Source organism: Bubalus bubalis, chromosome 7 (genome assembly GCF_019923935.1).
Source record: "Bubalus bubalis isolate 160015118507 breed Murrah chromosome 7, NDDB_SH_1, whole genome shotgun sequence".
Classification (NCBI taxonomy): domain Eukaryota; kingdom Metazoa; phylum Chordata; class Mammalia; order Artiodactyla; family Bovidae; genus Bubalus; species Bubalus bubalis.
In genome coordinates, this window is record NC_059163.1 from 598,728 (window position 1) to 668,241 (window position 69,514).

Below are 69,514 nucleotides of genomic sequence, written 5' to 3' on the forward strand. Positions count from 1 at the left end.
GGAGACCCACACCTGCTGGGTGCTGAGCAAACGAGACCTGACCGGATGGAAAGCCCCCCGGCTCCCGGAGGCCTGGGAAGCCAATGCAGAAGGTGCACACGCTCCTGGTGGATTCCAGCCTTTCCCGCCGTGGAGCCTATGGTCTCCGTGGAGGGCAAGTGTGGAGGGAGGGAGGCGAGGGGCCGGACCAGTCCAGATCCAGCTGACTGGCCTTGGGTGCCACTGAGCCCAGAGCCCCGGGCCCCGCGGCTGTCGAGGGGGTGTGGTGGGCAGTCCCACGCGAGGCGTGGGGACCTGCGGCAGCAGGCGACACCGGGAAGGGCTTGACGAACATCAGCTCATCTTGGGGGCAGTGTTCACATGATTCAGAACATACCTGCAACCACGGAAACCCCATCCGTGTGCTGGTGACACGGAGACCAAGTCGTCTGGTGCCCAGAGTGGAGCCCAGAGCAGGGTTCTGGAATATGTGAGCAAAGCCACATAGAAAGTCAGTGCGCAAAATGGTGTTTGATTCAGTCATAAACACCATCCTTGGAGGAGGAAATGGCAACCCACTCCAGTGTTCTTGCCTGGAGAGTTCTATGGGCAGAGGAGCCTGGTGGACTATGATCCACGGGCTCACAGAGCTGCACACGACTGAGCCTGCACACGCACACACACGTGTGCCATCCTGTACAAGGAGCTGGGAGCAGCCCTCCAGTGGCCGGGATGGGACACGGCTGGGGAGCCGAGGGGCCGGACAATGGGGCTCCCTGCCCCAGGCGAGGGTCTGAGGCTGCCGTGAGGAGGTCTGGCCTTAGACTGACCAGCACTGGGCACAAGCGAGGACGCCGATCAGAGGAGGAGGGCCCGGGCGGCTCGCAGGCGCAGCACCGCACCGCCAGCTGCCCAGCGTGGCGGCCTGCGGAGGACGTGTGAACTGTGAGCGAGCTGCCCGGGGACGAGGCTCCTGCCACGCCCCGCCAAGCGGCCCTTCTTTAGCAGGAAGCCTGAGGCCCGGCAGCTGCAAGCCAGGTGTGGGCGCCCCTCCCACCCGCCCCGCCCCGGGCAGCCCTCTGGGAGGACACATGGACACAAGGACAGACAGGGCCCTGGGGGGGCGGGGAAGAGGAGGGCCCAGGGCCCTGCTCCCCTCCCCATGCCCCTCCCCGGGCTGGAGCCGCTCTGGGGGGCCTTGCCCTCCACCAGGCTGGCTGTCTGCCGGCCTGCAGTGTGGGGCTGGCCTTCCCCGCCTGGACGTCCCTCTGGACGGGCCACGGGTGCTTCAGGGCGCAGGCCTCTGCCCCACAGTCCAGGCCTCAGAAACCACGGGGGAGGACGGAGGCCCTCAGAGAAGAGGGTCACGCCGGCCTGACCGGCAGAAGAGCCAGGGTCCACATGGCCTCGGAGGCCACCACCCTCTGCACGTCCTCCTGGAAGGGGCTGCGCTCGGGACGCAGTGCAGCTTCCGCCCTTCTGCGGCCCCGTAGGCCCCTGAAGACAGATGGGGGAAGCGCCCCGGCTTTTCTGAGACGCAGCTCACGGAACGTAGACCCACCCTCTAAAAGCGTGTGCTTCAGTGGCCTTGAGTTTGTTCATAGTGTCAAGCAGCTGTCACCTCTAGCCAATTCCAGAACCTTCCCACTGCCCCCAGAGAGTCCCCGTGTCCATCACAGCGGTCGTCCCCTCTGGCTGTCTACCCACCCTCCCTGCCCCTGGGGCCCACGCTCTGCCTCGCGGGCCCGGCCCGTGAGGGGCGTTCACATGCGTGCAACCTGCAGGCGTGGACTTCGGGACTCGTCCTTCACACCACGTCATGCTTTGGAGGTTCCTTTCTCCCTGTTCGTGCAGGCGTCAGGACCAGCCTCCTCGCTAGAGCTGAGTAGTGCTCCCTGTGTGGACGGACCACCTTTTGTTTATCGATTCATCTGCCAACAGCAGCGTGCCGGTCCCGCCTCCTGGCTCTGGAACACCTGTGAGGCCGCCTGTGCCTCGTGTGGACATCCGTGCATGCACAGGCCTGCGGGGCTGGGTGGCAGCTCCCTGACATTCCGGAGCAACTCCCTGGGCCCCCAGCGGCTGCCGACCCGGTGGGCGTGAAGCCCTGACCTGCTGATCCGCTTTCCCTGATGACCGCAGACGCTGAGCGATCGCTCCTGTGCTTGCTGGCTGTTCATGTAAATCATCAGGAGCCCGTGTGCGCTGTGTACACACTCAGCTGACTTGCAGGAGAGGCTGGTGTGTCAGTTTATAACAGCCTCACAAGTATTGCCTCTGTCCTTGGCCAGAAATAGTCACGTGACCTCTTGAACCCTGCTTGAAGGGGGCACGAGGCGTGTTTGAAGGGCATTAGCTGGTTGGAACCTCGGAGGGGTGGCCTGCCCCCTGCTGAGAAGGCGCGCCCCCCCGCCCCCCATCCCCAGGGCATGTGAGCCCCTTGGTTGCCAGCCCCACCCGCCTCCTGGGGGGGGAACCTGTGCTGACATCTGGTGAAGACAGAGCCCTCCCTGCCCATGCCCTGCAGGCCCCTCTCAGCTGTTCCACCTTGTTCTGCTCTGTGGGGCCCAGTCACATTTAGGGCAGCTCACGTGTCTCTGGGTGGCGGGGACTCCTGCCCGGGACAGCGGGCTGCCGGCCACCTCCTGGCTTTTCCCAGGAGACTTGGTGAGAAGTTTGAGCTTTGACGATGTGCAGCGTGTATCGCTGTCATGAATGCCATGTTCTCCTTGTCAGCGTTTCTAACTGGGAGTTGCTTTGCTGTCTGAACATTCGTTTTGTGTATGGATTTCCTCGTGAACTTACCTGTGGCTTCTGACTGTTTCTGCTGGTTCCTGGGCTGCTCGAGGTTGCAGCGGGGCGTGTGTGTGTGTGTGTGTGTGCGCGCGCGCGCATGCATGCACACGTCCACATGCTCTGGGGGCCTCGTGGACAGTGCACAGTGGGCTCTGAGGGCTGGGCCAGGGGAGGCCAGGGTCCGGGCTGGCATCACCGGGGGAGGGGCTGCAGGCCAGGCCCGTCCTCCTCCTGCCTCGTCCTTAGGGGAGCTCCACTGGGGACGCACGGCGGGCGTCAGGATTTGGGGTCATAAACAGGAGCCTGTGTCTCCCTCGGGGAAGCCAGGTCACAGCCTAGCACCTGCCACCCCGGAACCCCATTGGCACCCGCTGGGTCCACCCTGTCTGGCCAGGCCTCAGAGAGGTTGGGGTGGACCCAGGGGTTCACCCAACACCCCTGCCAGAAGCACTCGGGCACCCAGCGCACGGGTCCCCACGTGCTGCCCCCCACAGTGGGCCCCACGGGGCCGCTCCCACCACTCAAGCCTTTCACAGGCTGGGGGATCAGAACCGGCAGCCGGCAAGAGCTGGTCCCCAGGCCCCGGAGGGGGTTCTGGGGAGCCCTCTGGCCGCTGGCCCCACCTTGAGCTCTTCTGGGGGTACCAGGTGGACATGACGGCCCGCCCTGTCCTCTCTACCCCCAAACCCCAGGAAGGGGCTGGGGGCACAGAGGCCACCCTGGTCCGAGTGGGGACGTGAGGGTCCGTGGGGTCTATGTGACTGGCCCGGGGTGGGTGGCCCCGAGTGGTGGGCACAGCTGAGCGGCAGCACAGACTGAGTTACCCCAAATTCCCTCATCAGGGGCCTGGAGGCAGTGGGGTGAAGGGTGCCCCAGGCTGTGGGGAGCGGCTGGACGGGCCCAACGCCCCGCACTGGCTGGCGGTCCTGAGGGACTCCGGGGGGCTCCGTGGGGCTCCAGGGGGCGTAACCAGGCCATCGGACACCCCACCGTGTCTAGCCTGTGCCCCTCTTCCCCTGCTCCTCCTGTGGTCACCCCAGCCAAGCCTCATGGGCCCAAGGACGGGTTTTTCCTCAGCAGTTTCCAGGATCTTCCATTTGTTAAAACACTCACGGCTTTTGTTGGCAGGCTGGGCCCCAGCCCTGACCAGGGGCTGCCACCCCGACCTGCCCCGCCCGGTTACAAGGCCCCCAGGGACAGGGCATGGGGCGGCCAGCCGAGGCCTGGGGTGGGGCTCAGAGGGGGCGCCGAGACTGGCAGGAGGTGGGGGTGGATGTGGGCGGGTCTGGCTCCAGGAAACCCCCACGTTCCCCAAGAGTGAGGGAGGTGGCCTCTCTCCCGTCTCTCGTCCCCAAGGGCCCAGCCTAGCGCCCTCCTCGGGCCCCCTCCGCCCGCCCCTCCTCGCCCAGCCCGCCTCGTCCTTGCGCTGGGCGTGGGGGCAGCGCTGACTGCAGGTCTGACCCCTGGCCACCGCGGCCGCAGCAGCGACCCAGGGGACGGGCCCAGCTCACGCCAGACGCAGCACACGGGTCAGCCACGGGCGGGGCAGGCGAGGAGGGGCTGGGAAGGGCCGCTTCCTCCAGCAGGGCCGTGGGGAGGGGAGCTGCTCTAGGATGATGGGGGCTGTGTGTGTGGATCTGGGGGACGCCCTGGGGCAGCCAGGAGGCACAGACGGCAGGTGGGACCACCAGTGTCCTGTGAGACCGGACGTTTGCCGAGGACAGTGCGTTTTGCCGTCAAGGACAGGAACGAGGGGCTCTGCCCCTTCTCCCCCTCCGGATGCAGGGCTCTGCGCTCTGGGTGCCACCCGCCAGCCCTGACTCAGCTGTGGGTTGGGGGCTGTCTTCCCCCGTGGGAGACCTTAGTTTCTGGACAGAGGAGGACCGTCAGACGTCAGCTGCCCTGGACTGAAGCCCCTCGCCTCCATCGGAGTAAGTCTCCTGGGGGGCCCGCCAGCCTCCCCCTCGGGGCCCTCCTCTGGCCTCCACTGCTGGCAAGCTCCTGGCATGAGGGGAAGAGGGTCTCACCTGAGCCTGGACCCCGGGCCTGGGTGGGGTCAGCTCCCAGGTGGAGACAGCATGTGCAGGGGCAGCCAGGACAGGCCTCCTCCCGGGCCGACCTTCCTGAGGAAAGGCAGTAGATGTGTTTGCACTGAAAATCGCTCAGTGGTGGCCGACTCTTTGCGATCCCATGGACTATACAGTCCGTGGAGTTCTCCAGGCCAGAATCCTGGAGTGGGGAGCCTCTCCCTTCTCCAGGGGATCTTCCCAACCCAGGGATTGAACCCAGGTCTCCTGCATTGCAGGCGGATTCTTTACCAGCTGAGCCACCAGGGAAGCCCAATGTGTCTGTAAACCAACAACAAAAGAAGAAACTATTTACAACTCATGTTGTAGATAAGTTTAATTCCTTAATATGTGAAGAACTCTTGGAAATCAATAAGAAAAAGACCATCCATACTCTCCCAAACAGGAAATGAACAAAGATACATCCCAGGACACAGAGCCACGGGCAGTGTGCGGTTTCACAGGAGACAAGCACATGCAGAGGTTCTGTGTCCCGCTGTGACGTCTCTGTGAACTGGGAAGTTTGATAACCAGGGTGTCCTAGTGGCTGTGGAGAAGCGGTGCTTACGCACGTTTAATTTGGCCAGTGTGGGCGTGTCTCCCCAGGCTGTATGGGATGCATGTTGCATGAGCTATGAGACTCCTGGGAATCCCCTGGGACAGTGATCCAAGGACAAGGTTCAGGCTGAGCTGCTGTCTGTAACAGCGAAAGGCTGAAGGCACGAGGAGGGGGCGTAAACAGTGACTCATCTCCACGATGCAGCACCACGTGGCCATCGCCAGATCCCGGCCATCACCAGAAGAAATAGCTGTGTCAGCTGTGTGGGGGTCTCGGGGAGCAAGAGCCTTCCCAGGAACTCAGTGTGCCTCAGGTCTGAGGCCAGAGGGCCAGAGACACAGGACAGGAATGGGGTGTCTCTTCCAGGGCTGCATGTGGTGAGCCGGTGGCTGGGCTGGTCACGGGGGCCTGAGGTCCTCCACTAAGCGCCGGCCGCCAGCCCAGGGGACCAGATGGTTCTCTTTACGAGGGGAGCGCTGGCGGCCGGGGCAGAGAGCCCGGAAGAGCCTGCAGCTGGCCCTGCTCTCCGCACTTCTCCCTGATGTTGTTTTTTGCTGGAAAATCACTTCTGTGAATCCAGCTGGGCCTGGGCCCAGAGCAGCTGGGGGCGGTCCGGCTGGCGCTACGGCAAACTCAGGCCCCAGGCCTCTCTGGGCCCAGGCAGGATGGGGCCGGCTGGGCGGAGACTCGGAGGCCGCAGGGAGAGGGCCTGCCCCTACCCGCTGTCCTGCTCAGGCCGGCCACCCCGGACCGCTGGCCCCCAGCGCCCTGCCCAGGGCCCAGGTCGAGGGCAGAGGGTTGAGGCAGCCACCCTGGGCTCCTGAAGGGACCACATTGGGGGCAGCTTGATGGAGGGAGGCTGGGTTCCACTCAGTGCTGCGGATGGCAGGACCACCGTCAGGGCGTGCCTGGCCCTCGGCTGTCCCAGCCTCTTTGAGGCTGAACCTGCCATGAGGGCAGGTGGCGCCAGCCGGTTCCCCCTCGAGCTCTGTGCCTTTGCAGTCCTGTCATTGGGGGGGCTGCTCTGCCCACACTCCGGGCACAGAGACCGGCTGTCCTGCTCCATGCACTGGCGTCCCCATCACAGCGGATCACACGAGTGTGCACGCACACATGCACTCCAGCTCTCCCCGGCTTCCCTTCCATTTGGCCCCCTGTCTGTCTCTGTTGCTATGTCTGCTTTTTGACAAGCCTCAAAGTAGCGTAGTCCCAAGTTCGCAGAACCCTGTGAGCCCACATCCATTTGGAGATAAGAATTTACTGACAATAAACAGCTGGCATTCTGACTGAGTTGCCCTGAACTTCCGTTCCTGGTGGGGAACGCACTAGGGATTTCGGTGTTAAGCCCCAGCCCCACCTGCCCACGAGACCGGGAGGGTATGTTGGACACACAAAGTTTTACAAAATCAAGTCCCCGAGCCCATTCTCAGGAAGCTACTTCAGCACATGGAGCGTGAAAACCCAAGAGGAAGTCGTGGGGGTGGGAAGCGGGTGGCCAGCACGGAGGTCCCGGGCCAACCTGAGCTTCCGGGCTGAGGAAACGCCCCGGTCACTGATGCACTCACCCTCACGCCCTGGCCCCTGTGCGGGCCTCCTGAAACTCACACTTTTGCAAAGGAAGTTAAACCAAGAAAAGCTTGACGTAAAATGCAAAGTTTCAGCTCTGACAGGGGACAAGATCAGAAGTTGTCAACCCTGCTCTGACAACAGAGAAGTCAATAGGGTTTCCTGGATGCAGAACCAAGGTCAGGGGGCCAAGCAACCCCTGCAATCTCGGGGAGGGCTGACGGCCGCGTCTAGGCACAAGTCGCTCCCTGGGAGCCGAGGCCACGGGAGCAAACCAGGCGGGGGTGTCCGGGAGCTGGGGGACTTGCTGGAGGCCGGGTGGGCGGGCGAGCGGCTGCCCCGGTCACTGGGCCTGCCACTGACTCATGCGCGCCGAGCTCCGCGCACACACCCGGGATCCAGCCCCACTGCTGGGCCAAGCCCACGAGGCCGCCTAGGCCAGGGCTGACGGACAGGGTGCCCCGTCCGGATCGCTGTGAGAAGCCGCTGCAGAGTCCCTGGGCCCGTCTGCCAGCGCCGCGTGTCTCAGTTCTGTGGTGACACGGGGTGGGGGGGCGATCACTGGGCCTGGGGGAGGGACACTGGGTGGTTCTGCACACAGCTCACAGCAAGCAATGCCCGCCCCAACCCCTGCACAGCATGGCGGGAACATCCCTGGGCCAGGGTCAGAGGGTTCACGGGGACTCGGGGTTCAGGACCTCCCTTCAACACCATCCTCAGTGGAGTCGGAGGGGCAGCATTTTGGAAACAAGCTCCTGTGTTCAGCGCAGCTGCCCTGAGAGCATCAGGCCAAGGCCCCACCAGCCCGCAGCAGCTGGCACTCCACGGCCGGAGAGTGAGGCCTAGACCTGAGGGCAAAGGCACCCACGTCACACGGTCACCCTCCAACCCATGGAGGGTCCTGAGGTCAGCTGCTCTCCACAGGGGCCACCCCCTACCTGGGGGAGACCTGGGGGCTGGTCCCCATGTGCGGCCTATATGCCACCCAGGCTCATGGTGTAGTCACCCCACCTTTCCTCAAGATGGAATAGGAGTCACCCACCCGGGCTCTCGGTGTAGGGGTCACCCCACCTTAACTCACGGTGCAGGGGTCACCCCACCTTAACTCACGGTGTAGGGGTCACCCCACCTTAGCTCAGGATATAGAGGAGTCACCCCAACTAGGCTCACAGTGAAGAGTCCCCCACTTGGCTCACTCCTTAAGATAAGGCTGGATTGTCTTTTTTTTCCTCTAAGGATTTGGAAAGTTAATCTCAAAATTATTAGAAAATGCACCTGCTTTTTGTCTTCTCAAGTCAATTGGAAATCAGTGGGTTTTTTCTACCTTTTAAGTATTTTTTAGAGCTAAGGTTTGAAGCCATTTGTAATTTCCTTTGAGAAAGTTTTTTAAGTCTAACTTCTTAGGACGTTACAGAGCAATTCAGGTCTTTTACTTTGTGTTGGTTTACCAAGTGTTCTCTCTTATATTCTCATCAGAAAGTTTTCATCACATTCGCTGTGATTTGATTGACATCGGGAACTGTTTAGCAACCTCCTCTTGAGTCCTGATCCTGGTTGTAGCTGTCTTATTCTCTTTCTTTATCTGAAGGCAACAATTTTACTAACATATTATTTTCTCAAGTCCGTACTGAGTCCTGCCGTGTTCTCCTAAGCCTCCGCTCCAGCAGCTCCGGGTCGCTGCCGGCGTGCCGTGCACTTCCACCGTGGTCAGGACCCCGGGGGGAAGGGGGCGGCACCGCACACAGAGCAGCGAGGACCCCCAGGCTCAGGACCCCCCGGAGGAAGGGGGTGGCACCGCACACAGAGCAGCAAGGACCCCCAGGCTCAGGGCCCCCGGGGGGAAGGGGGCGGCACCGCACACAGAGCAGCGAGGACCCCCAGGTTCCAGTGAGGACGCAAAGGGCAAGCGGCTCCAGAAGCCAAAGGAGGCGGAGCCCAGCATGGACCCCCCGGAGCTGCCCGTCCAGCTCCGCCCCACAGGCGCTGGCCAAGAAGAGGACTGACCTCGCCAGTGCCCGTGAGACAAAGCCACTAAAACAGAGGCTGGGCGTGCCGGCTCTTTCTGGGACTTTTATTTCTTTAAAATAATTCATACAAATGGTTACGGTCACAAACATGATTTTAACCAAAATATTGCTAGCCTACCACATCAGCAGGACGGCACCGCGGGCCGGGTGCTGCACCCGTGGCTGGATGGAGGCCGCGCGCTCCCACCCAGCTGCCTCATGATGCCGTCTTCGTTGGAAACAAGGGGATCATGCCAAAGTTAGGAAAGACAGCCTTGGTTCTGTTTTTCTAAATTATTCTAAAAATAAGACAAGCAGGTAGAAAAAACAATGCACTGTGTGGCGTAAAAAGAAAAACGGGAAGGATTCATTGTCCTGAGAAGTTTGCCAACTGCCTGTCTAGGGCGCTCCTCACGCAGGAGGAACGGCCGGGAGCAGCGCCTTGGCCGCCCCGGCTCTCCTGCCGACAGCTGAGCAAACACACCTGTGATGTTCTAGAGACTGTACACAGACAAGGACATTCGGGGAGAGTGAACTACTAACTTCTGCTGCTTAACGAGGACGCGGAGGACGCGGAGGACGCGGGGCGCGGCCGGCCCTCGGGACGGGACAACTACAGTCGATGCGGGCAGCGGCGCCAGCTCAGCCCCGGCCCCCGGCCCGCTTCCGGAGACCGGGCCACCGCGGGCACCGCGCCTGCACACGCCCGTCCAGGGCTCGGCCAGCGCCCCGGCTGCAGAGCTCCGCCCCGGCTACAACTGGTCGCTCGCATGGTCTCTATCCGCCTCGGGCTTGACGGTTTGGCCGGGAGAAGGGGCGTGGGGAGGGTGGGAGACGGGGGGCAGGCCGTGGGACAGGGACATCGCGCTGGGGACGATGCCCTCCACGGCGGCCGGGATGCCGCTGGGTGCCACGCCTACCACGCCCGGGGGGTACCTGCTGGGGGAGAAGGCGCCGCATGAGCCCGGGGGGCGCCCTGTCCCATTTCGTGCGGCCAAGACCCAGGACGCCGCCCCATCCACCACCCTGAAGGCTGCCGCCCGCTCGGGCGCGTGTGCCCCAGCCGCCCAGGGCCACGGGGGCCCAGGGCCCCGCTTACCTGTACGCCGCCCCATTGAGCTCAGGGTGTACCACGGCGGGGTCCACGCTGGCCCAGTGGGTGGCGGCTGCCAGGTGGTCTTTGTTGACGCAGTTCTTCAGGCTGTCGGGGATCCGGCCTGGGAAACGCGGGGGAGTGAAGGATGGGGCCTGCGTCCCGAAGCCACCAGGGCCTGAGGGGGCTCTGACGGGGATGGGGCCGGCCGCCCCTGCGGGCGCAAGGCCCTAGGCAGAGCGGGCCCCGCCTGTCTGGGCAGGGTCCCCCTCGAAGCTCAGGGACCCCTAGCCTCAGGTGGGCGACCTCAGCTCACTGGTGCCTGCTCAGACCAGAGGTTTCAGGGCTGACGGGCCCGCCCAGGAAGCTCGCACACACAGAATTCTTCCTCAAAGGTGCGGAGAAAGACACACGAGCTGACACCCCCAGGACAGCGAAGGAGCGTCAAAGACGCGACACCAAGAACCCCTGCGTTCAGGGTCTGCCGCGCGGAAACGTCAGGCCCTGGTGGGTCTTGTCTCCTTCCGCTCCCAACCTGTGCCCCGCCCCGCGCCCCGCCCCCAAGGCCCACGGCCCCGCCCCGCGCCCCGCCCCCAAGGCCCACGGCCCCGCCCCGCCCCCAAGGCCCACGGCCCCGCCCCGCCCCCAAGGCCCACGGCCCCGCCCCGCGCCCCGCCCCCAAGGCCCACGGCCCCGCCCCCACGACCCTAGCAAGAGCCTGGGCTCCCCCACGCCCATGCCCCCACCCCCGACCCTGCCTACCTGTGATGGCTCTCCGGATCTCCCTGGCCGCCTCCTCACGCATCTCGATGGAGGCCTGCTCGCTGTACCAGGCCGCATGCGGGGTGCAGATCAGGTTGGGCGCGTCCTTCAAGGGGCCCTGGCTAAAGCTGCAGAGAGGTCAGAGGCTAAAGATCAGAGCCTGACTCTGGCCGGAGCCCACCCCCACCTGTCAGATCTGCCCAGCCCCTCCCTGACCTCAGTGGGGAGGGTCTCAACTGGGGACACGCCCAGCCCCTGCAGGTGATTTGAGCTCTCAGACCTGGGGCCCCTGAACACCCCTGCAGGCTCCAGGGGTGAGGACCCCCCGGGCCCTGCTGCCCGACAGCCTCTCGGCTGGGGCGTCTACACACGGCCACCTGGGGGCCAGCAGCCTCGGACACTTGACAGGGGGCCCTGGTCTCAGGTCTCCCCCTCCCCCAGGTGCAGGACCCAGGGCTGTCCTGGCCCACAGAGCTGAGCTCCCCTCCCGCTGAGACCTGGCTTGGCCCTGGAGGAAGGTCTACCCTAGGCCAAGCTCAGGCTGCCCAAAGGCAGGGCTGGGAGACCGGTGTGGACATGGCCTCACCCCCCACCAGGCCAGCCGCAGGCTAGCGCAGCACATGAGCCGCCCGCCCACGCTGGGGGCCCCGGGAGCAGCGGGAGGCACCTGAAGGGCTCTGACTCGTGCACGTCCAGGGCCGCGCCGCGGATCCGCCCCTCCTTCAGGGCCTGGGCCAGCGCCTTCTCGTCCACCAGGCCTCCCCGGGCCGTGTTCACCAGGAAAGCCCCTTGTCTCATCTGGGAAGGACAGACGGTGGGCCTGAAGACGCCCCTTCCCTGGTTCTGCGAAGGAGGCTGCCCCTGCTCCGAGATGGGGCACTCCCTGTGACCCCAGTTTCACCCCGCTGATGGGCTCAGGCAGCCGTCCGTGGGCGCAGGCCTCTTCCCTGGCAGGCTCCTGTCTGTCTAGGTCTCACTTGGTTCTCACGGATGGCACAGCCTGCCCAAGCCCCCAACCCCCAGAGGCTAGCCCAGCACGTGGGAACGGTGTCCGGCCTCACCCTCCACAGGGCTGGGGGCGTAGGGCAGACAACAGTCACGGCTCCACGTGTGCACACAAGAATGTGCAGGCACTCCCATGCACACACGTGCACACACAGAAGTATATGTAACCACATGTGCATGTGTCTGCATATGTGTGTGTAAGTTGCTCTCTCGTGTCTGACTCTGTCCATGGAATTCTCCAGACCAGAATACTGGAGTGGGTAGCCTTTCCCTTCTCCAGGGGATCTTTCCAGCCCGGGGACCAGGTCTCCCGGATTGCGGGCGGATTCTTTACCAGCTGAGCCACAAGGGAAGCCCAACCATATGTGCATGTGTGTGTATACACGTGTGGACAGACACAAATGCAAACCGTGACTGCACAGGCCTAGAAACATGGATACACATCTATACAACCCATGTGCACACACATTGGGGAGGGCCATTGTCATCCAAACTTGCCCACACCCAGGTGTGTGCACTGCACGTGCTCACAACACAGAAGCCAGTGTACACAGAGCCACTTGAAAGGCCCGGACCCAGGAGGGGCCGTGCAGGGTTAGACCGTCTCGCCCCCCGCCCCGCCCCGTCCCCCGCTCCAGGGGGTCCTGCAGGCGCAGACCTGCTTGACGGTGAAGTCGTTGATGAGGTGGTGGTTGTGCTCGTTGAGGCCGCAGTGCAGGGTCACGCAGTCGCTGTGGAAGAGCAGGTCCTGCAGCGTGCTGACCCGCTGCAGCCCCAGCGCCCGCTCCGTGCCGTCCGCCAGGTAGGGGTCGTAGAAGAGCACGTTGAAGCCGAAGGCCTTGGCCCGCAGTGCTACCGCCTGCCCCACGCGCCCTGGGGGAAGACGGGCATCACCCTGGGCGCCTGCCCCCAGAGGCCAGGCAGTGGGTGCGTGGGGAACGAGGTTTCAGGGAGAAGGGCCGGGGCCCCTGGAGTACGGGCACCCAGCAGTCCAGCGGACCTCCCAGGGCGGCACCGCGGGGGCTGGAGCAGCCACTGGCTCTGCAGGCGGGCGATGCAAGCCAGGAGCCCCGGCTCAGCCACTTCACTGCAGCACCCGGCTCCTCAAACCCAGGGAAGCCCAAAGAGGACTTCCGTTTTTATGAACAAACGTGGAAAGCAGAACTGTGTATCCAGCAGCTGCCACCGTGCAGCTCCTGGGTCCCCGGGAGCCACACACAGCGCCTCAGTGTGGCGCCACCACGGCTGCGACCCTGGCCTCTGCAAGCAGCACAGGTGCCGAGCCCCCGCCTCAGCTCACGCCGCCGGGGCCACCACTCTGCTTTCAGGCCGAGGGAACCAGAACACAGGCTGTGGGGGTCTCGAGGGGACGCAGGGTTGGCCGGAGCAGACAGCCAGGGCCATGGTCCCCAGGGCAGGTCTGACGGCCCCCAAGGACGACCAGGAGTCGGTTAGGATGCGGGCTCCGGGGCCTGTCTGCACCAACACTGCCTAGATGGGATGTGGCCCCAAATCCACCGGCCAGGGACATACAACCGCCCCACCCTCTCCGCGCCCCTTCCTCCTCCTCCATCACACCGAGCGGCCCCACCGGCCCCACCCTGGCTGGTTCCGGGCACAGGGGCCCCGTTGCTCGGTGTACGGTGCTTGCATGGCTATGGGGCTCTGACCAGCCTTGGTGTCTGTGTGGGCAGTCCAGCAGGACAGCAAGTCACATCGGGAGTGGGACATCCCCACGTCCTCAGACGTCCGTGGTCCTGACCTGAGCTAATGCAGGTGTGTCTCTGCCCTGCAGCTCCCCACAGCTGCACAGCGGGTGCCTCTGCCATGGAGAACCCTGGGGATCACAGATGGGGGCACAGGAGCTACGCCCCCAGGCAGGACAGGCTACTCCGTCCACACTCGCCCTCCCCTGCCTCCTCAACCCCCGAGGCCGGACCCACTCCAGTACCTCTGCCCCCAGCACGTCTCTGCTCCCTGGTTTGCTACCTGAGCTCAGGGCACCAGCCTGCAGGGCACGAGGGCAAGCGAGGGGGACAGCGAGCAGCCTCCCTCCACCCCGGACAGGACTCAGGGCAGCCGCCTCGGCCCCACATGACAGCCCTGGGCGTTCGGCAGGTTGAGCGTGCACAAGTGTGGACGCCCACAGGCCACACATGACCCACGCCACAGGGTACGCGTGACCCCGCCCAGAGGGCAGCACGACCCCGCCCACAGAGCATGCGTGACTCCGCCCATGGAGCACATGACCCTGAGGGCACTAACACCCGGGTGGGCGTGTGGCCCCGCCTGCTGTTCCTGGGGTAGCTAAGAGACCAAGCCACCCAGTGCTGCTCCCTGGCTGGACAGCCGTCCCAGGTAGAGAACCCTCCAGCAGCCTGGCCCAACAGCCTCTCCGTCCACAGGCGCGTGCATGGCGGAGGTCAGCGCACCTAGTCCGATGACGCCCAGGGTCTCCCCGCGGATCCTGGCAGCTCCGGAAGCCACCTCCCGGATCTGCTCAACGCTCTGGACGCGCGTGCCCTCCCGCAGCGCCTGGTGCAGCCACGTGGTCCTGCGGTACAGGTTGAGGATGTGGCACATGGTGGAGTCGGCGGTCTCCTCCACGGATGCGGCCGGCACATTGCAGACGGCAATGCCTGGAGATGCAAGACACGCGGGGCGGTCACTGGGATGGTCTTGGGTGCCACCGACACGTCCAGGCCAGGAGATCAAGGCAGGTTACCTGCCCCTGTCCTGGACCACTGGCCACTGGCCCTTCCTGGAACGGGTCTCGGCCAGGACACTCGTCCCCAAGCAGCGGCTTCCCCGCCCCTCAGCACAAGGAAGAACGGGGTGGGGGGCAGGGCGTGCATGGGAAACTGAACAAGAAGAGCTGGAGTCCCCGTCAGACTCAAGGCGGCGCCAGAGACCAGGCCCTGCAGGGCTTCAGAGGGGAGGACCACCCAGCACGCCCAGACGTTCCTGGAAGAAGGACGCAGCCCCAGCTGGTCAAATCAAGAGGCAGAGAGGACCAGCTCCGTCAGCAGGCACGAACCCTAGGGACACGCCGGCTCGGAGAGCACCCAGCGTGCCCGGCGACAGTGGGGCGGACGCCGCGGGGGACAGGAGATGGCGGGGTGGACGCTGGGGCGACAGAGCTCAGCGGGCCCAGGCAGGGTGAGCCCTGAGACGCATGGCGGCTGACAATGCAAGCGGCTCTCTCTGCGGTTCTGAGCTGTCAGTGACCAGGTGCCGTGGCTGAGTGAGTCCTAACCTCCCACAGGCGGTGACCAATACAAAGGAAACGCAGAGGCCATAGCCGAGCGGCACCGCAGGCAGGAAACTACCCAACAGACCCAATAGATTGAGTCTGTTTCCAAGTGTGAGTCACGCACGTGTGCTCGAGAGCATGTGCACAAGAGCACAGGCACACCCCCATATGCACACCAGCATGTACACACTCCCGTGTCCTGAGTCACAACAGAAACTTCCTTTCCCGGCCCGTCTCGTGAACAGGGGCATGAGAACCCTGACGCGGGCGTGCTGGCCGCCCCTGGACAGAGGCCTCCTGCCCGGGTCCCCGGGGGGTTCTGCAGGAGGGCGGGTGCACTGCCCGAGGCCCGGGCCTCCTGAGGGACAGTGCCGCCAGCCTGCACCTGCCCGAGGGGAGCTGGCGCGGGGCCCACACGCGGAGAGCCGTGTGGACGCCAGCCCCCAGGCCCCAGGCCCCCTCCGCGCGGGGAACCAAAAGCAGCGAGGGGGAGGGTCCCGAACGGCCTACCCAGGTCCCCGGCCGACTTGATGTCGATGTTGTCAAAGCCGCTGCCGATGCGCACGATTATCCGCAGAGCCTTGAACTTCTCCAGATCCTCCCTGGTCAGCGTGATGGTGTGGTACATCAGTGCGCCCACGGCCTCGTTCAGGACCTGCAGCGAGAGCAGCGTGGTGACCGGCGCTGCCCCGAGCAGCCCGCGCCCCTGTGGGCACAATAGGCTGTCTGGGTGGGAGGCCACCCGGTCCCCGCGTGAGCACCTGCCATGACCCGAGGGTAGCGGCGACCCAGCAGACCCGCCAAGGACACCTGCCGGGTCGACAGAGGGGACGGGGCTCGCCTGACTGACACAGGGAGGTGGGAAGGGGGCTGCCCTCTCCCTGGGCACTGGACGCCACAACAGATGGAAAACAAGGGCACTGGGAGGACCCGAGACCCCCAGAACCACCGATGGGGAGGGGAGCCATACCGCCATGCATGACCCACTCCCCGAAGAGGAGCCGCCGCGGGGCAGTGCACACCGGTCCCCAGGCAGTGAACACACAGCAGTGAGCACGGCACCCTTTCACACCGGGAGGGGCACACGTGGTCACCCATCACCGTCACCGTGTGGGCTGCTCCCCCCGGAAGGGTCGGGGGGCGGCTGCAGCCCGAGGCCTCTGTCCTGCGCACCGCGGACCTTGGGGGTGGCCTCCCTCGGCTCCGCACTGGGAGGGGCGTCAAGGCCAGGCACAGGTTTTATGTGTGCTCGGCCAAGAGGCTGGCCTGGCCAGTGCAGACCCCGCGAGGGGCCTGACAGCTCAGTCTCTGCCCCGCGGAGCATGGCCGGGGCACCACCCCCCCCCACCAGGGGGTCAGGATGCTTGCAGGGACGGGGTGTGCATGTCTCAGCGGGGCTGCCCCAGGTGAAACCCATGTGAGCAGGTAGCTGCCAGGGTCTCCTAAGAGCCTGGCGCACAGACCTCCCCACCCGCGGGGTCTGCTTGCGCTGCACCCCACGCAAAGCCCCTACCTGCGCACGTGCACAGCCCCACCCACCCCACCGCTGGCTGAACCCGCGTTCTGTCAGCACCCGTCCACCAGCGAGACATGCCTGGCTGGGGGGGGGGCGGGGGCACAGCCCAGAACCAGGAACGAGGGTCTGCTCCGGATGTGCTCAGAACAGCCAGAGACCTACCACCAGCTCTACCTCTGGACCCAAGGGCAGGGCCCGGGAGCTGAGCCACCTGGACCCAACGCATCAGACTTCCAGGACCTGCTGCAGCTGGGGACCCAGTTCATCCCTCCCTAATGGGCTGGTAATTATCCGCAACACCTCAGAGGCCATGGGGAGCCCGCGGGAGCCTGGCCGCAGCTGGGGACCCGGTTTATCCCTCCCTAACGGGCCGGTACAATTCACGACATCTCAAGAGGCCACAGGGAGCCTGCGGGACCTGTCGGCCACCCTCCCCTCTCCGCACAGAGCATCCAGCGCTGACTCGGGGTCCCCGGGGGGCAGAGGCTGCTGGACTCGCAGGGCTGCACGGCCAAGGCAGCGGCTGGCCCGCAGTGGACACAGCGAGTGCCAGGTGCGGGTGCTGAGGGGGACCCTGGGCAGGAGCCAACAACCTCTCAGATGGCCAACGGCCCCGGGCTCATCTCTCCTACGATCACGGGGTGTCCAATGGAGCCAGACGCAGGGCCCCCCAGAATGCAGTTCCTTGAGGGTGGCGTGGCCTTCCTTCTCGTCCTACTGGCCGAGGGGGCCCGGAGAACACAGCACAGGGGGAGAAAGGTCCAAGGCAGAGACCGCCGTCAGCAGGGGAGAGGGCCCAGGGCCTGGTCCTACATGTGTGGGCAGGTGCCGCCGGCCTAGCTCGGGCCCTCCCTGCTCAGAGGACCCAGGGATCCCAGCCCCAGGCACACGAACGGGCCAGCGGGACCACACTGAGTCCTGACAGCCGCCCGGCCTCCTAGGAGGGGGTCAGACGCAGGCCTGGTGAGGACGGTGTGAGGCAGTGGGCCGGCATCAGAGGCAGAGGGATTACGGGGGCACGCGGGGTGGGCAGGGCACGCGGCCGGGGCAGGGTGGGTGGCGAGGCGGGAGGCTCAGCCGGCAGGTCCCTGGGAAGGCCCCTCTGGCCGCCCCACGCTGTGTGGGCGCGGCTGTGAGGATGCCCCCAAGGCTGTGGGCGGGCTGGGTGGGGACAGAGGTCAGCGCCCACTGTGGGTAGGCGGGCAGGTGCTGGAACCGGAGAGGCGGACACGTGGCTGCCGGCGTCGGGAGGGGAGGCCCCGTGTGAAGCCTGGTCGGGCCTGGACAGCGGACGCGTGTGGCCCTCGACTGAGACGGGGGTGTGTGTCGGGGGGCGGGCTGAGGCAGGTGGGATGGGAAGGGGTCCTCGAGCGTCCTGGGCCGCGAGGCAGCGCATGGCCCGGGGCCATCTTGAAGGTTCTAAAGCTGGGAGACCATGCGGCTCCCAGTGTGTCCGCTGGTCTCCCTGAGGTGCGTGGGCGGCTCCCCACAAACCTCTTCAGGCTCTGGTCCCGCTGCTACCAGCCCGGGCACTTCCGCCCACCAGCACCACCCACCCGGCACCTGGTGACCCCACCTCATGTGAGGCGCACGCCAGTGGGCACCATGATTTTAGCTTTACCTTTAGACAGCATATTCAAAAGCAGAGAGATTACTTTGCCAACAAAGGTCCGTCTAGTCAAGGCTATGGTTTTCCCAGTGGTCGTGTATGGATGTGAGAGTTGGACTGTGAAGAAAACTGAGCGCTGAAGAATTGATGCTTTTGGACTGTGGTTTTGGAGGAGACTCTTGAGAGTCCCTAGGACTGCAAGGAGATCCAACCAGTCCATCCTAAAGGAGATCAATCCTGAATATTCATTGGAAGGACAGATGCTGAAGCTGAAACTCCAATACTTTGGCCACCTCATGCGAAGAGCTGACTCATTGGAAAAGACCCTGATGCTGGGAGGGATTGGAGGCAGGAGGAAAAGGGGACAACAGAGGATGAGAAGGCTGGATGGCATCACCAACTCAATGGACATGAGTCTGAGTAAATTCCGGGAGTTAGTGATGCACAGGGAGCCCTGGCGTGCTGCAGTCCATGGGGTCACGAGTCGGACATGACTGAGTGACTGAACTGAACTGATCTGAACTTCAGGTGTGGCTCACCCACACACGGTTGTGGGTAAACCCCTTTTCCATGCCTGGTCCTGTTTCTGCCGAGCGTCCCTGGAACCAGTACGAGGGGCAGCGTTCTCAGAGGGAAGCCCAGACGCCCCCAAGGGCAGTCCCACGGTGCATCCACCTCAGGGTGAGCCCACCGCAGGGCCACTGCACCACGCCCAGGCCCTGGGCCCCACTCCTGTTGGTTCCTCATGACCCTTTTCCTGGATGCAAAGTGGCCGCAACACCCCTGGTATGCCATCGACCTCCCACGGTCCACTCCCACCAACCTCCACCTGTTGTGTGACCAGCTTGTCACTGACTCAATGTTATCAAATCCACAGGGGCTACCAGGCCTGCCTGGCTGGGCACTGGGAGCAGCAGCACCTGAGGGGTGCTCACCAGGCACCAGCCCAGAGGTAGGCCATGGCGTGGCTGGGGGGCTGGGCACCTCCTCATCTCGAGGCTCCCCTCCCAGCATCTCACACACACAGACATGCATGCATGCACGCACGCATGCACACACACACGCACACATATGGGCACCTGCACACAGAGACACACACACACGTACACACAGACACACGTACCAGACACCTGCACACAAAACACATGCACACACACGTGAATACACAGACGCACACACATACACAAACATGTGCACACAGAAAACACATGCGCACGCACACACATGCAGAAACACGCACACACGTGTACACATGTACACACATACAGACGCCTGCACACAGATAAATACACGTGCGCATACAGACACGTGCGCATACAGACACGTGCGCATACAGACACGTGCACATACACATGCATGCACACACACATGCGTGTGCACACACCCTCAGTGAGGCCCAAGGCTGACATTCCCAGATGGCCCCAGGGGTTTCCGGATGACGGGCCAGGTGGAAGGACGGTGGGCTGAAGACTGCAATTCTCGGGGGTCTGCCGGAGCACACCAGATGGGCATGCGGGGGCGCCGTTGCCCTGGGAGTCTCCGGGGCCTGCAGGAGCACCGCCAGAGTGGCACGCGGGAGCCCGGCTGCCCGGGTGTCTGTGAGCTCTCGGGGTGGGGACGGGTCCCCCGCTCCTGCAGGCTGCTGGGCCGGGTGTACACCCCGCCCTCGCTCGCTCTCCGCTGGGACGGCCATCGCCGCCCGCTGAGGGGCTGTCTGCTGCTAACCCCAGCTGCTGCGTGCACTGCAGGCATCCCTCCGTCACCTCCTCTTCCCTGATCTATGCGATTTGTTTTGTGGGGAGACCGCTGGACTGCCTCATGGCCAGACAGCCCCTCCTTTCCACACGTGACCTGCAGAGCTGCCGCACTTGGTCTGTTGGGGGCTGGGGACGGGGGACGGCCTCGCGGACACTCCTCTCACTCCTGGGTTTGGCGCGCGCACAGGGCACTGCCCAGCATCCCTCAGGTCCCGAGCGGGCCCCCACTGGCACCACTTGGTCTGAGTTTCCCTGCGCTTCATGTCTGCCTCACCTGGTCTCAGCACATCCCTGCTGGGACTCCACTGACCAGGTCCCCGCTGCAGCCCCGTGACCCTTCCCTGAGCGCGCCCCCGTCTTCCCCAGCTGGCCTGGCCCTCGACGGGACCCCAGGCCTCCTCTTCCATGGCCGCCTCCACCTCATGGGGGCCTGAATTTCCCCCAAGAGCCTCAGAGGGAGTGGCCAAGGGGCAAGACACCCCCTCAGGGTCCGCATGCTGGGGAGGGGGGAGCAATCCCAGCTGAAACCCTTCTCCCAGGAGCTGTGCACCTGCCTGGGGCCACTTTGATTCCTGTCCCCCACCCGGGCGCTGGTGAAGTCTGAACCCTGAACCAAGGCCTCCGGGGGCCCCTGATACTTGTCCTGGCTCATGGTGGGAACATGGGAGCTTCCCTTCAGCTCTGAGGTTTCTCACGTTGTGGTGAAAATGTCCAACGTCCATCCAGCTATGAAGACGAGCTGGCGTTTGCCCAGTGCCTGCAGCCATTTGGTCTAGGGGCCCCGTCAGCTCCACAGCCATCGGGGTCCTGGACTTCTGTCTTGCTGCCCTGCTGTTCCCAGGCTCCATGTAGCTTCCCCTCAAAGTCTGGGTGGCTGCCCAGGCTCCAGCCGTCACATCTGGTTGCTGCTGGGCTGTGCTCAACTCTGCGGCCCCTGGACTGTAGCCCGCCAGGCTCCTCTGTCTATGGGATCTCCCAGGCAAGAGTACTGGAGTGGACGGCCGCTCCTTTCTCCAGGGGATCTTCCCAACCCAGGCATCAAACCCACGTCTCCTGAGGCTCCTGTGTTGGCAGATGCACTTGGCGCCTCTGTGCCACCCAGGCTGGCAGAGAGGAAAGACAGCTCTGCACACACAGGCTGCAGCGCCCCCTGGTAGGACTGGGTCACCCGCGCACCCCTGGCTCAAGTGGGGGTGGAAACAGGAGCCCCCAAGGCCGGCTGCACTGGGGCCCGGCACCCCGGGGAGTCTGCATCTCTCCATGCTCCTCATCTCTTCCACCTTCCCTCTGGGCTTCCCAAGACTACGTCTTCCAAGCTTCCTGCTAAAACTTAAATTTTTTGCTCCCGTATTTAGTTTCCAAGAGCTCCTCTAGCCCTTCTGGGACTCCTTTCTTGCTGCGTCCTGCGCAGTGTACAGTCAGGCAGCCCTCCGGCCTAAGAACAGCAGTCTCACGGTTCTAACATCTCTTCTCTCTGAAGCAGAAGGTTCTGTTCCCCGGACACTTCTTCTGCCTCTTCTCTGACAGGCAAGGCCTCGGCGTGGCTCCCGTGGGTTTCAGGACGTAGAGGGCCAGTTGGGGGGGTTGCCAGCTGCCTGGCGGGGTGGGCAGAGCTCGCTGCAGAGCCGAGGGCCCTGCCCCTGCCCAGGGGCCTACTGAGTAGCTTATATGGGTTTTATAGTAACTGGCTGAAATAGTTTTGGTAACTTACAATTTTAGAAGACACGTTTTATCTTAGTTTTCCAAGTCATTGGCAAAACTTGTTTTAATATTGCTTAAAATTTTTAACTTTTTTTAACTGGGTGATTCACTTTTGGCTGTGCTGGGTCTCTGGTGCTGCGTGTGGGCCTTCTCTGGTGGCAGCAGACAGGCTGCTCTCCAGGTGTGGTGCATGGGCTCCAGGGCATGTGGAAACTTCCCGAACCAGGGGCTGAACCTGTGTCCCCCATATTGGCAGGCAGATCTTAACCACTGAACCACCAGTGAAAACCTGCTTATGATTTTTAAAAACTTCTCCCTGTATTGTCTCTCTTTTATCTCTACTGGTTTTTCTAAGCGTATCTTTTCTGTTTGAAACCGTGTAAGACTCACAGGAAGCTGTCCATGGGTCACGTCCTATCGGAGGAGCCGCCACCTCCACGCAGGACAGCCGTCGCCACAGAGGAACGCCCTCCCGTCAGCACGTGAACCCGGCACCTCGGCCTCCCGGTCATGGAGACGGGACGGGGTGATGACTGGCCGTCCCTGCCGGCCAAGGCCAGCACCCGGCTCACTCTTCCTTCTGCTGGCCGAGCAGGCGCCGCGGGCCCGGGCCCCGGGCCGAGGGTGGCTGGGCTCCCTCTGGTTCCAGCCACGAGGCATGAAGCTGCTGGGGGCTCTCGGGAATGTCAGCGTGGCTGTGGGGCTTGCTTCTCGAGTAGAAACACTGGCCATGGGCCCGCCAGGCGGGCAGCCCGAGCCTGCTCGGCTCAGGGGCCCACCCACCTGGGCTCCAGGGGCCGCCGCGCTTCTCTCACCTGCAGTCCGCGCCCCCATCAGCACTGGGCTCCGCCCCCTCCGTCAGCTCTGCTCCTGGCCCGTCGCCGCCCTGGGTCCCACCTCGGGCCCTCACCCAGAGCCTCTGCCCCAGCCGGCCGCCTCCCGGCCACGCTGCCCACGCAGCCGGCAAGTCTGCTTCGCGCGCTCACGTCAGCGCCGCCGTTTCAGCTCCACATCTTCCTGACGTCTTTTCTGCGCTCGGCTCCTCCCGGATTCTCAGGCTGGTTTCCACATTGTGGTGGTGGCGGCAGCCGCCCCATGGCCTTGTGGGGCCCCTCCCGGGACTGTCTTTCACTCTGTTTTTTTTTTAATTCGCTCAGTTGTGTCTGATTCTTTGCAACCCCGTGGATGGTAGCCCGCCAGGCTCCTCTGCCCGTGGGATTCTCCAGGCAGGAGCAACTGGAGTGGGTGGCCATGCCCTTCTCCAAGGCTCTTCCTGACCCAGGGATTAAACCCGTGTCTCTTAATGCCTCCTGCTCTGGCAGGCGGATTCTTTACCACTAATGCCATCTGGGAACCCCCAAAAGTGAAAGTGAAAGTGTTAGTCGCTCAGTCGTGTCTGACTCTGCAACCCCATGGACAGTAGCCACCAGGCTCCTCCCATGGGAGTCTCCAGGCAGGAACACTGGAGTGGGCGGCCATGCCCTTCTCTGGGGCTCTTCCCAGCACAGTGATTGGGCCCAGGCCTCCCACGTTGCAGGAGGTCCCTTCCCGTCTGAGCCACGGGGACGCCCTTGTTCAGTCCTCCCCTCCCCTGAGGCCCAGTTGTCTTCATCTGCGCGCTGCACTAGCCGTGATCTGCATGACGACTTGGGGCCCAGGCTGACAGCCTCTCCCCACAGAGAACTGTCCCCTTCCTCCTGCCAGCCTCCCAGGCACAGGGCGGGGACCTCGATCACCCACGTTCAAGGCTGTGGGCAGTCCAGGGCAGATGTGGACACGTGAGGGCGGGTCTGGTTCCAGCTCAGCCTTTCCCCAGGGGCCCAGCACAGATCCGGGGTCCAGCCGGGCTCCATGCTCACTGGCCCATGAGGTGCCAAAGCCGCCCAGCCTCTCAGCCGCCACTGCCAGCCCAACAGGTGTGCCAGCCCAGCAGGCGTGGCCTGGCCATCGCCTTAGTTCACCCTGCAGCATCTGGGCCTCTCCCAACCCTGCGGGCCCTCCAAAGTGCCGAGGTTTTATAAGCCTTTGTCCAGCTTCCTCAACTGACTCGGGAAAGGTGGTTCTGAAGTCTGGTCGGCTGTGACTACAGACAGAAACCAGATTAACGCGCTCCCGTGCTGGGGAGCCTGGAGCTTCCGGGACTCGCGTCACGAGAGTGGCGACCACGCGGCACAGGGCGGGGGCGTCCCGGTGACCGCCGCCGTCATCAGCACGGGCTGGCTGGGGCGCCGCCCGCCCCCTGCCAGCACCGTCCACCACAGCTGAGTCCGAGGTGCCACTTTCTAGGGAAGACCTGTTTACAAGAGAGACGTCCCTGCGCCTCCCGACAGGCCAGGAGGCACCTGCTCCCCGCCTGCCCGCGTACCTTCTCGTGGATCTCCTGCGTGGACTGCGCGTCACAGAAGGCCACGGTGGCCACGTCCTTCAGGATGGGCATCTCCACCGTGCAGTCCCGGCCGTCCAGCAGCGCCACCAGGGGCCGGGGGTGCATGGGCCCGTTCATGATCGGAGGTCGGACGCCTGCAACGACAGGGCCGACGCTCAGCTCCCTCAGCCCACCCACCGTGGGCCTCGCGCAGCCCACCCTGAGGACGCTCAGCTCCCTGCCGGGGCCTCAGCCCACCCGCCGTGGGCCTCGCGCAGCCCACTCTGAGGACGCTCAGCTCCCTGCCGGGGCCTCAGCCCACCCGCCGTGGGCCTCACGCAGCCCACCCTGAGGACGCTCAGCTCCCTGCCGGGGCCTCAGCCCACCCGCCGTGGGCCTCGCGCAGCCCACCCTGAGGACTTCCAGCTCGGTGCATCCAGCCACCGAGACCTTTGTCAAAAATAAACTAAAAGAAGCCAGGGGCAGTTGGTACAGCTCGCTGCCACCTGAGCGGCCGCTGACGGCAATGACACCCCACCACAAACCAGGACCTTGGGGACACAGAGCCCCAGGCCCCCTGCACTGCAGCCAGGGTCAGACACGCAGGCCAGAACATGGGGCTCGCGGGCATGCCTCACATTTCTCTCTCAGACCAGGCTGCAGCATCACTGCCCCGAACCGACAAGGACCCAGCCGGCTGCAGCCGGAACAACCTCGGCCTGAAGGGCTGTCAGAAACTCCCTCCTTCCACCTGACGCCCAGGCGGACACAGGAGGGCGAGCGGACATGCGAGGTGGCCGCTTCCACGGCCTGCGTCGGACCCCGGCCCTGCGCCCCCAGCAGGGCGCCGGGCCCCTCTGTCTGCAGGGGACACAGTCACTGCCGCCCTGGTCTCTCCAGCTCCCCCTCAAGAACAGAGAGTCTCACTCGGGAACAGCACCCACGTCGGCGTGGCACACGCCCACCCACAGCTGTGTTCAGCTTCAACTTTGCAAACCTTGAACCACGCAGCCCTGAGAACTACGCCCTAGGGTCCAGGGGCCTCTTAGCCAGAAGGCGCTCATGGAGCCTTGAGTGAACCAGCGGGCGGGCCACACAGACAGGAGCCCCGCCAGACACCGAACGGAGCCCCGCCAGACACTGACCGGGGAGGGGGCACGGACAGGAGCTCCACCAGACACTGACCGGGGGGCACGGACGGGGGTCCCGCCAGACACCGAACGGAGCCCCGATGGGCACTGACCAGGGGGGCACCGACGGGGGCCCCGACAGAGGACACCAACCGGCAGGGCCGGGGTGGCAGTGACTCCCGGCCATGGCGAGTCTGCCGGGAGGTCCGGAGAAGCCTGCCACCTCCTGCGGCCTGGCCAGCACCTCCCCCGGGACCCTCTCCAGAAGCAAAGCCCAGGGCCCCTGGGGCGTCCCTGGCTGACCCCACACACTCGGGGACCAGGCGGCTCTCCTCCTCGGGCAGCCTTGCGTTCCCGAGCCCGAACCAACCTGCCATCTCTCAGTATGGGCGCAGCTCCCACGACCATGAATTCAACTGTTCAAAGCAGCTATCTTCAGAATCCCCCAGCAGAACCGTGGCCTGTCACTGCGTCCTCATCCCACGTCTTTAATTGTCTCGAACCAAAGCTCCTAGGCGCCCGTCCACGGCGACCACCGAAGCCCGCGCCGGGTCAAAGTCTGACTAAAAATTAAACACAAGAGACACGTTAAACGCCACTGAGGGCCAACTGGACTCCCGAGCCCGGGTCCCCACGTCCTCGACCCACAGCCACCAGGCGGGACATGGTGTGGGGGTGACCGGCCGGGCCACGGCCAGGACTCAGAGGCTAGAGGCTCACCCCAAAGGTCACATCCACATGCCTGGGACCCCCTAGACGTCACGCGGTGCGTGAGCTGGGAGGGGTGGAGGGTGGACAGCTCAGGGAACACGTCTGTGGCCAGTTCTGGAAGCTTCTGTCTCATGGGGCCCATCACTTCCTGGGCCTGGGATACGGCAAGCAGACTGGCCTTCCATGGAGGTTGCTGGGGAGAGGCCCCCGGGATGCAGACCCCAACCTGAACACCCCCCTCGCAGGCCTGGAGATGGGGGCTCCCCAGGCCAGTGGGCACATCAGCCCCCTTGGGCAGCGTCCTGCGGCAGGGGCTAGATTTAGGGGTGGTCTTCCCCAAACAGCTCCGGGGGCAGGACGACCCTGGACAGTGGCCGGGCCGGGACGGGGCCCGCAGGCGGGTCACACGCCATCGGGGACGTGGGCTGACAATCGGGGCTGGGGGTGAGCGCAGACCACCCAGCCCCCGCCCCGAGAGCCAGGTTCACCGTCTCAGGGCGAGGCCACCCCCAGCACGGGGCAGACCGTGGGCACCTGCCGCGGGGCAGGGGCCTCCCAAGGCCCAGGTGCCCTGTCCCCCTCACAGCGGCTGCCAGGAAAAGGGCCTGTGTCCACAGAGAGCGCCGAGTGGGCCTCCTCCTCACCCTACCCTGGGCTGCACAGCTGTGTCGGGCTGCAGGAGGCCGGCCCCACAGACTCCTGGGCCCCGTGGACAGTGACGTCCAGAGGCCCCCGCCCCAACTCCCATCTGCGCACAGCCCTTCCGAGGGCAGGACGACCCAGCCACGACCTACACCTTGGGTTGCCCGAGTCCTTCCTGATCCGGCCCCTCCCAAGAAGTACTGGCCAACAGACCAGGCTCAGGCCATGAACACAGGACATGGGGCAGGGGCAGCCCACTTCCAACAGCCCCTCCGTCAGCAGGCTGCTCCCCTCTGGGCCCACCACCCAACGGGCAGCCAGCACCCAAGCTGATCCCATCACTAGCTCCCGTGTGGCCTAGGGGTCACCCCCACGTGGCCGCGAGGGTTGAAGCCCCCCCAGCATCTGGGTCCTGTTTGCCATCTTTCACAGGCCCACGAGCGGGGGTCATGGCGCCTTGGGCCCCAGTCCCCACGGCGTGGACGGCAGCCCCGTCGTGAAAGGACTCGGTGCCCCGGATCTGTGCTTCCTGAGCCTGAGACACGCACTGGGCTGCCCTCACACAGAGCAGCAGCGCTCCTCTCTGAAACCACAAAACACGGGGAATCGACGTTTTCGTGGTGCAAATGGCGACGCTCCTCTGCCTTAACTTCCCTCCGTGAAAAATGTCCTCAATTAGCCGTCAGACAGCAAGTATCCCCCCAGCACGGCAGACATGGCCCCGGGACAGTAGGCCACCCCACCAAACCGCAGCAACCTCACCGCCAGCCCCCAGGCCTCAGCCTCTCAGAAGGCACTCGGGGACACTGACGGGCAAGGGATGCCCAGCCGCCGCGGCAAGCCAGCCACCAGGGACGCTGGCCCGCCTTGGGGTCTCCCTGGCTCAGCAGAGCTGCCCTGGGGCCCCAGCTTCACGCCCAGTGGCGCATCACAACCAGGGGTGGGGGTGTTCTGCTGGCTGCGATGGCCCCTTGGCCCACCCCTGTGCCCCGACGGGCAGGGCCAGGAGAGGGCACTCAGACAGCCCAGACTGCAGAGGCAGCAGGGAGCAGGCCCCAGCAGTCACCTCCGCACGGCCGAGTAGGCCGTCCTGTGTGCTGCCCTCTGCCCAGAGACCCACGTGTGCAGGTGATGGGACTCCAGAGGGGTTACAGCCGGCCTTCTGGCAGGAGGCTTCCGCCAGCCTCCTCCCTAAACCCCAGAGAAACCAGGAAGTGGGTGGGGGGCGCCCGACAGGCCTAAGCGGTCACTCACGGGCCCCCAGTCACCAGCGCCCTGCCTGCCTAGGGCCAGGCTCCGCCCCTCAAGTGAGGCCCCATGCCATGCCCTCCCAGCCCTGGTATGGCAGCCGGGACCCTGGGCCCTCGTGCCCACCGCCGGCCCACCTGCCGTGAAAACGGCCTCAAAAGGAAGCCCCGCTGCACCGAGCAGCCTGAAGGGGCTGGCATGTCCCCCCTCCATGGGGCAGAGGGTGCCCACCCACTGTGGGCCTGGGGGCTCGGGTGCCAGTCTGGACAGGCGGAGAGCCCTGGTCAGAGCTCAGGCCCAACGCACAGACTGGAGGCGCCCTCTGGCGGGCCACGCGAGTCTGCTCTGTGCCGGTCCCAGGGCCCTGTGGGCAGGACGGCAGGGTCCAGCAGCCAAGACTTGGGGGTTCGACCGTCTAGTCATGCTGGGGATAACGCAAGACCACGGTCGAGAAACTTCCAGGCTAGCGATGGGTACACTCGTGGGGTGAAAACGCTAAGCCCCACCTGGTTTCTACAGACAAGCAAACAGCAGCCCGTAAGCGACCTCACTGCGCAGCACACCCATGGCAGAGCCCGACACAGGGCCGCAGGACAGCCTCGGGGTCGCGGTCACGCCCAGGGCCCCAAGCCACCCCCATCCTGCACACCCCGCCAGGCGCCTCCTGGCCTCCGGGCAAATGGCGCCTTTAAGGAGGGTGGAGGAGGCCTGCAGGGACCCAGGCCCGTGGCCAGCAGGTGTGGCCCCGCAGTGGCACCCAGACACGTCCCATGCCCTCTGTGGGTGCAGGGCCATCCTGCAGGGGCCCCACCCCCACCCTGACTGGACGAGTCTCAGGGGAGACACGGGGGTCTGCGATCCTCCCCCCAGGGGAGCAGGGGTCGGAGTGACGGGGGGAGGGGTCGTGGCCAGAGGTCCCTCACCCTGCAGACTGCAGGCACACCTGCCCCGCACCCTCTCCAGAAACTGGGCCCTGTCTGGAGGTGACGCACGGCTGGCTCCTTGCAAAGAAACTCTGGGGACAGAAGGGATGGGGATGCCCCCTGCCCCCTGGGTGACTCCAGTGACCGTGGGGAGGGCCCATCTTGGAGGCAGGTGGCTGACAGTCAGGGCACCTACCAGGGTAGAGGCTCCGTCCCCTCAGTGGCAGGGCAGCGAGGGGCAGGTGGGTCACCTCATGACAGCCCAAGGTTCCCAGGTACTCACACACTGTCCTGGTCAGCCCCAGACCCAAGACTCTGAGCAGAGGGGCCTGGCCCCGTCCCCCTCCCACTCTGCACCTGCTGACCCCACGGAGGTGCTGTGGGCGCTCGGGGTGGGTGTGCCGGGAGCGGGGGTGGGGGTGGGGGGCAGGGAGACAGGCACACCTGCTGGGGGGGGAGGGGCTGCACCTGCTGGGCTGCAGCCTCCCCACTAGACTTCACTCTCTTCCTCCTAGTCTCACCCCCTACCAGCCTCCCTGGTCCCCTCCTGCCCTCTTTGGTTTTGCTCAGGGATGGACATGGATGCCAATCGACCTTTGGGGCCCTGAGACCAGGACACAGGCTCTGCTGGGCTGGGCTTCTGGGGGCACTCAGTGAGCACGTGGGGAGGCAGGGACTTCTGATGACCAGCCTGACGCAGGGACCATGCTGGCCCCACGGCAGGGGACAGGCGCCATGGGCAGCGTGGGCGGCAGTGCCCAGCGTGCACGCCTGCATCCAGCGGCACAGTGAGGGGCAGGGGACGCAGCGGCCGGTGAGAGAGGAAGCCCCTCTGAGAGCTGGACACAGCCCTGAGCTCCCCCGGCTCCCAGGCAAATGCTGGGAGAGGGTGATGACTGGATCTGCAGGGCCAAGGCGGACGTCCACGCCAGCCACGGCCCAGCTCGGGCCCAACAGGACGGAGGGCACTGGCCAAGGCCCAGCAGGCAGCCACGTCGACACCCCTCCCAGACCCCGGGACAGGCAGATGGCGCCCTGGAATGACACCTCATAGCAGCAAGAGGGGACGGAAGGGACCAGAGGGGACGGCCGGGGACTCGGGCTGCGACTTGACAGCCACGCTGAGGGCGATGCCGACAGGGGGAGCTGTGTGGGGGACACTCTGCACCGTCTCACGCTCACTCCCGCCCGTTCCACACACTGGGCGCGCGGCCCCGCACCGGACGGCCACTCCGCCCCGCCCCACCCCAGCCACCATGCGCCTGGGCCGCATTCTTGGGCACAGCTTCCCAGGGTGTGGCTGCTCTAGGAGAGACCAGGGCTGTGGCTGGCAGACTCCAGGGTCACCAGAGTCACTGAGCCCCCAGACTGATCACAGCACATCCCTGCCTCTGCAGGACGCCCAGGCTTCCTGAGAACCCGGCCCTAGGCCTCACTGCTCCCACAGCACCAGGTCAGGGACGTGGGCTGGCTCACGCCTCCTGATGCGGGCTACCGAACACTACAAAGTGAACACACCCAGAGCTCACCGCCAAACAGCCTCTGCTTCCTCTCCAGCCCCAGGAACTGCCCCTTCAAACTCAAGCTCCAAACTCTGCAGCCACGAACAGGGTCCCTGACCCCACGTCCAGTCCTCCAGCCATCTCCCTGACCCCGCGCCTCCCACACTCCACCAGGCCTCTGGCCTGCACACTGCGGCTCCTTGGTCACCGCAGTCCCTTGCACACGCCTCATCAGAAGGAAACGCACGCGTCACTGCCCCTGGTACCTTCCCATCCTCCTCTGCAAAGCCGGCCCATCGGTCAGGACGTGCCCTTTGGCTGACCACCAGTCACAGCTCTGACACGCCAATGCCCCCTGCCCACCCCCGTGTCACTCTGTTTGAAGAGCCGGCAGCAGCCACGCCTTCTCCAGCTCACCCCCACCCCCAGCACAGCCATCTGAGCAGGGGTCTGGCCACACTGACAGGGTGGGTCTGGCTGTGGTGGATGCTGAGCCCCTGTAGGCAAGGCCAGGGGGCTCCCCCAGGCACGCAGGGCTTCATAGCACCCGCAGCAGGACCACCCACCAGAGTCAGCCTCGTTCCGCAGTGTCCTCTCAACTCCTCAGAAACCAAAAGGCACCCCGCACTCGTGCTAGATAAAAGCTGTGCCGAGAGGCATGAGTGTGTCATGAAGACTCTTCCCCACGCGTTCACCTCTCCCGCCGTCTTCACTCATGCCCACCTGTGCGCACGTGTCCTGCTACCTTCAGGCTGCTGAGTCCCGGAAGAACTTCATCCACATCAAAGAACAGAGAGGGGCAGGTTCACTGTGATGCAAACCGTGACTCCGGAGGTCACCTTCCTGCCTTCCAGAGAGAGTCTGCACAGAGACCCTGGCCCTGAGCCTTGCTCCCTGCCCCCTGCCCCCCCAGGGCCTAGCACCCTCCCCATCCCCCGCCCTGCCCCTCCACCTGACAGGTGGCACCCGCTCAGTCACGTGACCCCACTTCTCATGCTCCATCCCCACTCTACAGCCACGACACAGCACAAGGAGTCCACGACCATGCACCGGTCAGGGGCTCGGCCCGGGGTTCCCTGAGGGCCAGGCCTGTGTTCTTGCCTGCTGCGACCACTCGTCCAGAGGCTCAGGGATGCTCCCCATGCAAGAATAGACAGGAGACGCTAACCCACAGGGCACCCCAAGCGTCCACACTGCTGGAGACAAGCTTTCTCCTGAGTATCTGTCTCTGCATACATACATTTGAGACTTGGGTGAGGGGGTCCTGGAGAGGGAGAAGGTGCCCCCATGGGATAAGACCTGGAGACCCCACTCTGGACCCCACATGTGCGACCCAACTGTCCAGTCATCCAGAGAAGCGGGACGGGTGGTATCACTCCTCGGGGCGGACTCGGAAGAAAACCAATCCCATCGCACGCCCGGACAGCGAGCCTGTCCTAACCAACCACAGAGAAGAGCATCACCGGAAAGGAGGCTGCCAGCCAGGCTCCCCGCTTCAGAGGCTGCCCGCCACAGGCCGCCTTCCCGGCAGGGCCAGGGCCGGGGGGCCCTCCGCGGCGAGCAGGCACCGGCCAGAGGGAGCCCCGGCCGAACCCACGGCCGCTCCTGCATCCACAAACCTCAGAGCCCGGGGCCCGGTCTGCGGACTCCCGGGGGAGGGCGGGCGCGCGGGAAGCCGCGGGGGGCGGCCCCTCCGCAACCGACCGGACGCGCCCCCACCGCGAGGGGGCCCCGGCCAGGGGAGCTGGGCCTGCTCGGGGGGCGCGACAGGTGGACACGGCCCGGCCCGACGGGGGCGGAGCACGGCGGCCAGCAAAGCACCACCGCGGGCCGCCCCCCGGTCGCAGGCTCGGGCGCCGCCCGGGCACGGAGGGTGCCTGCTCCCCACACTTGACAAAGCAAGGAGGGGACAGGGTGAGACGGACGCGGCCACAACCGTCCGGTCACTCGGGCGGACAGGGGCCCGGGACGGGTGTCACCTCCGCCGGTGACCGGCACGGCGCCCCCCGCCGCCTCGGCACGTCAGACGTTTCAACAGCGGGTCCGCAATGCCCAGGGGCGCAAAGCCCCGGAAGGCCCAGCCCCAGAGGACGAGGGGCCACCGGCGCGCCCGGCCTCCCTGCGGGGCCCCGCCGGCAGGAACCCCGCCAGCCGGGACCGCAGGGCGGACAGGCCGGCAGGGCCCCCGCCTCGGGCGCGGAGTCCCGGCCGCGACGGTCCTGAGGGCCCCGCACCCCTTTGTGTCACCTGCGCGGGCGGGCGGGGCGGCGGCGCACGCGCACTCGCGCACTGAAGCCCGCGCACGCGCGCGGCGCCCCCCGCGGCCCTGACCCCGGCCCCGCCCCCCGACGCCGGCGCGCACACGCACGCAGCACGCGCGCGGCACCGCCCACGGGCGGGGGAGCTGGGCACTCGCACGCAGCAGCCCGCGCATGCGCACGGCGCCCCCCGCGGCCCCGGCCCCCGGCCCCCGGCGCGCGGACGCCGGCGCGCACGCGCACTCGCACACAAAGCCGGCGCCCGCGCCCGCCCCGCCCGCCCCCGCGGCCCGGCCCCGCCCCGCCCCGCCCCCGCGGCCGGAAATGCGCGCGCGCGGCCTTACCGAGCGGCAGGCCCTTGTTGAGCAAGTGTGAGCTGCCCATGGAAAGGCGCGGGCGGCCGCGGGCCCCGACCAGTCCGGCGCGCTCCGCCGCGAGCCCGGCGCGTGGCGCGGCCTGGGCGCTGTCCGCCGCTCCGCCCGCTCGCCTGCGCCCGGGCGCCGCCGTGCCGAGCCGCCGCGCCGCGCCAGCAGCCGCTCCACCGGGCGGGGACAGGGCGCGCGCGCGGGCGGGGCTTCCGGCGCGGCGGCCTCCTGTTTCCAGGCGCGGGCGCCGCGCAGACCACGCGGGCGGCTGCAGGCCGCGCCCGCCCGCCCCACCCGCCCCCGGGGCCCGGCTCCTCGCCCCGCCCCGCCGGCCGCACCTGCCGGGCGCCCCGCGGGCCCCGCGCGTGCTCACGCTGCGGCCCCCCGGCCTGGAGCCCGTTGAGCCCCTCGTGCACCCTCCCGCGTGCTCCCATCCCGCACCCACGCGCCGGCCGCCGAGCGAGCGGTGTCTGCGAACCGGGGTTTTAAGTCCTTTTGGGCTCCTTGGGGCCATGAGGTCGTGGGAGGTAGCGGCGCCGCCCCCGGAGGGTTCCTCTGAGATAACCGGCCCTTGTGCTTGAGATCCGGGGACCGAGGAGGGCACAGGCCTGGGCGGGGAAGCTCCCCCGGAACCGGGTCGGTGGAGGTGGTCCCTGGGAAGCGGCCAGGTGTGTGGCCGAAGTCGGTGTAAATCCAACGTCCCCCACCCCCCAGCCCCAGCGAGCGACCTGTGCTTCGTTCCAGAACTCCTCCTGGCACTCGAGGGTCAGGAGAGCTCTCCAGGGTGGGAGGTCTCCAGGCCCCGGGGTCAAGGTGCTCCGGTCATGGGCAAGGACGGAGGCTGGCCCTGGGAGACCGTGATGTCTAGAGCAGCGGTGTCCTGGCAGTGGGAGTGCTGTCAGGCGGCCTTGGGGACACGCAGTGCCCGTATTCATAGGTGAGCAGCACTGAACCAGACTGCGGTGGGCTGGTGAAACGTGAGGAGCCGTCCTGAGAGCAGCTGGCCTCTATGCATCCTGCAGATCCACAAGCCAGCGAGAAAGTGTGGGTGGGTTTGATAAGCGACGACAGGGGAACCGGGTAGCTATCCACAGAACAGATGCTTTTAAACTCGCGCTTGGTACTCACCTGTGAGATTACCTCCCAAATTGGATTAATTAGAACATTTAGGGGAAATGAGAAAACAGGGTTAAATGAACATTCAGCAAGTCTCTGAGAGAACTTTCCTGAACACAGACACAAAACCACTCACAAGGGAAAGCCCGGCACCCCAGACCTGGGCGCGTGTCTGGCCCACACACCCTTCCTGTTCTCTCAGTTAACTGGGGATGGGGCCCCTGAAGCGGCTCCTCCAGCCCCTCCTGTCCAAGACCAGGGTTCTCCTTCCGTCCCCGGTCCCCGGCCCGGGGTCACCTGCCCCTCTCCAGTCCAGCAAGCTGCACAGTGAGCGTGAGAACGGAAATCGAATTCCACTGTGCCCTGCTCAGAGCCCTGCCGCCTTCTCATTGCACTGGGCGGGTCACAGAGCCCTGGGCCGGCGACCTGTATCTCCCCCAGCCTTCCTTCCGTGCCTGGCCCGTGCTCCATCCTGGCATCCTCCTCCCTCCTGCCGCATCTGCGGTTTCTGCTGCCTTCCCGTCCCCCCCGCTTCCCGTGGTCAGTTTCTCCTCCACGCCCCATGCCTGCTTTCGGACTCAGCTTTGTCTGGGCCTCCTTCCCGCTGCCCTGTGAGTTCCCTGAGGACAGGGGGTCTGCACCCCCACCCTTCTGCATTCGAGGAGGGAGACCACTGGATGGAGGCATGGGAGGAACTGACCAGCCCTCCACACGTGCCTGTCCCACACGTATTCCCTGCGTTCTCAGGACCAGTCCAGGGCACCCAGGCCACAGGCTCCCGCCTCTGATGCACCAACACCCCTCACCCGTCCCCACCTTGGAGCATGGCCCTAAGGACCCGGAATAGCCTGCAGAGAACTGCCCTGCAGACCAAGGCTGGGCTGGCGGGCAAGGAGGCCTGAAGGAGCTCACCCCTGTCTCCCCACAGTGCAGGGCGGGCCTGGACCTGGGACAGCACCCACCCCACCCGGCCAGCTCTGCTCTCACCTCCCGGTGAAGCCCCCTCCCAGGAGGACTCACCCCCTGGAAGGAGGGCCCGGGAGGAGCCCCAGCCCTTCAGCTGGACCTGCGTGTGTACCCAGAATACATCCTGGGGCTTCAGCTCTGCCTCCCTAACAGCCCTCTACAGAGATGGGCCCAAGAAGACTGGAATGTGTTGGTTCTTTCGGGAAGAGACCAGACCCCGCCACAAGGTCACCAGACCGGTTGCCCCTGCAGTCCAGGCTTCTTAAGGAATGCTAGAATTTTTCTAATGCCAAAAGTTAATATTTTCCTTTTCTCTCTGTGAATAAGAAAAGATCCTATCTCTGAGCCACTCTGAATGTTGTTCAGATCCTGCATAATTTCTAAACCAGTGGGCAGTGTGGACACCAGCCATGTGCCCCGTGTCCATCACTGCTGTGGGCCATCCACTCTCCCTGGGCTCAGTGGTCCCTGCAGGCACATCGTGGGCGCCCCCCAGGAAAGCTGTGTCCTCCACAGGCCTGAAAGGCAGCCTCAGATGCAGCTTCTGGCTGAACAGGAGTGGCTCTGGCTGCTCTCACCGGCATCAGGGCACGCGGGCCGCTCCCCACTTTCACCACCACTGAGGTCAGTGTGCCTGAGGGTCTGCTTGGGCGTGGGCAGGCAGCAGAAATGGCCATGCAGAGGGTTGTGGCAGGTGGGAGGAGGGGGCAGGTGTGGAGTCTGAGGCAGGGAAGGGGCAGCCCCTCAGGGATCTTGGGAAGGCAGTGCAGAAAAGGAGGCAGGGCATGGCTGGGAGAGGCAGGAGACTGTGGCCCGCAAGGGCAGGGCCCTGGGTCCGGCTCCTGCTCCTGGACAGGAGGGGCGGTGCACAAGGCAGGGGCCCCTCCCAGCCCTCCAGGAGAAGGCCAGAGGAGCAGGAGAGGCCGGCCACAGCTGCGGGTGGCAGGGCCTGGAGGACTTGGGGCTGGGACCCCAGGGTCGGGCGGCCATCTGCCTCCACCGGGAGCTGGAGGGCCAGCAGGTCAGCGGGGGAGGAACCGCAGCCCCTGGACGTGCAGTGGGGAGAGGGCGGCAGAGAGGGGAGGCTCCCACAGCCTGAGTGGACTTCGGACTCCCACAGGAGGGGCCCTTTCACCATGGTCCCGAGCTGCAGCTCCAGTGCGAGGGACCAGGTCCAGCTGAGACGGGCACATGTCCCTCCGCATGTTCTGCGCCCAGGGGTACGTTCCTGACCCCATCCCTCTGTCCCGAGCACCTCTCCTTGCACCGGGGCTCCGGCCCCAAAGCCCCAGGCTCCCCACTGCGTGTGCCCAGAGCTGTGATCATGAGGCCCTGGTGGACCTCGTGGTTGTCGTGGACATGCCACGTCCACAGCCTTGAATTCAACTTAAATACTTGCATCTGTCATGTGTGGGAGCCACACTCCCTTCCGGGTCACTTCGCACTGGAACCAACTGGGAGGGACAGCGCATCCTCACTCCCACTGCCTGAGCAACCTTCTGAGGCCAGCGCCTCCCCCAGGGCTCGTCACTGCACCCCAGGCTACAGGTGTCTTGGTCTGTACCACCTCAGCATCACCTCGTGGTCCACTGATGCAGGGCCTGGAAACTTCGATGAGCTGCTGGAAGGGAGCACCAGGCTGCCAACCAGACGCCGGCCAGGTCAACAAAGCGTTGAAGGTGCACCTGAAGCAGAAACGGATGGATGCCACAGTGCTCATGATCCAGCCTGCAAAGCGCCCCAGAACTTGTGTACGAGCCTCAGGGTTTCAGCTGTGAGAGGAGGAGGCTCATAACACCTCCCATCAGGGGAACTGCCGGCTGTGGGGGGCTCCAAGGGGGTGGACGGGGGCTGTGGCCATGGGGTGGTGCTCTCCCCTGCTGGACCAGGTCCCATCTCTTTGATCATAAGTGGGATAAAAGTCGACGGTCTAGCAGGCTGTCTAGGACTCCATGAAACACGGCGTGTTGCCCCAAAGCTGCTTCTAACGCCCTTGTGTGCAAGGCGTGTGGAGGGCCCACACACAGCAAGACCCTGCCCAGCTCCCGACTGAGGAGGCTCTCCTTGAGTGTGGGGATGCCACCTTGGGTGGTGAGGGAGAAGGGGTCCCACCATGCAGGTCCTCTTGAGACGCGTCCCGTGGGTGAGTTCAGTGAAAGCCTGGAACTCGTGAGGTATCCGCTGAGTCCGGGTGACAGGGACACTTATGGATGGAACTGTGCCCCAGCCCTGCTGGTCACGTGCTGTGGTCCCAACCCCATATACCACCAAGTGTTTCCTTATCTGGAGAGAGGTGAGGTCAGCAAGGTGGGCCCTAACTGTGACTGGTGTCCTCATAAGAGGAGAGGATGGAGCTACCAGACGTCCCGGGAGAAGACACTGTGAGGATGTGGGCAGAGATTAGTGAAGCTAAGGACTCCAGCATCCCTCAGGGTGAGTGGAGAAGCCAGGACAGACTCCCCTCCTCACACCTCAGTAGGCACCCCTCTGCTGCCACCTTGGCCTCAAGAACTGAGCCACTAAACGTCTGTTCTGTAAGCCAGCCAGTCTGCAGTGCTTTGATATGGCAATGCTAGAAAGCCAGTACAGAGGGGAATGGTGAACGTGCTGAAGATAAGACCAGAGAGATCTTAGAAGTAAAGCAAAGGAGACTTGCAGCTCTCGCGTTCCCCATGATGAGGAGCCCCAGGCCTGCTGCCGCAGAACTTGCAGAGACAAAACATGGAGCCAATTCATGAGGAAGCCGGACACAAGCAGAGTGCATGTGGACGGACAGGCCCGGAAGGCTGGTCTCAGAGCCTCAGGGTGTCAGTCTTGACACCCACACCGGCCCGCCTGAGACAAGGGCCCTCACGGGGGGCACCCTCTGGAGGAACACAAAGCAGGAGGCCCATGGGCCTGGGCTGCTGAGGCGAGGGGCTCAGGCCCTGCTGGAGCTGTGCACTCAGCCGCTCAGTCGTGTCCCACTGAGCGAGTTGGACTGCTGCAGTTGGACCACAAAGAGGGCTGAGTGCTGAAGAATTAATGCTTTCGAACTGTGGTGCTGGAGAAGACTCTTGAGAGTCCCTTGGACTGCAAGGAGATCAAACTAGTCAATGCTAAAGGAAACTAACACTGAATATTCATTGGAAGAACTGAACTGTAACTGAAACTCCAGTACTTTGGCCATCTGGTGCAAAGAGCTGACTTATTGGAAAAGACCCTGATGCTGGGAAAGATTGAGGACAGGAGAAGGGGATGACAGAGGATGAGATGATTGGATGGCATCATTGACTAAATAGACATGAATTTAAGCAAACTCTGGGAGATGGTGAAGGACAGGGAAGCGTGGTGTGCTGCAGTCCACTGGGTCACAAAAAGTCAGACATGACTTAGGGACTGAACAAGAGCAATAGCAAGCAATAATCACATTAAAATTAAACAGAGAAAATTGGCCACTTTTTAAAAAAAATCACTTGCCAAAGTGGATGAAGAAAACCAAATCCAGCTATTTCCTAACCCCAGTTACTGATTTTCTGTCACTGAGTTTCGATGTAACCTTGTTACACAACAATTGAAAACTAATATGAACTACAAAAGTCATATTGTGGCAAGATTGAAGAAGAAATGAGGAAAGAAGGCTGTGCTAAACAATGTTAGGAATGAACAATGAGACATAACCACAGACAAAACAGAGATTTTTAAAATCAAAAGAAGACACTGCAACCGACTTTGCCAACAAATTCAAAGCTTAAATCAAATACAAAATATTCTCTTAAAAATTAAACTCATCAAAACTCCCTCAGGGAATTCCCTGGTGGTCCAGTGGTTCAAGACTTCATACTTTCAACACAGGGGGTGTGGGTCCCATCCCTGGTTGAGGAGGTAAGATCTTGCAAGCCACGAGGCCAAAAAAACACTAAAACAAACAAAGCAAAAAACTCACTCAAGAAACAATAGAATACCCAAATAGCCCAATAACGGCAAAGAAAATGAATTACCAGTTTAAAGATCTACCCCCATCCTAAAGTGCAGATGGCTTAAAGAAAAGTTCTATCAAATATTTAACAAGCAGGTAATCCAAATCTTATCAAAGTATTTCAGGTAATTAAGAAGTAGGAAGGCTACCCAAATAATCTTGAGACATCAACCCAGATGTTACAATGAAATTTTTAAAAATACAGACTAGTCATATTTAGAAACAGAAATATGAAATTATCAAAACATTAACAAATCAAATCTGTCGATATGTATCAAAAATAATTGCACCAAATTAAGTTTGTTTCAGGGAAGTAAGAGTGCTGTATCATTAGAAAACATATTAACATTGAACACATTAACAATGAATGAAAAATTTTCACTGAATCATCACAATAAATACAAGCAATGTTTATAAAATCTAACAAACATTTTTTTTCCATCCAGAGGAAATCCACATAGAATCCACAAAGAAAATTCAGTCATTTTGAAGTGGACAATTCAGTGGCTTCTAGTACATTTGGTGCTATGCAACCATCACACTATACAATTCTAGACCATTTTCATCACCCCCTAAGAGCTGACTGTGGCTCAGATCATGAACTCCTCATTGCAAAATTCAGACTTAAACTGAAGAAAGTAGGTAAAACCAACAGATGATTCAGGTATGACCTAAATCAAATCCCTTATGATTATACAGTGGAAGTGAGAAATAGATTCAAGGAATTAGATCTGGTAGACAGAGTGTGTGAAGAATTATGGGTGGAGGTTCATAACATTGTACAGGACGTGGTGACCAAAACCATCCCCAAGAAAAAGGAATGCAAAAAAGCAAAATGGTTGTCTGAGGAGGCCTTATAAATAGCTGAGAAAAGAAGAGAAGCATAAGGCAAAGGAGAAAAGGAAATATATACCCATCTCAATGCAGAGTTCTAAAGAATAGCAAGGAGAGATAAGAAATCAATGCACAGAAAGAGGAAAACAATAGAATGTGAAAAACTAGAGATCTCTTCAAGAAAATTAGATGTACCAAGTGAACACTTCATGTAAAAATGGGCTCAGTAAAGGACAGAAACAGAATGGACTGAAAAGAAACAGAAGATATTAAGAGATGGCAAGAATACACAGAACTATACAAAAAAGATCTCAATGATGCAGATAACCACGATGGCATGATCACTCACCTAGAATGAGACATCCTGGAGTACGAAGTCAAGTGGGCCTTAGGAATCATCACTACGAACAAAGCTAGTGGAAATGGTGGAATTCCAGCTGAGATATTTCAAATCCGAAAAGATAATGCTGTGAAAGTGCTACACTCAATATGCCAGCAAATTTGGAAAACTCAGCAGTGGCCACAGGACTGGAAAAGGTCAGCTTTCATTCCAATCCCAAAGAAAGGCAATGCCAAAGAATGTTCAAACTACCACACAATTGCACTCATCTCACACGCTAGCAAAGTAATGCTCAAAATTCTACAAGCTAGGCTTCAACAGTATGTGAAACGAGAACTTCCAGATGTTCAAGCTGGATTTAGAAAAGGCAGAGGAAGCAGAGATCAAATTGCCAACATCCGCTGGATCATCAAAAAGCAAGAGAGTTCCAGAAAAACATTTATTTCTGTTTTATTGACTATGCCAAAGCCTTTGACTGTGTGGATCACAATAAACTGTAGAAAATTCTGAAAGAGATGGGAATACCAGACCACCTGACCTGCCTCTTAAGAAACCTATATGCAGGTCAGGAAGCAACAGTTAGAACTGGACATGGAACAACAGACTGGTTCCACATAGGAAAAGGAGTACATCAAAGCTGTATATTGTCACCCTACTTATTTAACTTCTATGCAGAGTACATCATGAGAAACGCTGGGCTGGAAGAAGTACAAGCTGGAATCAAGATTGCCGGGAGAAATATCAATAACCTCAGATATGCGGATGACACCACCCTTATGGCAGAAAGTGAAGAGGAACTCAAAAGCCTCTTGATGAAAGTGAAAGTGAAGAGTGAAAAAGTTGGCTTAAAGCTCAACATTCAGAAAACGAAGATCATGGCATCTGGTCCCATCACTTCCTGGGAAATAGATGGGGAAACAGTGGCTGACTTTCTTTCCTTGGGCTACAAAATCACTGCAGATGGTGACTGCAGCCGTGACATTAAAAGACGCTTACTCCTGGAAAGATAAGCTATGACCAAACTAGACAGCATATTAAAAAGCAGAGATGTTACTTTGCCAACAAAGGTCCGTATGGTCAAAGCTATGGTTTTTCCAGTGGTCATGTACGGATGTGAGAGCTGGACCATAAAGAAAGCTGAGAGCTGAAGAGTTGATGCTTTTTTAAAAAATTGATTTGTTTTTTAATTGAAGGATAACTTCTTAATAGAATTTTGTTGTTTTCTGTCAAACCACAATGTGAATCAGCCATAGATACGTCCCCTCCCTCTTGAACCTCCCTCCCAGCTCCCTCCCCATCCCACCCCTCTGTATCTAGGTTGATACAGAGCCCCTGTTTGAGTTCCCTAAGACATACAGCAAATTCTCATTGGCTCTCTATTTTACATATGGTAGTGTGAGCTTCCACGGTACTCTCTCCATACAGTTCACCCTCTCCTGCCCTCTCCCCCGTCCATAAGTCTGTTCTCTATGTCTGTTTCTCCAGTGCTGCCCTGCAAATAAATTCTTCGGTACCATCTTTCTAGATTCGCACATATGCATTAGTATACGATATTTATCTTTCTCTTTCTGACTTACTTCATTCTGTATAACGGGCTCTAGGTTCATCCACCTCATTAGAACTGACTCAAATGTATTCCTTTTATGGCTGAGTAATATTCCATTGTGTATATGTACCAAAACTTCTTTATCCATTCATTTGTCAATGGACATCTAGGTTGCTTCGCCATTCTAGCTATTGTAAATAATGCTGCAATGAACATTGGGGTACATATTCCTTTTCAAATTTGGTTTCCTCAGGATGTATGCCTAGGAGTGGGATTGCTGGATCGTATAGTGGTTTTATTCCTAGCTTTTAAAGGAATCTCCATACTGTCTTCCATAGTGGTTGTATCAATTTACATTGCCACCAACAGTGAAAGAAGGTTCTCTTTTCTCCACAATCTCTCCAGCATTTATTGTTTGTAGACTTTTTGATGATGGCTATTCTGACCAGGAGGAGAAGGGGACGACAGAGGATGAGATGGCTGGATGGCATCACTGACTTGATGGACATGAGTTTGGGTAAACTCCAGGAGTTGGTGATGGATAGGGAGGCCTGGCATGCTATGATTCATGGGGTCGCAAAGAGTTGGACACGACTGAGCAACTGAACTGAACTGATTCCGACCAGTGTGAAGTGATATCTCATGGTAGTTTTGATTTGCATTTCTCTAATAATAAGCATCTGGTCCCATCACTTCATGGGAAATAGATGTGGAAACAGTATCAGACTTTATTTTTGGGGGCTCCAAAATCACTGCAGATGGTGACTGCAGCCATGAAATTAAAAGATGCTTACTCCTTGGAAGGAAAGTTATGATCAACCTAGATAGCATATTCAAAAGCAGAGACGTTACTTTGCCAACAAAGGTCCATCTAGTCAAGGCTATGGTTTTTCCTGTGGTGTATGGATGCAAGAGTTGGACTGTGAAGAAAGTTGAGCACCGAAGAATTGATGCTTTTGAACTGTGGTATTGGAGAAGACTCTTGAGAGTCCCTTGGACTGCAAGGAGATCCAACCAGTCCATCCTAAAGGAGATCAGCCCTGGGTATTCTTTGGAAAGAATGATGCTAAAGCTGAAACTCCAGTACTTTGGCCACCTCATGAGAAGAGTTGACTCATTGGAAAAGACTCATGCTGGGAAGGATTGGGGGCAGGAGGAGAAGGGGATGACAGAGGATGAGATGGCTGGATGGCATCACCAACTCGATGGACGTGAGTTTGAGTGAACTCTGGGAGATGGTGATGGACAGGGAGGCCTGGCGTGCTGCGATTCATGGGGTCGCAAAGAGTTGGACACGACTGAGCGACTGAACTGAACTGAATAATGAGTGATGTTGAGCATCTTTTCATGTGTTTGTTAGCCATCTGTATGTCTTCTTTGGAGACATGTCTGTTTAGTTCTTTTCCCCACTCTTTGATTGGTTGTCTGTTTTTCTTGTATTGAGCTGCATGAGCTGCTTGTATATTTTGGAGATTAACCCTTTGTTGGTTGTTTCATTTGCTATTATTTTCTCCCAATCTGAGGGTTATCTTTTCACCTTGCTTATAGTTTCCTTTGCTTTTCTTCTAAGTTTAATCAGGTCCCACTTGCTTACTTTTGTTTTTATTTCCATTACTCTAGAAGGTGGGTCATTCAGGATCTTGCTTTGATTTATGTCATCAAGTGTCCTGCCTATGTTTTCCTCTAAGAGTTTTATAGTTTCTGGTCTTACATTTAGGTCGTTAATCCATTTAGAGTTTATCTTTGTGTATGGTGTTAGGAAGTGTTCTAATTTCACTCCTTCACATGTGGCTGTCCAGTTTTCCAAGTACCACTTATTGGAGAGGCTGTCTTTGCCCCATTTTATATTCTTGCCTCCTTTGTCAAAAATAAGGTACCCATAGATGCATGAGTTTATTTCCGGGCTTTCTATCTTATTCTGTTGGTCTATATTTCTGTTTTTGTGCCAGTACCATACTGTCTTGATGACTGCAGCTTTGTAGTATAATCTGAAGTTAGGATGATCTCTTCCTCCAGCTCCATTCTTTGTCAACACTGCTTTGGCTATTCAGGGTCTTTTGTGTTTCCACAAGAATTGTGAAATTTTTTGTTCTGGTTCTGTGGAAATGCCACTGGTGATCTGACAGGGACACTGAATCTGTGGTTTGCACTGGGTAGCATAGTCATTTCCACAACGTTGATTCTTCCTACCCAGGAGCATGGACTCTCTCTCCATCTGTTTCTGTCGTCCTTCATTTCTTTAATCAGTGTCATAATTTTCTGTGTACAGTTCTTTTGTCTCCTTAGGTAGGTTTATTCCTAGATATTTTATTCTTTTTGTTGCAGTGGTGAATGGGACTGATTCTTTAATTTCTCTTTATGATTTTTCCTTGTTAGTGTATAGGAATGCAAGTGATTTGTGTGTATTGGTTTTGTATCCTGTGACTTTGCTAAATTCACTGATTAGCTCTAGTAATTTTCTGATGGTGTCTTTAGGGTGTTCTATGTACAGTATCATGTCATCTGCAAACAGTGAGAGCTTTACGTTCTCTTTTCCGATCTGGATTCCTTTTATTTCTTTTTCTTCTCTGAATGCTGTAGCTAGGACTTCCAGAACTATGTTGAATAAGAGTGGTGGGAGTGGACACTCTTGTCTTGTTCCTGATCTTAGGGGGATGCTTTCAGTTTTTTACCATTGAGAATAGTGTTTGCTGTGGGCTTCTCATATATGGCCTTTCCTATGTTGAGGTAGGTTCCCTCTATGCTCATTTTTTGAAGAGTTTTAATCAAAAATGGGTGCTGAATTTTATCAAAGGCTTTTTCTGCATCTATTGAGATTATCATTTGGTTTTTATCTTTCAATTTGTTAATATGATGTATCACATTGATTGATTTGTGTATATTGAAGAATCCTTGCACCCCTGGAATAAACCCAACTTGATCATGGTGTATGAGCTTTTTAATGTGTTGTTGAATTCTGTTTGCTAGAATTTTGTTGAGGATTTTTGCATCTATGTTCATCAGTGATATTGGCCTGTAGTTTTCTTTTTTTGTATTGTCTTTGTCTGGTTTTGGTATCAGGGTGATGGTGGCCTTGTAGAATGAGTTTGGAAGTGTTCCTTCTTCTGCAATGTTTTGAAGGAGTCTTAGAAGAATAGGCATTAGATCTTCTCTAAATGTTTGATAGAATTCACCTGTGAAGCCATCACATCCTGGGCTTTTGTTTTTTGGCAGATTTTTTTAATCACAGTTTTGATTTCAGTGCTAGTAATTGGGTTGTTCATAATTTCTATTTCTTCCTGGTTCAGTCATGGAAGATAGAACTTTTCTAAGAATCTGTTCATTTCTTCCAGGTTATCCATTTTATTGCCATATAGTTGTTCATAATAGTCTCTTGTAATCCTTTGTATTTCTTCATTGTCTGTTGTAACCTCTCCTTTTTAATTTCTAATTTTGTTGATTTCATTCTTCTCATTTTTTCTTGATGGGTCTGGCTAAAGGTTTGTCAATTTTGTTTACCTTCTCGAAGAACCAGCTTTTAGTTTTATTAATCTTAACTATTGTTTCTTTCATTTCTTTTTCACTTATTTCTGCTCTGATCTTTATTATTTCTTTCCTTCTGCTAATTTTTGGGGGATTTTGTTCTTCTTTTTCCAGTTGTTTTAGGTGTAAAGTTAGGTTGTCTATTCGATGTTTTTCTTGTTTCTAAAGGTAGGATAGTGTTGCTATAAACTTCCCTCTTAGGACTGTTTTTGCTGCATCCCATAGGTTTTGACTTGTGTTTTCCTTGCCATTTGTTTCTAGGCATTTTTTGATTGCCCTTTTGATTTTTCAGTAACCTGGTTGTTATTTAGAAATATATTATTTAATCTCCATGTGTTTTTTTTTACAGTTTTTTTTCTTGTAATTGATATCAAAAGTGGTCAGAAAGTATGCATTGATAGTATTTCAATTTTGCACAATGCAAAAGCATTGTGGTCAGAAAAGATGCTTGATACTATTTCAATTTTCTTAAATTTACTGAGGTTTGATTTGTGACCCAAGATGTGGTCTATCCTGGAGAATGTTCCATGTGCACTTGAGAAGAAGGTGTATTCATTTGCGTTTGGATGGAAAATCCTGAAGATATCGATGAGATCCGTCTCGTCTAATGTATCATTTAAGACTTGTTTTTCCTTAGTAACTTTGTTTTGCTGATCTGTCCATTGGTGTGAGTGGGGTGTTAGAGTCTGCTATTACTGTGTGACAATCAATTTCTCCTTCTATGTCCGTCAGTGTTTGTCTCATGTATTGAGGTGCTCCTATGTTGGGTGCATCAGTTCAGTTCAGTTTAGTTGCTCAGTCGTGTCTGACTCTTTGTGACCCCATGGACTGCATCATGCCAGGCTTCCCTGTCCATCACCAACTCCCAGAGTTTACTCAAACTCATGTCCATTGAGTCGGTGATGCCATCCAACCATCTCATCCTCTGTTGTCCCCTTCTCCTCCCGCCTTCAGTCTTTCCCAACATCAGATCTTCACATCAGGTGGCCAAAGTATTGAATTTCAGCTTCAACATCAGTCCTTCCAGTGAATATTCAGGACTGATTTCCTTTATAATGGACTGGTTGGATCTCCTTGCAGTCCAAGGGACTCTCAAGAGTCTTCTCCAACACTACAGTTCAAAAGCATCAATTCTTTGGTGCTCAGCTTTCTTTGTAGTGCAAATCTCACATCCATACATGACTACTGGAAAAAATCATAGCCTTGACTAGATGGACATTTGTTGGCAAAGTAATGTTTCTGCTTTTTAATATGCCATCTAGGTTGGTATAAATTTTCTTCCAAGGAGCAAGCGTCTTTTAATTTCGTGGCTGCAGTCACTGCCTGCAGTGATTCTGAAGCCCCAAAAATAAAGTCTGCCACTGTTTCCACTGTTTCCCCATCTACTTGCCATGAAGTGATGGGGCCAGATGCCGTGACCTGGTGCATGGATATTTAAATTGTTATGCCTTCCTTTTGGATTGATCCCTTGATCATTATGTAGTGTCCTTCTTTATCTCTTATAATAGTCTTTATTTTAAGGTCTGTTTTGTTTGATATGAGGATTGCTTCTCCAGCTTTCTTTTGCTTTCCATTTGCATGGAATCTATTTTCCCATCCTCTCACTTTTGGTCTATATGCATCTTTAGGTCTAAAGTGGGTTTCTTGTAGGTGGCATGTATTTTGGTCTTGTTTTTGTATCCCTTCAGCCAGTCTGTGTGTTTTGATTGGAGCATTTAATCCATTTACATTTAAAGTAATTATTAATATATGTGTCCCTATTGCAGCTTTCTTAATGGTTTTGGGCTTGTTTTTGAGGGTTCTTCTCTTCTCTTGTGTCTCCTGACTGTATAAGTCCCTTTAACGTTTGCTGTAAAGCTAGTTTGGTGGTGCTGAATTCTCTTAACTTTTGCTTGTCTGAAAAGCTTTTGATTTCTCCATGAATTTTGAATGAAACCCTTGCCAGGTAGAGTAATCTTGGTTGTAGATTTTCCCCTTTCAGTATTTAAATATATCCTGCCGTTCCCTTCTGGCCTGCAGAGTTTCTGCTGAAAGGTCAGCTGTTAATTGTGTGGGGTTTCCCTTGCATGTTACTTGTTGCTTCTCCCTTGCTGCTTTTAGTATTCTTTCTTTGTGTTTAATTTTTGTTAGTTGATTAGTATAAGCCAGGGGGTGAGCACAGGGTGAGGATGGAGAGCCAGCAAGTGGAGTAAGGGCCACACAACTGTAATTTTTCCCCTGGCGTCAGACACATCTGTCTGAGAAGCTGATGCTTTTGAACTGTGGTGTGTTTCTCCTTGCGTTTATCCTGTATGGGACTCTTTGCACCTCTTGGACTTGATTGACTATTTCCTTTTCCCTATTGGGAAAATTTTCTACTATAATCTCTTCAAAATTTTTCTCATACCCTTTCTTTTTCTCTTCTTCTTCCGGGATCACTATAACTCAAATGTTGGCACATTTGATTTTGTTCCAGAGGTCTCTGAGACTAGCCTCAGTTCTTTTCATTCTTTTTACTGTATTCTGCTCTTCAGCAGTTATTTCCACCATTTTATCTTCCAGCTCACTGATCTGTTCTTTGCTTCAGATATCCTGCTACGGATTCCTTCTGCTACTGCTGCTACTGCTAAGTCACTTCGGTCGTGTCCAACTCTGTGCGACCCCATGGACTGCAGCCCACCAGGCTCCCCCGTCCCTGGGATTCTCCAGGCAAGAACACTGGAGTGGGTTGTCATTTCCTTCTCCAATGCATGAAAGTGAAAACTGAAAGTGAAGTTGCTCAGTCGTGTCTGACTTAGCGACCCCATGGACTGCAGCCTACCAGGCTCCTCCGTCCATGGGATTTTCCAGGCAAGAGTACTGGAGTGGGTTGCCATTGCCTTCTCCGTGGATTCCTTCTAGAGTATGTTTAATTTCAGTAATTGTATGTTTGTCTCTGTACGTTTATTCTTTAGTTCTTTTAGGTCTTTGTTAATCAATTCTTGTGATTTCTTCATTCTGTTTGCAAGATTTTTTATCATCTTTACTATCATGCTTGTGAATTCTTTTTCAGGTCGTTCACCTATTTCCCCTTCATTTATTTGGACTTCTGTGTTTCTAGTTTTTTCCTTCATTTGTTCTGTATTTCTCTGCCTGTTCATTATTATTATTTTTAAAGCTTATTGTGTTTGAAGTCTCCTTTTCCCAGGCTTTAAGGTTGAAATCCTTCTTCCTTCTGGTTTCTGCCCTCATAAGGTTGGTCCAGTGGTTTGTGTAAGCTTCGCACAGGGTGAGATTTGTGCTGAGTTTCTTTGCTTTTCCTCTGATGGGCAGGGCTGAGTGAGGTGGTAATCCTGTCTGCTGATGATCAGGTGTGTATTTTTGTCTTATTTGTTGTTTGGATGAGGTGTCCTGCACAGGGTACTACTGGTAGCTGTGTGATGCCGGGTCTTGTATTGAAGTGGTTTGCTTGGTGGGAGTGCTCACTATTTAATATTCCCTAGGGTTAGGAGTTCTCTGGTAGTCTCGGGTCCTGGAGTCAGTGTTCCCAGTCCAAAGGCTCACGGCTTGATCTCCAGTCTCCTGTTGCTAGCGGCTCCACATTTCATCTGGAAAGAACATAAATCTGGCAGCCTCACTTCAGGCCTAGGCCATCCACCCAGTGTCCAGCATTCCGATGTGCTTCTCTGTAAAAGCAGTGGAATCAGTCTTCTCCTGGGGTCCCTTTGAAGAGCCATGGTTCTGGCCAAGATTAAGGCCATAATCCTGGAAGACCGTCCTGGTGCTGGAATAGGGAACCCGCAGCCACGGGGCTTGTGGACAGCAAGCCAGAGCCAGGGGGTGAGCACAGGGTGAGGATGGAGAGCCAGCAGGTGGAGTAAGGGGACACACAACTGTCGTTTTTCCCCTGGTGTCAGACACATCTGTCTGAGAAGCTGATGCTTTTGAACTGTGGTGTTGGAGAAGACTCTTGGGAGTCCCCTGGACTGCAAACCACTCAATCCTAAAGGAAATCAGTCCTGAATATTCACTGGAAGGACTGATGCTGAAGCTCAAACTCCAAAACTTTGGCCACCTGATGTGAAGAACTGACTCATTAGAAAAGACCCTGAAGCTGGGAAAGATTGAAGGCAGAATGAGGTGATTGGATGGCATCACCGACTCAGTGGACATGACTTTGAGCAAGCTCTGGGAGTTGGTGGTGGACAAGGAAGCATGGCATGCTGCAGTCCATGGGGTCGCAAAGAGTCGGACAAGACTGAACAACTGAACCGAACTGATAAGGAACCCTGTGTCCATTTAGCAGGCACTCCACATTTCCCCCTCCTCTCAGACCCTGACAACTTCAGATTAATCTGCAGGTTAATATCTCCATGAATTTGCCTATATTAATGATGTGGTTCACTCAATTGTGTCTGACCCCATGGGCCCCATGGACTTTGTGACCCCATGGACTGCAGCACACCAGGCTTCCGGTCCTTCACCATCTCTCAGAACTTGTTTAAACTCGTGTCCATGGAGTTGGTGATACCATCCAGCCATCTCATCCTCTGTCGTCCCCTTCTCCTCCTGCCTTCGATCTTTCCCAGCATCACGGTCTTTTCTAGTGAGCTGGCTCTTTGCATCAGGTGGCCAAAGTATTGGAGCTTCAGCTTCAGCATCAGTCCTTCCAGTGAATAGTCAGGACTGGTCTCCTTTAGAATGGACTGGTTGGATCTCCTTGCAGTCCAAGGGACTGTCAAGAGTCTTCTCCAACACCACAGTTCAAAAGCATCAGTTCTTCGGTGCTCAGCCTTCTTTATGGCCCAATAACCTAATATAGGCCGTACGGCTTTCATGGCCTATTTAATAACGTATCTAAATGCAGTCATGCAATGCATAGCTCTTTGTGTCTATTTTCTTCACTTAGCATAATGTGTTCAACGTCCATCCATCCTGCAGCATATGTCAGTGCATCATTCCTTTTTTGGCTGGATAAAATTCCACTGTATAGATACACATTTTGTTATCTTCCTCAGTTGATAGACATTTGAGTGGTCTCCACTTTTTTGGCGTATTTTATTAGAGAATTCAGTACACTTATGTTTAGTGTAATTACTGATAAACAAGGACTTCCTTCCGCCGACTTTGCTGCTGGTTTTCTATTTGTCTTAAGTATTTTTGTTCTGGGGAGGAGGGACTATATACATATATTTTTTATTATCTTATTGGTTGTTCTGTGTATTACAAGTAACATCTTAATTTATAATTAGTCTGAATTAATATGCACAGTTTCAATAGCTTACAAAACTGTGCTCCCACTTAGTCCCATCCCCACCCCCGTATCTTGTTTTTGTCACAGATCACAAGTGTGTGGACCACGGGGTCCTCCCAGGGCCAGGGTCAGGGTGCGGAAGGGGAGGAGGGGCCTCTCTGATGCACTTCCTTCATCATCTGACGTCAAATCTCAAGCCCACACAGGGTCACGCATGTCCATGGCAAACAGCCCAGCGCCAGAAAGAAGGCAGGACGAGGCCAGAGCTGTCAGCCCCCGGGACCGAAAGCCCTATTGGTTGCTTGCGTCTTCCCTCCGGTGCCCAAGAGTGAAGACCTGGTTGTGATAAGGAGGCATTTATCGGGGGTTGGTTTGGGGTGTGCAGCCCAGATCCAAGCACTGGACCTGTGAGCTGCAGCCTACAAGGTGCGGGCTTAGAGAGGCAGCATGTGGCTTGCTGACAGAAAATGCTCCCCAAGGATCCGGATCGGAGCTGGAAGAAGCTAAGTGAGTATGGGTGGGGGTCTTTGAAGCTGAAAGGTTGCAGGTGGCCGCTGCTCACAGGTGTTGTTTTGAACAGGGCCGGTGGTATCCTTGAGTTTGATGCAGTTAGAGAACTGCAAGCTCTCAGCGATGCAGGAAGTGTCTGAACCACATCCACACTGGACTCCTGGCTGCACTGTGGGTGCCTGGACCCTGTGTGTGCTTGTGCTCAGTCGCTTCAGTCATGTCTGACCCTTTGTGACTCCATGGGCTTCAGCCCTCCAGGCTCCTCTGTCCATGGGATTCTCCAGGCAAGAATACTGCAGCGGGTTGCCATTTCCTCCTCCAACCTGGACCATAGCTACTCCGTTTTTATTTTTTACAAAAATCATGCTAAATATGTCCCCTCCTCCCACCCCTCCTCCCCCTCTGTCTCCCCTCTTCCTGCCTCCCTTCTGCTCTCCCTCCCTCTGTGACAGGAGTTTGGGGTGTATGAGCGCCCCAGCACTGCGGCTCTGAAGACAGTTGTCTCGTGGACAGTCCTGCCTGCAGGGCGGAAGAGCGAGCACAGTCCCCACAGCAACAGCTGTGCCTCCTCTGGCACGGCTCATCCAAAGGGAAGGAAAGTGCGTTTCCTAGTGAGGTGGTGTTTGCAGAGAACTGGGCGGTGGCAGCCGAAGCAGGGGCCTCCTCAGAGCCCAGCCGACCTGAATCACCAGGGCCTCGGCTCAGCGAGCAAAGCTCCTCTCCCAGCACAGGTGCCCCAGGAACCCCCAGACCCACCAGGGGCGGGAAGCCGGTTCTCCCCGGCGCCGCAGGGCGGCCCTGCAGGCCTGAATCAGCTCAGGATCTCCAGGCCCAGGAGTCATCAGGAGCAGACTGTGGTGCAAACCCTCAGGCACAGAACCAAAGGCAGAGAGCTGCCACGCGGCGGGGGGCGGCGCAGGCACATGCAAATGAGAAAGAGCACAGACCGCAGGACGGGACGGGGGTGACGGGGCTTGGGGTGCGGGTTCCAGGCAGTGTGGAAGGCGCTGGCTCACACCAGAAACTCGCTCTGAGAGGGACCCAGAATGACTGGTGCGCGTGGACCTGCGTCCTGCCCAAAGGCGTGTTCTACCTAACGCCATCTGGCAGGTGCAACCTGCTTTGGAAGCGGGAGTTTCTGCAGATGTCAAGTTAAAACGAGGTCCTTAGGTGGGCTTGAGCCAAGCTGACAGACGTCCTTATGAGCAGAAGGGAACGTGGACACAGACACAGAGAAGCCACATGGCGAGGGAGGCGGAGACAGGAAGGCCATGGCTGCAAGCCCAGCACTGCCCCAGGCCGCCAGGCACCTGGAAGCCAAAGGACAGGAAGGGCCTGCCCCGGAGCCACTGGGGGCCGTGACCTCTGGGCTCGGGGCTGAATGAGCACCCCCGCTGCGTGGCTTTGCTGCGGGGAGCTGGCCGAGGGCTCACCCCCTGTTGCCTTTCATCATCTGTATTCTTAATTTGGAGGGGCTTTGGGGAAACAAGTATCTCTTGTAGTAGAAAACCCACGTCTGCCTTTCTCCAGTCTGTTCCATTCTCCCTGCTTTTTTCCTTCTGTTACTTGATGGAAAACGAAAATGAATGCTATGAAACTAGCACCTGCCTTGCCACAGCCTTGTGATGGAGTCACTTCTGCTTTTATCTGCCCCCTTCATCCTCCTGTTTCCTCAGCATTACTCGCCCCCTGAACATGGGCTCTCAGGTCAGTTCAGCTCAGTCGCTCAGTCGTGTCTGACTCTTTGTGACCCCATGAATCGCAGCACGCCAGGCCTCCCTGTCCATCACCAACTCCCGGAGTTCACTCAAACTCAAGTCCATCGAAAGAGTGATGCCATCCGGCCATCTCATCCTCTGTCGTCCCCGTCTCCTCCTGCCCCCAATCCCTCCCAGCATCAGAGTCTTTTCCAATGAGTCAACTCTTCGCATGAAATGGCCAAAGTATTGGAGTTTCAGGTTCAGCATCAGCCCTTCCAGTGAACACCCAGGACTGGCCTCCTTTAGGATGGACTGGTTGGATCTCCTTGCAGTCCAAGGGGCTCTCAAAAGTCTTCTCCAACACCACAGTTCAAAAGCATCAATTCTTCAGCACTCAGCTTTCTTCACAGTCCAACTCTCACATCCATACATGACCACTGGAAAAACCATAGACTTGACTAGACAGACCTTTGTTGGCAAAGTAATGTCTCTGCTTTTGAACATGCTATCTAGGTTGGTCATAACTTTCCTTCCAAGGAGTAAGCATCTTTTAATTTCATGGCTGCAATCACCATCTGCAGTGATTTGGAGCTCCCCAAAATAAAGTCTGACAGTTTCCACTGTTTCCCCATCTATTTCCCAGGAAGTGATGGGACCAGATGCCATGATCTTTGTTTTCTAAATGTTGAGTTTTAAACCAACTTTTTCACTCTCCTCTTTCACTTTCATCAAGAGGCTTTTTAGTTCCTCTTCACTTTCTGCCATAAGGGTGGTGTCATCTGCATATCTGAGGTTATTGATATTTCTCCCGGCAATCTTGATTCCAGCTTGTACTTCTTCCAGCCCAGCGTTTCTCATGATGTACTCTGCATAGAAGTTAAATAAGCAGGGTGACAAGATATAGCCTTGACGTACTCCTTTTCCTATGTGGAACCAGTCTGTTGTTCCATGTCCAGTTCTAACTGTTGCTTCCTGACCTGCATACAGGTTTCTCAAGAGGCAGGTCAGGTGGTCTGGTATTCCCATCTCTTTCAGAATTTTCCACAGTTTATTGTGATCCACACAGTCAAAGGCTTTGGCACAGTCAATAAAGCAGAAATAGATGTTTTTCTGGAACTCTCTTCCTTTTTCGATGATCCAGCAGATTTTGGCAATTTGATCTCTGTTTCCTCTGCCTTTTCTAAATCCAGCTTGAACGTCTGGAAGTGCCGTCCAGAAGGACGCTCACGGGGTGAGAGGTGGGCGGCAGGTGAGGAGCTGGCAGCTGCTTTTGGAAGTTTGGTACTTCTCTATGTCCTGGGTTGCTATCGTAAGATTGCATTATTTTGTTTATTAAGAACAGTACTATCTGAGCAGATTGAAAAAACTCGGACAGACCTGCGAGCTGCAGGTGTGGAGCCTGCTGCTGGGCAGGACAGCAGGTGCTTTGGGAGCCAGGGCCCACAGAAGCCCCTACGGAAGCCCCTCTTTCTCCCTGCTTAGTGTTGCTTTGTACCATTTCATTGATTCAAAAATCTTGAGAGCACACCATCTTGAACTGGTGTGCTGGTTCCCTACTGTAACCAAGCAGGGTCCTGCCGGGCCTTGGGGGGGCCATGTCCCCAGCCTGCCTCTTGTTTACAGACAAGCTTCAGCTTCCTAGGCCTTCCCTGGATTCTAAAGAGCAAATTTAACGGAAGTGACAAAATGCAGAAACGAAAACAGTCAACAAGACAAAATAAGAGTAGTTTAGACGTGAAGTCGAGGACCTTGAGTTCTTCCTCCAAGGCTGCAGTTAACATCCTGAACCCTATCTCTGAGCAGTCATGCCCACGCTGAATGCCCCACCAGGTGGGAGAGGTTACGCACCCTGCCTACCAGGAAATGCACCTCAGGCCCCAGGCCGCTTGGAATGAGAAAACTGACCGCTGAGATTCCGGAAATGTCTCCAGGTTGCCTCACCCCCAACCGATCAGAGAACATGCAGAGGCTCAGCAGGCAGCCTGCAGCCCCCAGCCCCAGGCCGCCCACTCTCCTTGGTGGGCTCCGTGCTGGGCGCCCGACAGCAAGCGCTGCTCTTGCTTCACCACGACTGGGGCCGTGGATGGGCTTGCTGCACACGGGCTGGGGCTTCAGGTGTGCTTCCGGAAGTCCAGGGTACCATACGTGGGTAGCATAACAATGAACCCACGAGCCAGGTGGCTTCTGACAGCAGAAGTTCATTGTCCTGCAGTCAAGGAGGGCAGAGGCCTGAGATCAAGCTGGCCTCAGGGCTGCACTCCTCCCGCATGCTCCCAGGTAGGGTCCTTCCTGCCTCCTCCAGCTTCTGAAAGTCCCAGGAGTTCCCTGGATAAACGCTGCAGACTCCAGCCTCTGCCTCCATCACCACACGTGCTCTCGTCTTTCTTGCCTTCCTATAAGGACACTGGTCATGTTGGACCAAGGGCCCACCCTGTTCTGGTGGACCCTGTCTCCAATTCAGATCACTTCCTGAGTGCCTGGAGGTCAGAACGTCAGCATGTCTCACTGCTGGGTGCAATTCACCCCCGAATACCTGGTTGGGGTCCAACATGCCAGAGGGCCTCTCACTTCCTCAGTGGATCCACCTTTCTCCAGAGCTGTCCATCAGAGCTGGTAGAGATGCCCCCGGCCCCAGCCGGAGATGCCAGGTGTGGACAAGTCTGAGGGTGGGCGCTGGCCAGCGAGCCTGTGGCTCAGCACTGCAGGGCGTTCTGGGGGTCCACTGCGCACAGGCGCTTTCTGTGCACGTGGCGTTGCCCCCGTGACCTTTGCTCACGTGCCCCTTCTGTGTTGATGTCATTTATAATCATTATCATTATTAAAATCAAAGTCATTATTTTTAAAGGCACAGATAATTGTTTAAAACTTTATTTTTAAAACCCTCCAGTTTACTAATGTACCCTTACACTCAGCTGTAAACATCAGCAATTTTTTGCTCATCGTTACTCCTTGTATCCAAGATTTGGTTTTCTTTTTGCTTTAACGATTCTTTCAGAGAGCTTGAGCGTAAACTTTTGGAATCCTTGTATGCCAGGAAACAAGGCATCTCCTGGCTGGTCCTGAATGACCCCTTGGCTGGGCACAGAACTCCAGCTGCATGTTCTTTCCCCTCAGCATCTGGAGCTATTGCTCAGCAATGCTGAGGAGAAGTCTGCTGTCAATGAGATTACTGTTCATTTGTGGGCAATGAACTTTGATCTCTAGTGGCTTTTTTGACAGGATATGCTGCCACAGTTCACTCATTCAAAAATATTAATTGAGCACTTCCTATATGCTGGGGCCGCTCCAGTGGCTGGGCACGTGGCCAGGAACAAGAAAGACAAAGCCTGGCTTGTGGAACTGCCAAGCCACAGGGTACAGAGAGCAGATCCCATAATGCCAGGCGCTGACAAGGGCCAGGAAGAAAGCCAGGCAAGAGCAGTTCCGGGAGGACATGGGGCATGCAGGGCGTCCCTCTGCGGAGGGCCTCGATGGAGCGGGCCGCAGAGCCTGAAGCAGGCGAGGGCGAGGGCTGCCCCGTCCCTCCTGCTCTGTTGTAGTGTGTCCCCTGCTCAGCCAGTGGCCCCTCCAGCCTGCTGGTCGAGGCTTAGAATTCTGGAGGATCCAGCTCCTCTGGGTCCTGCCGCTCGCGCCACCCAGCCCCTGCAGCGCTCCTGGAGCATGGATGCTGCTGCTCTGTGATTTGTCCTTCTTGCTTTCTTAGCTCTTAATCCCCAAGGCTGGATTCCAGAAAAACTTCTCTGTGTGCATGTGCTGCTAACTCCTTGGCCCCTCAGCTACGCTTTCCAATCAACCCAGCTTAACCTAAAAGAGAGTAACCTCTGCGGGTAATGGATTCTTCCCCACGCCAAGCTGCTCTTGTTTTGCAGACAGAAACTCCTCCTGCTGACACAGTGTTTAGGGCGTGGGGGTCCAGTCGGGTGCAGAATAGCACCTAGAATGCCAGCCCTTGTGGCGTGGGCATGCCTGCAACCCCAAGGGTCCCCAGCTGCTGTGTTCTGACCGTCTCTCCAAACCTGCTCCCCTTGGCCCACCTGAAGGAAGACCTCTCATGCTGGGGGAAGGTGCACCGAGACCAGCTGACCTGGCTCTCCTCAGGCCCTTCCGGCTCCAGGCTCCGCTTTCCCTCACCCCCCACACCTGGCACAGACACCCTCTGAGCCGCCCCACCGTCTGTCTTGGCCACTCACTCACCCACCCGGGGATCTGCCCGCCTGCAGAGCCCTCTGCGCAGCTCCTGTCACCTTCCTGGCCTTCCTCAGGGCTGGCCCTCCCAGAAAGTGGCCTCCTGTTTCCGCTACAGTCCATCCAGAGGAGCCCAGGTAGCCTGAGGACACAGGGCCTCTGACCAGGGACCCAGATGGCAGGTCAGGGTTTGGCCAAAAGGGAGGAGGGTGGAAGAGGCCTCCAGCAGCTCTGGGTGCCGTTGCAGTTGGTCTGCTGGGGGGTTAAGGGGCGAGGAAGCTTTCTCACTGCACAGAAATAGCTTCTCCTCCTCCAACAGGAAGCGTGGGGTGGCGGTGCCTGGGGATGGCTGTGGAGACCCTGGGTTCCTGCGCCCCTACCCTGTCAGGCACAGAAGCGCCCCCACAGGCTCGGGAGAGCTGCTGTCTCCCCCACAAACCCTTGCTGGGAGGGTCGATGAAGATTCCCCGGCCCTTAGACCCTCACTTCCCCAATTCAAGCTTAGATTGTTCAGTGAGATGAGAGCTGAGCCTTCTGCGTGGCGCTGAGCACCCGAGGAACCAAGGCCACCGAAGATGCTGACCACGCAGGAGCTGGGGACTCCGCCGTCTCCCCTGCGCTGGGTGGGGGGTGGGCACCAGTGGGCATTGGGGCTTGGGAAAGGGTCTCCTCCTCGAGTGGGCAGACGGGGATGGAGCACGGATGAGCCAGGGTCTGCCGGCCGCTCCCAGCAGAGCTCACATCCAGATGAAGTCCCTGGAAAGTGCTGTCCTCCACGTCCCCGCTCCGCCAGGAGGCCTTTCACGCTGTCACCGCCGATCTCTGCTCCCGTTCTCAGCTCCTAGGTTCTGCTCAGATACACTTCCGCTTTCCTTTCCAGATGGTTATCCGGCATTTCTGACACATACATGTCCATTTTCCTGAGTCCTGTGGAAAGCTGCTGTTGTCAGGAGTGGAACATGGACCCCAGGGCTCAGGGCCGGTTTGGTTGTAGGGCCTCCGCTAGGCGGCAGGTGTGGCCGGGGGCTCGTGCTCTCTGGGCCTGCGTCTCCGTTTGTGGCAGTGGAGGCTGCAGTCACACCTTCCTTGTGGGCAGCTGGGAGCTCACGGATCTTAGTTCCCTGACCAGCGATCAAACCCATGCCCCCTGCAGTGGTAGTATGGAGTCTTAACCACCGGACTGCCTGGGACATCCCCTCTTTGAGGGCTGTTGGGAGGATAAAGAGGGCTGAGAGAAGATGGGTGTTTGACAAGACTTTCTTTTGGTCAGCTGGAAGGTTAAAGTAGGTTGATGGGAAATTCGTCCCCACAAATTCGTTCCCACAGTGGGGCGTTGCTGTTGTTCAGTCGCTCAGTCGTGTCCGTCTGCGACCCCATGGACAGCAGCACACCAGGCTTCCCTGTCCATCACCAGCTCCCGGAGCTTGCTCAAACTCCTGTCCATTGAATCGGTGATGCTATCCAACCATCTCATCCTGTCATCCCCTTCTCCTCCCACCTTCAATCTTTCCCAGCATCAGGGTCTTTTCCAATGAGCTGGCTTTCTGGCCAAAGTATTGGAGCTTCAGCATCAATCCTTCCAATGAATATTCAGGACTGATTTCCTTTAGGACTGACTGGCTCGATCTGCTTGCAGTCCAAGGGACTCTCAACAGTCTTCTTCAACACTGCAGTTCAAAAGGATCAGTTCTTCGGCACTCAGCCTTCTTTATGGTCCAACTCTCACATTCGTACATGACTACTGGAAAAACCATAGTTTTGACTACATGGACTTTTGTCGGCAAAGTGATGTCTCTGCTTTTTAATATGCTGTCTAGGTTTGTCATAGCTTTTCTTCCAAGGAACGAGCATCTTTTAATTTCATGGCTGCAGTCACTGTCCATAGTGATTTTGGAGCCCAAGAAAATAAAATCTGCCACTGTTTCCATTTTTTCCCATCTACTTGCCACGAAGTGATGGGACTGGATGCCATGATCTTAGTTTTTTGAATGGAGCCAGGGGGAGGGGAACAGGAGGGGGTGAAATGGCGATGGAAAATGGAGGCTATGAACCCTTGCCTCTTCCTAGCCAGAGATCAGCAATGGTGGGCAGAATGTGGTCATCTGACCCCTGCTAGACCCTATGTCAGAGAAGGCAATGGCACCCCACTCCAGTACTTTTGCCTAGAAAATCCCATGGAAGGAGGAGCCTGGTAGGCTGCAGTCCATGGGGTCTCTAGAGTCAGACATGACTGAGCGACTTCACTTTCACTTTTCACTTTCATGCATTGGAGAAGGAAATGGCAACCCGCTCCAGTGTTCTTGCCTGGAGAATCCCAGAGATGGGGAAGCCTGGTGGGCTGCCGTCTATGGGGTCGCATAGAGTCGGACACAACTGAAGCGACTTAGCAGCAGCAGCAGCAGCAAACCCTATGTGGGGTCTACAGAGGACCAGGCTGATATGCCTGGAGGGCATAGTGTTGGGAGGGCAGGGAGGAGCGCTCCTGCATTGGTTTGAAATACCAGCAGGAGTGTTTACAGGGCGGACTTGGAAAGGGCTTATTACCAAGGAGAACCTCACCTGCGCCCTGAAGGGTCGGCCCTGAGGCTGCCCCTCTTCTGCCTTTGGGCCGGTCTCCAGGGCCACCTGGTGACCCTCCCCGGTCTCTCTCCCAGGGTGCATCACCCCAGCACCACCTCCAGGCCGCCTAGCAATCCCCAATGTCTCTCCCACCTGCTAGCAAGCTGTGGACAAGCCCACTGGGGTGGACTGCAGGGCGGTGGTGGCGCCCCAGGTCCGCGTGTCCTCAGGCTCTGTCTACAGTCTGTCCACTCCGGGACCTCTTCCTTGCGCCTTCATCCTCTCCACTGGCCCTCATCATCTCTGTGCATGTCAGATTTTGCTGATTAGAAAGTGGACTCAGCACAAGAAATATTTAATAAGGTACTTAATTATTCTGAATTAATGAATGAAATGGATCCCATAACAGAACTTCTGGCCCAACATGGCTTCAGTGCAGGCGGTGATGATCTTGCCAAGAGCCCGGAGTCCGGAGGCTATGGGGTTGATTAGTTTATTTGGTCAGCAAGGGCAGGTCTTTGAACCAGCTCCTCTGGGATTCTCCTTAGCTCTTTCCTCACAGCCTCACTTTGACTGCTACATCTCCTCCCATCACATTCCCCCTACCAGGTCGAAGGAAAACAGTGATGATTGATTTCCACCACCCGCCTTCCTTTAAAGAGATGAGACTTTCCCAAACACCACCTGCCTCCTAAACAGGGCTCCTCTCAGCTCTATTGGGCAGAACTGGGTCATGTGTTCTCCCCACCCCACCATTCCAACAGAGGAAAGAGAGGGCCATGCCTGCTTTCCTCCAGTCAAGATTCATCCCCTGGGGATGGGCCTACTTCTGTGAGCCCATTTCATCAGGAGACCAGGACAGCTGACATTTTATGTATTCGTATTTATTGTATTCGGCATAGAAGAAACAGCTGCTGGGGAAAAGAGCAGCAGTGTTTGCAACGGGAGGCAAGAAGTTCAAGCACCAGAAGCCGAAGGACAAAACAGACTGTCCGGTGGAAAATACAGACAGGAGGGTCGCGGTGCCAGCAAGTGGGGCTGACGTCTCCAGGGATGAGTGCGTGACAGAGAAAGGACAAGTGCGTGGTGGGGACAGGCATGGGTGCAGCGGCCAGTACAGCTACCGTTACCAGGCAGCCACTACTGAGAAACTGCCAGGGTGGTGATTAAAGGCCTGTTAGGCCAGCGGTCAGGGGAGTGGTGGTGGTCAGGCAGAGAGGGAGGTAAGAGGCGGACCCCAGCCTTCACCCCGGAGCCCTCCTGCTCACCCGGCCTCAGGCCAGTGCATGGGGGTGGGGGGACAGGCTAGGGGCTCTGTCCTGCTGGGCTCCACAGCCCTTGCCAATGCTGCCGGCTGGCCGGGCCCAGGCCGAGAGGCCGCAGTGAAGGTCTCCCCAGTCCCCACACTGGGACCTAAGGGCAGCAGCGGTTTGCCTGGCTGCCCTGCGAGGGACCTGACCCCCTACTGTTTGGAGGGCCTGAGGAAACTGAAAACCAGCTGGGTCCTGGGCGCCTAGCTGCCTCAGAGAAAGCAGCTGGACAGGGTCTGGGGACCTGGCTCCAAGGGCACCACCAGCTGAGATCTGCCTCCTCAGCCCGGCCTGGGTGCTAGTGGGAGGACCCAGACTGGGTGCTGGACGAAGACTCCTGGGCAGGCTGACTGGCCCTAGCAGGGAGCGCCAACCCCGCCCCCGCCCCCCCAGGCCTTAGCCAGGAAGGTGGACCTTGGAGGGTGAAAGTTGAGCCTTGAGACCTTGTCTTTTCTTGTCAGAACAGAGAATGGCATTCATTTAGAGACATTTACAGGAACACTGTTACCTGACCATGACCTGACCTCAAGAACAAAGAATTTGACACCAGGAAGTTTGCAACGACTTACCACGCTTCACCTCACTTTTCCCAGGAAAGGGCTTTGCTGAAACCTTTGGGGAGTTTGGGGTTTTTAAGGTGGGAGTCACGCGTCTCCTCGCATCGTGCAGCAATAAACCTTTCTCTGCTCCAGATTCCGAGGATCCAGTATCGTTTGGCCTCGCTGTGCCAGTGGCACGCAGACTCACCCGCACAGGAGTGCTGGGATCCGTCTAGGGAACACACAGCCGCCTGACCAGATGGGCCGCCCGTTTCCTCTGATGCCCGGACCCTCTGGTGGGAGCCCCCGCCCCCTTCCCAGCATCTCACCTCCTCTATCCTTCTCCATATCTCCTGCAGCCCATCTCCCTGCACACCACCTCTCTTTCGCGGACCGCCTGTCCTCCGTCCGCTATCAGAGGCAATCCGAAGCTGAGACACCGAAGGGAGCCTTTGGAGCCTTAGGATCCAGGCAGGTTTAACGTCACCATGGCAACCCCTGGAGCGCCCTCCCCCGACCGGCTCTCAGATGCACCGCCCTGCCCCCCAGGGCCTCAGGGACCCCGCGGGGAGCGGGGCGGGGCCAGATTGGCGGAGCCGCGTATAAAGGCCGGGCGCTGCCGCGGTCTCCCAGGGAGAGGAGAGCGGAGAGGCGAGATGGCGGTTTTGCCGCGGCTGCTGCCGCTTCTGCTTCTCCTCCTCGCCGCCTCTTCGGCCGCCCTTCTGGCGACCAGCGCCCATTCTTCCTGCCCCGGGCCTCTGGCCCATACCATGCACTCCACGTTCATGTTCGCGGCCACTTCCGCTCCGCTAGGTGGGCTTGCGAGTCCGCGCACCCGCACGCGGCGCCTGGCGCACCCGCTTCAGCGGAGGGAGCTGGCCCGACTCCTCGCCTTGGTGTTCCCCTCCCGCAGCGGGAGATCGGGCGCCGGGAACCGGAGCGCAGGGGACCCTCAGGCCTCCGGGGCCGCACACCGGCTCCGCACAGGCCAGCGTAGCGCCCCGAAACGCGCCTGGCCTCCAGCTCAGCGCTGAGCAGAGGGCGGCCTCCAACCCGGACTTGGACACTTGTAAACCTTGGAGCAGCATCGTACGTCCTGTTCCACGAACGACTGTCGCTGACTCATAGGGAGAGTTCCCGGGACTCCTGCCCACGGCCAGCAAACCTCTCAGTGGGCTCCCTGCAGAGCCGAGGGCAGCCACAGACCACGGGTCACAGGCTCTTGTGTGGTCACCCACCTAGGGACCTTAAAACCAAGGTCCCCTTGGACTCCAGCCCCTTGGAGCTGGCCCGACTCCTCGCCTTGGTGTTCCCCTCCAGCAGCGGGAGATCAGGCGGCGAGAACCGGAGCGCAGGGGACCCTCAGTCCTTTGGGGCCGCACACCGCTCCGCACACGCCAGCGTAGCACCCCCGACACGCACCTGGCCTCCAGCTAGGCCCTAAGTGTACGTGCCCATCTCCACAGCCCTGCAGACCCTCCAGGCCTTCCAACACTGACCCTTTACCCCCTCAAGGGCAGCGGCCATCCCCCGCACCCCCTCATTCAGGACCCTACCCACGTGCAGGCCGGAAACCCAGCCTGGAGCTTTCCCATGATGACACCTGAGTCCTTGTCTGCCTGTGGCCTCGATGCCTTTGTTCAGCCCAGGGGAGCTGGCTGGAAGGGGCTGCTACCTGGTGGAAGAGAAATCCTTCATGCCTTTCAGTGTGTGCCCCACCTCTGCACACTCCTCCCAGAAGCAGCACCCAGAGCCTGCAGAGGGTAAGGAGGCCGGCCTCGGAACCCTCCCAAAGCCGCCAGGCAACCTTGGCCCCAACTGGCTCCCTGATGCCCCGGTGGCTCCCCGACCCCCAGAAAGGGAAGGGCCGGCTCCAGCAGCCCCTCACCCCCAGCAGCAGTTCAATCACTCGGTGAGGCTGGCGGGAGACCGGGAAATGGGGGCGGGAGAGCCACCTGCATCCAAAGAAGCAAGGCGTCCTCACCCAGTGGGGACCAACCCGAGACCCCTGGCCCCAGCGGGCCTCGGCCTTCCACCGCTGGGGTCGGGTAGGCGGCTGTCTCTGCAGGCTTTGGTGGTGGCTGTGTTCCTGGGAGACAGGCTCGGAAACGCCAGCGTCTCGTGGCTGGTGCATGGAGCCGTGCAGGGTGTGGTCCCCCTGGTGGGTCTCAGTGCTGAGGTACTGATGGGCCGTGGGCCTGGAGACCGCTGGCCTGGGACCAGGTTCAGCTGGCTCTTCCAGTGCTGGGGTGTCTTGGTCTTCTGGAGAGTTCTCTCCAGAGGGCGAGAGGGATGCCCTGCCTTCGGACAGGTGAGGCTGAAAGAGCTGCTGAATGGAATGGCTGACGCTGAGCAGGGCCCCCGTGGCCATGTCCCAGGAGAGCCCCAGGCCCCACGCACAGAGGACTTGTTGGCTGAGCTGGGGCTGCTCGGGGACAGGTTGTCCCACCTGGAGGGGGAGGCGGAGGCACCACAAGAAAACGCCGAGCACCTGGGGCGGCAGGAGGCGCGGGTTCGAGAACTGGAGGGCTTCTTCCTCAACTTCAGGGGCTTCCTGGAAGCCTGTGCCCCGGGACAGGTTCACAGCACAAAGACCGGTCATCTGTGCAGCCCCCAACCCTGGGAAGGAGCTGGCCTGACCAGCATGTGTATGAGTTGTGAATAAACAGCTGTGTTGGAAGACAGTGTCCCGTGATGGTTGTGCTGGGATCGAGGGCTGCTCCAGCCCACATGTGTCCTCACCCTCGAGCCAGCCGGGCCTGAACTGCAGATCCCCCAGGCTCACGGCCAGCGCCGGGTGCCACCCTGATGGAAGAGAAACCAGCAGAGGGGAGCCGCACCCAGGGATTCCAACAGAGACCCTTTCTGGTGGAGGCATCCCAGCCAGTTGGTGGCAGAACTTGGGTTTGGACCTCAACGCTGTGGCAGCAGGTGCCAGGCTAACGCAGACCTCCAGGGAGCAAATGTGGTGGGGGGGTGGGCGAGGCCAGGCTGGAGACAGGTTGGGGCGCCGGCTGCCCTGGGTTCGTGGGGACAGAACACGGGGGCGCCGCGGCTCAGATGGCCCGTGCTCAGCGCACCCGGGGGCGGGGCCCAAGGCTGTCCCAGGACAAAGGATGTGGAGATGCACAGTGGGGGCCGCCACTGGGCTGTCCACTCAGCCCAGCCTCCAGGCCTGGGATGGAAGGTGCTTGGAGCCCAGGGGAGCCGCAGTCTGGCCAGGCGTCTGCGTGGGGACTGAGCGTGGTGGGCCCGCGGCTTGAGGCCTCTCCCCCGACCAGGGTTCTCTGTCACGGGCACAGAGCCTGTGGGCACGTGGCTTCCATTCATTCTCCAGAACTGATAAGGTATGGCTGTGGACGATCCCAGCAGCAACAGCCCGACGTCCTGACACGCTGACTGTGGTCCGCCAGCTGTGCACCAGGACCCATCTCCGAGAGGGACTGGGCGGTCGGGTAGCCCCCAGGCCCGGCTCCCGGCCACCCTCCAGGACTCCCCTCCCACGGCAGAGCAGAAGGGACCGCACTGAGTCAGGTTCTCTGGGAGGCTCTTTGGGGTTTCCCCCGGGAGCGATTGCTGGGTCTGGCGTAACTTGCTGAGCGGCCGCCAGTCTGGCTTCCATAGCAGCGGCCCGTCCCGCTTGCAAGTGGGAGGGCTCCATCTTGTCCACGCCTTCACCGACGCTGACACGTGTTACTTTCTTTTTGGATGATTTTGTTTTTTCTGGCTTTGGATTTTTGTTTGGCAACTGGAGGTCAGGCTTCTCCTCTATCTCCTCATCCGTCAGCTACATGGATGTAGGACGTGTCCGCAGGAGAAAAACAGGCACGTTTTATTTATTAATAACAAAATTCTACATGGGCGTGGGGGTCCTCACAGAACCACGCCCTGAAAGGTGACGAGGTGTTACTAAGAAGATTGAACAGAAGAGTGGCACTCTGGGGAAAGAAGCCGAAAGATCCGCGGAGGGGGGATTCCACGTGTCCGCGCGGGTCTGCTTGCTGAGCCCTCGCCCAGTCACCCCTCTCTGGTGTCCTCTTGCTGCAGGAGGGTGTCCTCCACACGGGCCCTCACCTCTGCTTTCAGAAAGACAAGGGCTGTGAGACCGCCCTTCCTGCGCCCGCTGTGTCTCGAGTGCCTTTAACACCGAAGAGCCGGGTGTCGCCAGCGCTGCATGCAGAGTACGTCTGAGCCCCTGCCCCGGGGATGCTGAGCATTCTTCGCTGTGCTTTTTGCTGTTCCTATGTCTTTTTTTGGTCTGTCTTTGTCACCGAGTCGAGCTCTTTTGTATTCTAGACACTAAGTCCACGATTTGCAGGTATTTCCCCCATTCTGAAAATCCCATGGACGGAGGAGCCTGGTAGGGTGCAGTCCATGGGGTCGCTGAGGGTCGGACACGACTGAGCGACTTCACTTTCACTTTTCACTTTCCTGCATTGGAGAAGGAAATGGCAGCCCACTCCAGTGTTCTTGCCTGGAGAATCCCAGGGACGGGAGAGCCTGGTGGGCTGCCGTCTGTGGGGTCGCACAGAGTCGGACACGACTGAAGCGACTTAGCAGCAGCAGCAGCAGCAGCAGCAGCCCCCATTCTGAAGGTTGCCTTCTCCCTTTCTTGATGGTGTCCTTTGATGCACAAGTTTTAAATTCTGATGAAGTGTAATCTTTGTATTTTCAAACTTTGCCGCTTGGCATCATGTCTAGGCATCATGACCGAGCTGAGTCCTAGGCCTCTTGAGGGAGGCTTTGCCCCGGCCTCTGTCCCATGCTCCCTGCTCCAGGGCTGTACCCTGGTTTCCATGCATCCTGCCACAGGGCAGCAGGCACACTTCTATGGCCACCCTGCCCTCCTCCTCTTTCAGCAGCCCCCAGCCAACCCCCGGCTTGTGGGGAACAGGTGCCGGGACAGCTCCAGGGTGGGTGATGGGGCTCCGAGGCTGTGAGCATCTGCAGTGGGGTCTGGGGGGCAGGGCAGGCGTGGCTTGAGATGGACACCAAGGACCATGGTGTCTGGTGTGCCTCCATTCGGCAGCGAGAGTGCAAACCACGCTGGGCGCAGGGTCACTTTCCCAGTAGGAAAGGGCTGTATAAACTGAATTAACCATCAGTACGGCAGGGCTTGGGATTCCCAGGTAGCTCAGCTGGTAAAGAATCTGACTGAAATGCAGGAGATCCTGGTTTGTTTCCTTGGTCAGGGAAATCCCCTGGAGAAGGGATAGCCTACCCACTCCAGTACTCCTGGGCTTCTCTGGTGGCTCAGATGGTAAAGAATATACCTGCAATGCGGGAGACTTGGGTTTGATCCCTGGCTTGAGAAGATCCCCCGGGGGAAGGCATGGCAACCCACTCCAGAGTTCTTGCCTGGAGAATCCCATGGGCAGAGGAGCCTGGTGGGCTGCAGTCCATGGGTCGCAGAGAGTCGATGACTGAGCGACTGGACTCAACTGAACTAACATCTTAAAGATACTGAGCATCTGTGCACACATAGGGGAGCTTACACGTAGACGGGAAAGGGGACCTGGTAGACTGACTTTGTCAGCTCAACTCTTTCCTTCTTTGTCTCATTATATTTTCTATAAAGGAATTTAAAATTACTATTAGTGCTTTAAAGAGATTTTCTCAGTAAAATCCTGCCTGTGAGCTTAAGTGAGTAAAATAAACAGACCTGTCAGCGTGCAGTGGTGATTTAGCATGAAAATACCAGAAAGCAAGGAGTTACTGGGCCTCCCTGGCGGCTCACTGGTTAACAATCTGCCTGTCGATGCAGGAGACACGAGTTGGATCCCGCGTCCCTCAGGATCCTACATGCTGCAGAGCAGCTAAGCCCGTGTGTTACAACTTCCGAGCCTGCACGCTCTAGGGCCTTCAGGCCGCAAGTTCTGAGCCCACACGCCCGGAGCCTGTGCTCTGCAACAAGAGAATCCACTACCGTGAGAAGGCTGAGCACCTCGGTGACGAGTAGCTGGCAATTGCCCTTAAACACTAATGAAGACCCAGCACAGCCTAAAAAAAAAAACAAAAACAAGGAGTTACAGTGTGAAATGTGGAAAACCTAGAATGAATAATTACCCCTAGGAAGCAAAAGGAGCATCCAACTGCAGATAATAATAAATTTAGTTTTATTGTACTTTAGAAAACCATTTTTTAAAGGACTTTTCCAGGTGGTTCTATGGCTAAGACTTCAGGCTCCCAATAGAGGGAACCTGGGTTTGATCCCTGAGCTCACACGCTGCAACCAAGAACTGATGCAGCCAAATAAATATTAAATGAAAACGAAAAAATTGTTCAAGCCAAATCCTTCCTAAATGTGTTGGACGAGGCACGGCTCCGACATCACAGCTCCCAGTGGAGGGATCCCAGGGGGTAGGGGGAGGGCAATGCTGATGTGGCCGCCGGGGCGGGGCATGTTGATGACAGTATGTGGGGGATATTCATGGTGGGGGTTGGGGGGCGACGGGGTGCATGGGAATCTATATCTTCCTCTCAATTTTGCTTTGAACCTAACGCTGCTCTTAAATATTTTTTTAAAAGTAAAAGTGATTTTAGGTTGAACTCCCAAAGAAATTGTTGATATTTTGCAATTTCTGATCTATAAAAGCAGTAGATCCATGTTTGCCAATTAAAATAGAGTTTGGTCTTTAAAAAATACACGAGCATCTGGAAGGCATGTCCTTCTGTTCAAATGGAAAACAAGAGAACAAGAACTCTTTGGAATGAGAAGCGAGTTAACAGCAGCTATGGATCACGGGCTCTATGAGCACTCGTGTCCATCGGCGTTCCGCGTGCGTGCTCGGCCACTGCAGGCGTGTCTGACTCTTTGCCACCCTGTGGACTGTAGCCCGCCGGGCTCCTCCATCCGTGGGGATTGTGGGCACTTGTGTTCTAGCAGCAGATGGAGTGAGTGACCGTCCAGGAAAGCGAGCCTCTGGGCGGAATGTTTACAAGGGGCTCTGAGTGCGCACCTGTGCTGGAGGCAGTAAGGCCCTCCTCCCCGGGCGCAGTGAGACACTGGCAGATCACCCAAAGGGCAAGGACAACATGCTGTGGCCCAAAGACAGACTGGCCTGAGGCAGGAGCAGGAACCCAGGAGATTTCTGCAGACCACCGAACTCAGCCCCCTCCTCATCCCCGCCCCCACTGCCAGCCCAGGACACACACGTTCAGACTGCAGCACCCACGGAGGCCATGGTCATGGTTTAGAGGACTCAGTATCTTTAAGATGTTAGTTCAGTTCAGTTCAGTCGCTCAGTCATCTCCGACTCTCTGCGACCCCATGGACTGCAGCACTTGACGTGGCCTCCCTGTCCATCACCAACTCCCGGAGCTTGCTCAAACTCCTGTCCATTGACTCGGTGATGCCATCCAACCATCTCATCCTCTGTCGGCTCCTTCTCCTCCTGCCTTCAACTTTTCCCAGCATCAGGACGTTTTCCAGTGACTCAGTTCTTCACTTCATGTGGCCAGATTATTGGAGTTTCAGCATCAGTCCTTCCGATGAACATTCAGGACTGATTTCCTTTAGGATTAACTGGTTTGATCTTCTTGCAGTCCAAGGGACTCTCAAGAGTCTTCTCCAGCACCACAGTTCAAAAGCATCAATTCTTTGGTGCTCAGCTTTCTTTATAGTCCAACTCTCACATTCATACATGACTATTGGGAAAACCACAGCTTTGACTAGATGGACCTGTGTCAGCAAAGTACTCTCTCTGCTTTTTAATATGCTGTCTAGATTGGTCATAGCTTTTCTTCCAAGGAGCAAGCATATTTTAATTTCATGGCTGCAGTCACCATCTGCAGTGATTTTGGAGCCCAAGGAAAGAAAGTCTGTCACTCTTTCCATTGTTTCCCCATCTATTTGCCAGGATGTGATGGGACTGGATGCCATGATCTTAGTTTTTTGAATATTGAGTTTTAAGCCAGCTTTTTCACTCTCCTCTTTCATCAACAGGCTCTTTAGTTCCTCTTCACTTTCTGCCATAAGGGTGGTGTCATCTCCATATCTGAGGTTATTGATGTTTCTCCCAGCAATCTTGATTCCAGCTTGTGCTTCATCCAGCCTGGCATTTCACATGATGTACTCTGCATAGAAGGTAAATAAGCAGGGTGACAATACACAGCCTTGACGTACTCCTTTCCAATTTGGAACCAATCCATTGTTCCATGTCCAGTTCTAACTGTTGCTTCTTGACCTGCATACAGATTTCTTAGGAGGCAGGAAAGGTGATCTGGTATTCCTGTATCTTTAAGAATTTTCCACAGTTTGTAGTGATTCACACAAAGGCTTTGGCGTAGTCTATAAAGCAGAAGTAGATGTTTTTCTGGAACTCTCCTGCTTTTTCTATGACCCAACTGATATTAGCAATTTGATCTCTGGTTCCTCTGCCATTTGTAAATCCAACTTGAACACC

At 58.1% G+C, this 69,514-nt stretch overlaps 2 protein-coding genes across 6 annotated transcripts; one reads left to right on the forward strand and one right to left on the reverse strand.

Moving 5' to 3' along the window:
- Window positions 1-9,023: 9,023 nt before the first annotated feature.
- On the reverse strand, window positions 9,024-32,947 carry CTBP1 (C-terminal binding protein 1). Of its 5 annotated transcripts, none has more exons than XM_025290494.3 (10): window positions 32,792-32,945; window positions 25,534-25,726; window positions 24,034-24,188; window positions 15,596-15,740; window positions 14,265-14,471; window positions 12,491-12,705; window positions 11,495-11,625; window positions 10,828-10,955; window positions 10,072-10,189; window positions 9,024-9,911 (listed from the first exon to the last, which is right to left on the reverse strand). In XM_025290494.3, exons 2-10 carry the CDS (start codon window positions 25,538-25,540, stop codon window positions 9,725-9,727), a joined length of 1,293 nt encoding a protein of 430 aa, XP_025146279.1. In that variant the 5' UTR covers window positions 25,541-25,726; window positions 32,792-32,945; the 3' UTR covers window positions 9,024-9,724. The 5 variants fall into 5 exon arrangements, with proteins under 5 accessions (XP_025146279.1, XP_025146280.1, XP_006067448.1 ...); XM_025290495.3 differs by lacking the exon at window positions 32,792-32,945 and adding an exon at window positions 32,169-32,401; XM_006067386.4 differs by lacking the exon at window positions 32,792-32,945 and adding an exon at window positions 30,913-31,076.
- Window positions 32,948-59,744: 26,797 nt separating this feature from the next.
- On the forward strand, window positions 59,745-63,774 carry LOC112586270. The gene is made up of 2 exons (XM_044946276.2): window positions 59,745-60,317; window positions 61,263-63,774. The coding sequence occupies exon 2, from the start codon at window positions 62,740-62,742 to the stop codon at window positions 63,772-63,774; it is 1,035 nt and encodes a 344-aa protein (XP_044802211.1). The 5' UTR covers window positions 59,745-60,317; window positions 61,263-62,739.
- The last annotated feature ends 5,740 nt before the right edge of the window (window positions 63,775-69,514 follow it).

Coding starts and splice junctions, on each gene's coding strand:
- LOC112586270 (XM_044946276.2), top strand. CDS start 62,740: ATGCCTTTGTTCAGCCCAGGGGAGCTGGCTGGAAGGGGCTGCTACCTG.
- CTBP1 (XM_025290491.3), bottom strand. CDS start 32,831: ATGGGCAGCTCACACTTGCTCAACAAGGGCCTGCCGCTCG. Junction 15,741..24,033: donor CGCAGGAGATCCACGAGAAG/GTACGCGGGCAG, acceptor CTCTCGCTGCAG/GTCCTGAACGAGGCCGTGGG. Junction 10,190..10,827: donor GATCCGGAGAGCCATCACAG/GTAGGCAGGGTC, acceptor CGCGTTTCCCAG/GCCGGATCCCCGACAGCCTG.